This window comes from Hordeum vulgare, chromosome 5H (assembly GCF_904849725.1).
Source record: "Hordeum vulgare subsp. vulgare chromosome 5H, MorexV3_pseudomolecules_assembly, whole genome shotgun sequence".
Lineage (NCBI taxonomy): Eukaryota > Viridiplantae > Streptophyta > Magnoliopsida > Poales > Poaceae > Hordeum > Hordeum vulgare.
This window is the reverse complement of record NC_058522.1, coordinates 190,013,563-190,085,651: the sequence shown is the minus strand read 5'-3', so window position 1 is coordinate 190,085,651 and position 72,089 is coordinate 190,013,563. Positions and strand designations below refer to the sequence as shown.

At 45.4% G+C, this 72,089-nt stretch overlaps 1 protein-coding gene across 7 annotated transcripts; it reads left to right on the top strand.

The window, feature by feature from the left end:
* The first annotated feature begins 23,544 nt into the window (after positions 1-23,544).
* LOC123399467 lies at positions 23,545-54,366 on the top strand. Of its 7 annotated transcripts, none has more exons than XM_045093875.1 (9): positions 23,545-23,593; positions 24,565-25,342; positions 38,992-39,743; positions 39,955-40,234; positions 40,327-40,548; positions 52,482-52,655; positions 52,764-52,952; positions 53,074-53,187; positions 53,798-54,366. In XM_045093875.1, the coding sequence occupies exons 2-9, from the start codon at positions 24,647-24,649 to the stop codon at positions 54,098-54,100; spliced, it is 2,730 nt and encodes a 909-aa protein (XP_044949810.1). In that variant the 5' UTR covers positions 23,545-23,593; positions 24,565-24,646; the 3' UTR covers positions 54,101-54,366. The 7 variants fall into 7 exon arrangements, with proteins under 7 accessions (XP_044949810.1, XP_044949814.1, XP_044949808.1 ...); XM_045093873.1 differs by having other exon boundaries at positions 23,552-23,593; positions 24,637-25,342; XM_045093877.1 differs by having other exon boundaries at positions 23,553-23,593; positions 24,630-25,342.
* The last annotated feature ends 17,723 nt before the right edge of the window (positions 54,367-72,089 follow it).

Below are 72,089 nucleotides of genomic sequence, written 5' to 3'. Positions count from 1 at the left end.
TCATCACAGGTTCGTACAAAGCTTATTTTCCACACACTAATAGATCATACATATTAGAGAGCAATTTTTATTGCTTGCACCGATGACAACTTACTTGAAGGATCTTATTCAATCCATAGGTAGGTATGGTGGACTCTCATGGCAAAACTGGGTTGAAGGTTTATGGATGCACAAGTAGTATCTCTACTTGGTGCGGGAGTTTTGGCTAATATGAGGTGGAAGCAATCGTCACATGCTAAGGGATCTCTAATCATATAACATTGTTTGGAACCAAGCAAACACAATTCATTATGTTGTCTTCCTAGTCCAACATCTACTCCTAAGCATGTAATAGTTTGGTGAGTGCTCACAATTATAAAAAGTGTCTAAGATGATATATTTGTATGTGAACCTCTCTTTCCTTATTACTTCTTATTAATTGCAACAATGACTGAGGTCTATGTTGATTTATTCTCAACAAGTTTCAATCATCATACGTGTCATATGTGGAGTTATCACTTTCCATAAGATCATCTCATGATCTTTCATGCTATCGTTCTTTTCATACTTTTGATCATGGCACAAAGCAAAGCCCTTGACTAAGATACTCTTTATTATATAGCTCATAAGCTCGAATACACCGGGGGAGACACAAAGCGAAAGACTCAAACTGAATACTAAAGACTTATTCCACTAAGAGAAGAAATAAAAACTGAAAACGAAAGAACTAAAACAAAGGTAAAAGCAAAAGATATAAAGGTGATACAATACCTGGGTAACTCCCCCAAGCTTGGAAAAAGGCAAGGGGATTGCCCATACCAATGCTTAGTTGTCTTCCTTTGGTGGTGATGGTGGTGGTGTTGTTGGAGTACTCTGATCCTCCGTCTTCCAAGGCGTAGGTGCTCCATCATGGCAGGATGAACGAGTCGCAGAAATCCTCAAATCTATAGCTAACATTATTGATTTAAATTTGTACTCATACTCACAGTTTTGGTTCTGCAGGTCATAGATCTGGCCCTGAAGTTGATCAACCCTATCATAGAGCCTGGAGAGGTGTTTCCCAATGTCAATGGCATCCATCTTGTGCTTGCTGGTGAACTCCATGATCATCATGTGCTTGGCGTTGAGTCCACGCTCCACCATCCCTTGGCACTTGAAGACTTGTTGCTCCATTGCTTCGAGCCTCGTCTCCATGCTTCCAGTCTTCTTAGGCCCCTCAACATCACGGATGTGCAACATCCCCTCGCTCATCTTGATAGATTGAGGGTGTTTCAGCACTTCCGTGAGGTAGGGATTGATGACCTTCTCGAAGATCTTGTCCTTAAGAGCGTTTGGGGAAGTCATGATGATCTAGATCTGCCACAGAAACAGGCTCGAAACGAAAACAGAGGAAAACTACGCGATACGGAGATCAAAACCTTTGGGCGAATATATAATATTTTTTCTGGACCAGAAGGAGTGCTCCGCAAGAAAACGGAGTCCGGGAGGCACACGAGGTGCCCACAAGCCCTCTAGCCGCCACCACGGGGGTAGGTGGCGGCTACCAAGCTTGTGGCCGCCTCGTACGCTCTCCGGACTGCTTTTTATTTTTCTAATTTTCCAAAAATTCCAAAACGGAGGAAATTTCCTATTGGAAAAGCTTCGGAGTCCAATTTCTTACCAAAACAGATACCTCTTCGTTTTCACGGTCTGAAACAGGCTGATAAACATCCCTTATGTAGTCCTCTGGAGTTATGATATTGATTATATTGGTCCCAACATTTATGGGAGTACCAGAGATGTAATGCTTGATTCTTTGCCCATTTACCACTCTAGGAAAATTTCCTTTCGTGTTATTGATTTTGATGGCACCGGAACGATATACTTCCTCGATAACATAAGGACCTTCCCATTTAGAGAGAAGCTTGCCTTCGAAGAATCTTAAGCGAGAATTGTATAGCAAGACATAATCACCTACATTGAACTCTCGTTTCTGTATTCGTTTATCGTGCCATTTCTTAACCTTTTCCTTGAACAACTTGGCATTCTCATATGCCTGGGCCCTCCATTCATCTAACGAGCTGATATCAAACAACCGCTTCTCACCGGCAAGTTTGAAATCAAAGTTGAGCTCTTTGATTGCCCAATAAGCTTTGTGTTCCAGCTCAAGAGGTAAATGACAGGCCTTACCGTAAACCATTTTATATGGCGACATGCCCATGGGATTCTTATAAGCAGTCCTATAAGACCAAAGTGCATCGTCAAGTTTGCTAGACCAATTCTTTCGAGATCTATTAACAGTCTTTTGTAGGATCAATTTGATCTCCCTATTACTCAACTCCACTTGACCACTAGACTGAGGATGATAAGGAGATGCAACTCTATGGTTGACATCATACTTAGCGAGCATCCTGCGGAAAACACCATGAATGAAGTGTGAACCGCCATCAGTCATCAAATATCTAGGAACTCCAAATCTTGGGATAATGACTTCTTTAAGCATCTTAATAGAGGTGTGGTGATTAGCATTTTTAGTGGGGATATCTTCTACCCACTTAGTGACGTAATCCACAGCAACTAAGATGTGAGTGTACCCATTGGAACTTGGGAAGGGTCCCATATAATCAAAGCCCCAGACATCAAATGGTTCAATGACAAGTGAATAGTTCATAGGCATTTCCTGACGCTTACTGATGTTCCCTATTCTTTGGCATTCGTCACAAGACAAGACAAGCTTACGGGCATCCTTGAAGAGAGTGGGCCAGTAGAAACCTGATTGCAATACCTTATGGGCAGTTCTATCTCCAGCGTGGTGTACTCCGTAGGCTTCGGAATGACACTTCTGCAAGATCTGTCCCTGTTCATGTTCAGGTACACAACGTCTAATAACACCATCTACTCCTTCCTTATAAAGGTGAGGATCATCCCAAAAGTAGTGTCTCAAATCAAAGAAGAATTTCTTCTTTTGCTGATAGGTGAAACTGGGTGGTATGTATTTGGCTACGATATAATTTGCGTAATCAGCATACCAGGGTGCACTATGTGAAGTGCGGATGACATTTAATTGCTCATCAGGAAAGCTGTCATCAATAGGTCATGGGTCATCAAGGACATTTTCTAGCCTAGACAAGTTATGTGCTACAGGGTTATCAGCACCCTTTCGGTCAACGACGAGCAAATCAAATTCCTGTAGCAGGAGAACCCATCTGATCAACCTAGGCTTAGCGTGCTTCTTCTCCATAAGGTACTTAATAGCAGCATGATCAGAGTGAATAGTGACTTTGGAATCAACTATATAAGATCTGAACTTTTCACATGCAAACACGACTGCTAAAAAATCCTTTTTCGTAGTGGCATAGTTTCTTTGGGCACTGTCTAGAGTTTTACTAGCGTAGTGAATAACATTCAACTTCTTGTCAACTCTTTGTTCTAGAACAGCATGAACATCATAATCACTAGCGTCGCACATGATTTCAAAGGGCAAGTTCCAGTCAGGTGGTTGAACAATAGGTGCGCTTATCAAAGCCTTCTTAAGTATTTTGAAAGCTTCCTCACAATCCTCATCAAAAACAAAAGGAACATCCTTCTGCAAGAGGTTGGTAAGAGCCTAGAAATCATAGATAAGTCTTTAATGAACCTTCTATAGAAACCAGCATGACCTAGGAAACTTCGTATACCTCTGATATCTGTGGGGCAAGGCATTTTCTCAATTGCATCAACCTTAGTCTTATCAACTTCAATGCCTCTTTCAGAAATTTTGTGTCCTAAGACAATACCTTCATTAACCATAAAGTGGCACTTCTCCCAATTCAAGACGAGGTTGGTATCTTTGCATCTCTGTAAGACTCGATCAAGGTTGCTGAGGCAATCATCAAAGGAAGACCCGTAAACGAACAAGTCATCCATGAAAACCTCGACAATATTTTCACAAAAGTCAGAGAATATAGCCATCATGCATCTTTGAAAGGTGGCAGGTGCATTGCATAAGCCAAAAGGCATACGTCTATAAGCAAAGGTACCGAAGGGGCAGGTGAAAGTGGTTTTCTCCTGATCATATTGTGCAAGAGGTATTTGCGAGAAACCTGAATAACCGTTTAGAAAGCAAAAGTGTGTGTGTTTGGATAGCCTTTCTAGCATTTGGTCGATAAATGGCAAAGGATAATGGACTTTCCTGGTTGCCTTGTTCAGTTTCCGGAAGTCTATCACCATCCTATAGCCAGTAATAATCCTTTGTGGGATTAGTTCATTCTTATCATTAGGAACGACGGTGATACCTCCCTTCTTAGGTACGCAATGTACTGGACTTACCCAATCACTATGAGCAACGGGATAAATAATTCCTGCTTCCAGAAGCTTTAATATTTCTTTTCTAACGACCTCTTTCATCTTAGGATTTAATCTCCTTTGATGATCAGTAACTGGTTTAGAATCAGGATCGGTTTTAATCTTGTGCTCACATAGAGTGGGACTAATACCCTTAAGATCATCAAGAGTATATCAAATAGCAGCACGGTGCTTCCTCAGAGTTTTTAGTAACTTCTTCTCTTCATGCTCTGAGAGGAGAGCACTAATAATAAGAGGATATATCTCCTTCTCATCAAGATAGGCATACTTAAAAGTATCAGGCAACTGTTTAAGCTCGAACACAGGATCACCCTTTGGTGGGGGAGGATCCCCAAGCAATTCAAAAGTTCAGATTATTCTTGAGAATAGGATATTGTTCTAAGACAATTTTATCTATCTCATCTCTTTCCTCCATATGCATATCATTTTCATGCTCAAGCAGATATTGCTCTAAAGGATCCGTAGGAGGTACGACAATAGAGGCAAGAGCAATGATTTCATCCCTGCCAGACGACTCTTTTTCATGGGGTTGTCTTCCAAAATTGGAGAAGTTAAATTCATGAGACACACCCTCGAAACTAACAGTGACAGTCTGCTTAATGCAATCAATGTGAGCATTGACAGTGTTGAGAAAGGGTCTACCAAATATGATGGGACAAAAGCTATCTTGTGCAGTACCAAGGACGAGGAAATCAGTAGGATACTTCGTCTTACCACACAGGACTTCTACGTCTCTCACAATTCCCAGAGGGCAGATAGTGTCTCTATTAGCTAGCGTAATAGTGACATCAATGGGTTCTAACTCAGCAGGTGCAATCTCATCTTTGATTTCATCATATAGGGAACGGGGTATTGCACTAACACTAGCACCCATATCACATAAACCATGGTAACGGTGATCTTCTATCTTGACAGAAACAACGGGTAGGCCAACTACAGGTCTGTATTTGTCTTTTGCGTGAGGTTTAGCAATTCTAGCGGAGTCCTCACAGAATTTGATAACATGCCCATCTATGTCTTCGGCTAAGAGATCTTTGATAATAGCAACACTAGGTTCAACTCTAATCTCCTCAGGGGGTGCAAGCTGTCTAATGTAACCCCTACGTATCACAGTTGGAGCTTTAGAATAATCCTTTATCCTAGCAGGGTATGGTGGTTTCTCAGTGTAGGCACAAGGAACAACAGGATCACTAAAAGCAATGACTTTCTCCTCAACTAGATTGGTTTTGACTATGTTTCTTTCTACAGGAGGATGATACTTAAACCACTTCTCTTTGGGAAGATCAACATGAGCAGCAAAAGATTCACATAGAGAAGCTACTATCTCAGAGTCAAGTCCATACTTAGCGCTAAAATCTCTAGAAGTGTTTGTCTCAACAAAAGATTTAACGCAATCAAACTAGAAATTCATACCTGACTCCTTACCTTCCTCCAGCTCCCAATCTTCAGAGTTACGTTTGATTCTTTCCAATAAATTCCACTCGTGGTCAATATCCTTCTTCATAAAAGAACCGGTACAAAAAGTGTCAAGCATGGTACGATCTTCATGAGAAAGCCGAGCATAAAAGTTTGACTGATAATTTCTCTCGAGAGCTCATGATTGGGGCATGAATATAGCATTGATTTAAGCCTCCCCCAAGCTTGAGCTATCCTTTCCCTGTCACGAGGCCAAAAGTTATAAATATAATTCTGATCACGATGTACTAAATGCATAGGATAGAACTTTTGATGAAATTCCAATTTCAACCGATTGTAGTCCCATGATCCAGTATCATCACATAGCCTATACCATGTCAACGCCTTATCCTTCAAAGATAAAGGAAATACTTTCTTCTTTACCTCATCCTCGGGCAAACCTGCAAGCTTAAATAAACCACAAACTTCATCTACATAGATCAGATGCAAGTCACGATGTGAAGATCCATCTCCTGTAAAAGGATTAGCCAGCAGTTTCTCAAGCATGCCCGAAGGAATTTCATAAAAGATATTTTCAGTAGGTACCTCAGGTTGAGGAACAACTCCTCGTGCTTCCGTTCGTGGTGAAGATACCCCGAACAAACTCCTCAAAGGAACAGTTTCCATAGTGACAAGTGACGATAAATTTCAGCACGATATATAAATGTGTCCTTACCAATTTCCACTTACCAAAGGCGCTTCACTCCCCGGCAACGGCGCCAGAAAAGAGTCTTGATGACCCACAAGTATAGGGGATCAATCGTAGTCCTTTCGATAAGTAAGAGTGTCGAACCCGACGAGGAGCAGAAGGCTCTGATAAACGGTTTTCAGCAAGGTAATAACTGCAAGCACTGAAAGTAGCGGTAACAAGTGATGGTGTAGTGAGGTGAAACGTAGCAAGCTAAAAGTAACAAGTAATAAGTAGTAGCAACGGTGCAGCAAGTGGCCCAATCCCTTCTGTAGCAAGGGACAAGCCTGAACAAAGTCTTATAGGAGGAAAAACGCTCTCGAGGACACACGGGAATTTCTGTCATGCTAGTTTGATCATGTTCATGTGATTCGCGTTCGTTACTTTGATAGTTTGATATGTGGGTGGACCGGCGCTTGGGTACTGCCCTTACTTGGACAAGCATCCCACTTATGATTAACCCCTCTCGCAAGCATCCGCAACTACGAAAGAAGAATTAAGACAACATCTAACCATAGCATTAAACTAGTGGATCCAAATCAGCCCCTCACGAAGCAACGCATAGACTGGGGTTTAAGCTTCTGTCACTCCAGCAACCCATCATCTACTTACTACTCCCCAATGCCTTCCTCTAGGCCCAAATATGGTGAAGTGTTATGTAGTCGACGTTCACATAACACCATAGAGGAAAAGACAACATACAACATATCAAAATACAGAACGAATACCAGAATCACATGACTATTATTAACATGACTTATCCCATGTCCTCAGGAACAAAAGTAACTACTCACAAAGCATAATCATAATCATGATCAGAGGTGTAATGAATAGCATCAAGGATCTGAACATAAACTCTTCCACCAAGTAATCCAACTAGCATCAACTACAAAGAGTAATCAACACTACTAGCAACCTTACAAGTACCAATCGGAGTCGCGAGATGGAGATTGGTTACAAGAGATGAACTAGGGATTGGAGAGGAGATGGTGCTGATGAAGATGTTGATGAAGATGCCTCCCCTCCGGCGAGAGGAGTGTTGGTGATGACGATGGCGACGATTTCCCCCTCCGGGAGGGTAGTTTCCACGGCAGGATCGTCCTGCCGGAGCTCTAGATTGGATCTGCTCAAGTTCCGCCTCGTGGCGGCGGCGAAACCATGAAAAAGCTCCTGATTGATTTTTTCTGGAACAAAACCCTTCATATAGCAAAAGAGGGGGGCCAGTGGGCCGTCAGGGAGCCCACAAGCCCTGTAGCCGCCACCAGGGGTTCGGCTACCAGGCTTGTGGCACCCTGGTAGCTCCCCTCTGGTACTTCTTTCACCCAGTATTTTTTATACAATCCCAAAAAATTGCACGTAAATTTTCAGGGCATTTGGAGTTGTGCAGAATAGTGGACTAAGATTTGCTCCTTTTCCAGTCCAGAATTCCAGTTGCCTGAATTCTCCCTCTTCAAATAAACCTTGCAAAATAAGAGAGAAAAGGCATAAATATGGTACCACAAAGTAATATAACAGCCCATAAAGCGATAAATATCAACATGAAAGCATGATGCAAAATGGACGTATCAACTATGCACCCATGCATGACGAACTGGTAAGTGAATGAATCAGAACCAACCAGCATTACATTGTCTTCTTCAATTCTGAATGTTTGTTGTGTTAATGAATTGAAGGGTAGAGAGTTCCTTATGTGCGTGAACGATGCCAATGTAGCACTTAGTCATCCCCGAGGAGGTGCATCATCTGAGAAAATTCTTAGGACCACGTTGGAGGTATGACAATTTTTACAAATGTTTGTCTTAATGAATTACTTATTTGCGTCTAACATAGTGTTTTGTGTTTTCTCAGAAGTTTAAGGCAAGGTTCCACAAGTGGGCAGCTATGCTTTCTTTCCACGGTGCTCAGTCCATGGACGTGTTTACACCTAGTACTAGCCACTCCTCTAGAGCTCGACGTCGTCATCTGACCATCGATGACATAGAAGAAGAGGAACAAATAGAAGAGGAGACGGCACATGAGCATGAGGTAGATATTGATGCTCCACAACCATCACAGCCGTCACAGTCCAGGAAGAAGAAGACACCACGTGCAGCGGGAAAGAAGAGATTAAATTCTCGGATTTGTAGTCTGGAGTATAATCGTAAGCTTTTGCCTAAGGGGATGCGGTATGCGGAAGAAGATCAAGACGAGGAAGAGGAAGACGAGGAAGATGTAGAAGATGAAGAGGAAGAAGAGGAGTCTAGCGAAGAAGAGGAGGAGGAAGTGCCTACAAGAAAGGGGAAAGCCACGAAGAGAGGAAGAAGGAAGTGAAGTGAAGTGCCATTGATATGTTATCTTTAATTTGTGAACTTGTCGTAAAGTGAACTTGTCGTGTAGTGAACACCTATTTTATCTTGAATTCATGTACTTGTCATGTAGTTAACACCTTATGTTATCTTGAATTCGTGAACTTGTCGTGAAATGAAATGAAGTGCACCTTATGTTATGAATAATTTGTGTACTTGTCATGAAATGAAATGAAGTGCACCTGTTATGTTATAAAGATTACATAGTCCAAATGATAAAGATTACATAGTTCAAATGATAAAGATTACATAGTTCAAATGATAAATATTACATAACAGGCTGATGGATACATGTCATTGTAGTTTCAAATGACAAAGATTACATAGGCTCATTTGTGTTAGGTCCAGGATTGCATTAAATGACATCATTTCTTTCTTGACCCATGCCCAACAAGAAGCCTGCTTCGGTAGTGGAAAAAAAGGTTGCCTCACTAACCAATCAATGACCCGACCATGGTTGTGAATGTTAAACTACTCATGTTCTTCCCTTGTTGCACACAATGCAACCTGCATTGCAAGATCATGTCGACAATCTTTTTCCCTCTTCTTCAGCTTCTTGATCTCGCTCTCCTTTTTATCGATTATTATTTTCGCAATGTCCTACATGCCGCACTCAACGCATCAACGGCTGCCACCCAGTAGGTCATTTTTTCCACAATAATTTCACGTTCACCACTTTGTCGCCGCCTCAGCAGAAACCTCAACGTAAATGAACGGTGTGATCCTGCATTTCAGAGAATGACTACTCAATACACACTAACTACTGAATACACACTAAATTTAGCTAGGGTTTCTCTAAGATGTAAAAAATGTAAGATGTACAAAATGTATCATAATAAGGAGGTTCAACAAAAAAAATTGGATGAATCAGAGGAGAATACTAGAAGGAACAAAGTTTATGGACAGATTTATGTTAGGGAATCACCTTCTTGCTCGGATTCGATGGGGGTCTTGAGGGGAAGGAGATAGGAGGAGAGCAGAAATGAAGCAACAAGCTCGGGGTGGATGGTAGGCGAAAGTGAGTGTGGTGGGACCCACACCAACAGTACACCACATAGTCTAGTTGGATTTAGGACCCAGACGCCACGGACCCTGGCGTCTGGTGATGTGGCCAGGACCATACGCCAAGGTCGCACAATATATGCCAGAAGGTTTGCACTAAATTGGGCATATGAGACGCCAGGGACCCTGGCGTCTGGGTGTGTGCACACATGCCAGAAGGTGTGCACTAAATTGGGCCTATGAGATGCCATGGACCTTGGCGTGTGGTGGAGGACCAGACGCCAGTGTCCTTGGCGTTTGGGTGTGTGCACAGATGCCAGAAGGTTTGCACTAAATCGGGCATATGAGACGCCAGGGACCCTGGCGACTGGTGCTGTGGCCAAAGGGCCAGACGCCAGGGACCCTGGCGTTTGGTTGTGTGCACACAGAGACCTACTAAACCAGTAGTTTTGCGCAGGAAAAAATCCATTGTATGTCCACCTTTTTTGCTAACATCAATAAGTTCCAATAACTAGGTTCACATACATAGTCTCGACACACATAAGTTCACGTACATAGTCTCGACAACGGTAAGTTCACATGCATAGTCTCGACACACATAAGTTCACGGCTAGTTCATCGACGCGATGCTCATTTTCTACTGAGTAGTGCGTGGCCATTTTCCCTTCTTATCGCGTGCCTTGTCTTCTGCTTGTGCAGCACGAGCCCTTGCAAGCTTTCTTGCCCTCTCTTCTTAGCGAGCCTCCTTATCTTTGCGCTTCTTCGCTTCCTCACGCTTCTTCTTCTCCTTCTTATCCTTCTCACGACGCTCCCTCTCCTCCTCACGTGCCAAAGATTCACTGAAAAGGCGTTGCCTCCACATGGCGTCTCGATATGGGGCCTCTTGGATATGTTGGGGTACTTCATGATCTATCCAACTGAAGTACTTGCAAAGAGGCGGAGGCGACTACATAAAAGACATGTTTATATTAGTAATATGAGTTCAACCAAATTAAAAATATTTGGATGTCCCATCTAACATACCGGTGGTAAGTCATATGCGTTAGTTGGCCTCAGTTTATCATGTGCGTAGTTGGGACACACGAAAAATCTTCGCCCTTCTATCCATTCTTTTTTACGATCATTGGACACCTTCACCTTGCAAACATCACCGCACCAACATGATGGTGTGGGCACATCCTTCTCCTTGACCTTGTCCAACTCGGCCGACATCCACTTCTTTGGCATGTCCCATTCATCAGCGCACGGCGGACTCGTCATCGAACCGGATGAATACATGCCTACAAAAATAATAAGAACTTGTTAGCAAAATACAAAAACAAAATATTTAAATACAACAAAATAAAACAAGAAATCAACAAAATATTTTAATATAAAAAAATAAACAAGGCATATACCATTCTTCTTTTATCAAGCATTTGGATTAACCAAATAACCGAATGTTGATCCATTATCAACATATCCTCTACGACGAACACCACCTCTACCACTTGAGCTTCCTCTACAACGACCACCACCACCTCTGGCACTCGTGCTTCCTCTCCGGCCACCACCACCACCTCGACCACTTGTGCTTCCTGTATGACCACCACCACCACCACCTCTACCACCTCTAGCACTTGTGCTTCCTGTACGACCACCACCACCTCCCCCCTTCGACGTTCTCCTTTTCTTGCATGTACGTGTATTGTGTCGCCCTTCATCGCAAACACCACAATTGATATTATTCGGAGCCTCCATCAAATGCCCGCTACCAAATTGATTCATGCCAGTGTATCCAGCAAAGTCATCCATATCACCCCTGAACCTCTTAGTTCTCCTTCTACCCTTGGTCTCCACCTTCATGGCAGGGTCTGGCTTAATATGGGTGCCATGATACTGAGGCCATTGTTATTGGTCTAAGAAAGGGTGAAACCGAGGCGCCCATGTCAACCTAGTAGCTTCCACATGGAACTCTTGCATCCACACGGTTTTCCCATCGCAAAGTGATATGTTTGCCGCCTTAGCCGCTGTTATCAAATGTGAACATGGCCAATGATACTTACTGGGCCTCTCGCACTGGCACCACCATGTCTGGAGGTGCACCTCAAATGCGACACCACCATATGAATAACTCGCTCGTGTTGTGCCACCTGGCTCGTCGGTTTGATATTTCATTTCATACCTGTTGAATGTGATAATTTGTTGTTGCGAAGACTTGGTTGCTTGTAACTGAAGCCATTCATCAACCTTTGCCGGGTAATCCATTTTCTCACCTATCCAGGAGGTAGTCTCTTCCGAATGACTCTGAAAGTACTCACTAAGCTTGAAGAAGGTATACTCCACTATTGTTGTCACGGATAATGAACGGGCACCCTTGAGCATGTTGTTGAAACATTCAACCAAGTTGCTCGTCATGTTGCCATACCGCCTTCCTCCATCATCATGAGCACGTGCCCACTTGTGCTTCTCACTGAAATTCTTGGTTAAGAATTCTCCCCCCCCGGCGTTCACCACCGCAAAGAGTTTGTTGTACTGAGCATCAAAAGCTTGGGTGGTGAAGGCCACACATACACGGGTAGGTCTTTTACTGAACTCCTTGCTCTTACATGTCCGGTAAAATTTGGCCACAAAATGCCTCATGCACCATCTGTGGTGAAGCTTTGGACAGCCTGGAATAACAATGTTCGCTGCCTTGAGTATGCCATGGTGCCGGTCCGATATGATGCATACCTCCCTATCAACAATCACCTTGTGCCTCACATGACCCATGAACCACTCCCAATTGTCTTGGTGCTCGGAAGGCACCAAAGCAAATTCAACTGGCAACACATTGTTGTTCGACAAGTGGGCCATTGCTACCATTAGTGTGCCCTTGTATCTGCCGGTCAAGAAGGTGCCATCTACAGACAAGACCGGACGACAATGCTTAAATGCTTGCGCACATTGTCCATAACACCAGAAAGCACAGTGGAACACTTCGTGCTTATCTTTCACGACATGATACATGCCCGGGTTCCTATGTGCAATCGCTCCCAACAATCTGGGGAGCTGGTTGTATGCTTCTTCGTAACCACCATACAAATCCGAATAGCAATTGTCTTCGCCCTCCATGCCTTCCCATACTTGACTGTATAACCATACAGTTTTTTCGCCGTCCTCATGAGAAACCTCACTTTGACAGTGGGATCAACAACTATGTCTCTCATAAATTTGTATCCCACGTACTCAGACGTGAGCTGACGGTGTGTCTTACGATCATGTTTCTTTGGTCGTCTGCATAAATGAGTGGGAACACAACTTCTTAACACCCATTCTTCGGTTTCTTCTAACTTTCTGGCACGAACCTTCCAAATGCATCCTTCATCTGCTTTCACACACTTCACAGTGAACCGCAAATTTATGTCGGAGTGCTCAACACTAAATAGCCTGTGGTTACGAATGGCATAGTCAGACAACCAAACCTTCATGGCAGGCAAAGAGGGGAACTTCAATCCTTTCTTCAAATAAGCATTCTCGTCCTCATTCTCATCCCTTGGTTCACCTGGATCAGGGCAAGTTGTTGTCTCAATCGCCGTATTCCTCATGCCACCATCAACTACGGCTTTATCGGCAAGGCTGAGATCTCGAAAGAAATGAGTTCTTTTTTCCAAGCCGGTCAACTCAAAGTGAATTTGGTTTTCCTCCTTCGTGAATCCATCCTCGTCCAATTCTTCCCGAGGACCTTCGTCATTTGAGTCATACCCATATAGACGCCTAAAAGGTAACTCACAATCCATCTCCTTTTGTGCTATGTATGCATCTAAGTCACCAATATCAATACCATGAAACCCTTCCTCTACCTCATCGAAATCACAATCAACATCACCATCCTTTAGAATTACTTCCTCACTAGCAATCACATCAACTTCATTTGCTTGGCTTGTTGGTGGTGGGCGAATAGCATTAGGGGCATGAAATTCAACCTTACTTTTTGGTTGTCTATAAGCATTGGCGGCATCAATCATAATCCTTTGCTCAACAGAAGGCACACTTGTCCTCTCGGTCATTGGGGAAGAGACAAGCCGGTTCAAGTCAATTTCAGCCTGAGGTGGTTCAACCTTCATGGCAAACAATTCAATTGACTTGTAATCTGATTTTCAACTTGTTCCTTGTACACGTCCCAATTGTGACAGCCCGAGACCGACGTTCGAGAAGATTCCCCCTTTATTTCCGTTTCCGTCGTGTGATTAGTTTTATTTGTTGCATCATCATTAGTTTGCATAGTCGCATCATGCATGGCATCATGTCAAGTGTGTTTTGTCGGTGTTGCTTGTTGCTCCGTGTTTTTGGGTGTCAGTGCCTTGTGAGTGGCGTTGTTTTGTTGGAGTGTTGAGAGAGGGTGCGTGAGAGCCACCGCTAAACCCTGTTACACCGCGAACCACAACCCTCCTCTCTTCTCTTTGATTTTGTTTTGGGGTTGTGTAAAAGTTCTGTTTTAACCCCTATTTTTAAAAAATAAAGATTCGTGTTCTTTTAAAGAAAATCATTTTATTAAATGTGGGGGCAACCCCTAGGTTTTGCTTTATTTTTAACCTTTGTTATTTTTTTAAAACTAGAGACCCTTTTATTTATAAAAGGGGTTTGATTTTTAATCTTTTGTAAACGGGTTTTAATTTTAATTCTTCAAAAGGTTTTATTTTTTATTCGTTTTAAAAATGCCCAAAACTATTTCTTATAGTTGGGTATGTTTAAAAGGAGTTAAAGGGTATTTTCTTTATTTTTATTTTTTTGTTAAATCCTTTTTCTTTGTGAGTTTCTGTTTTTTAAAAAGAAGAAAAAACCAAAATCGACAGAGGGTGAGAGGGCCTGCCGAGCCGGCCTAGGCCCAGCCGGCTCCCTCCCCAGCCCTAGCGTCGCGAGCCAGCCTCGCTCGATCCCTTTCCTCCCGTCAGCGCCGTCGTCTTCCAGCTCCCCACCCCGTTCCCCTCGTCCTCGCCTCTCCTCCCCCTCGTCGCGAGCTGCCCCCGTGCGCCCCGCCGTGGTCGCCTCTGTAGCCTCGCCCTCGCCTCCTCTTGCCGGAGCCCGCGCCGCCTCACTGTTCGCCGGTGCGTCGCCCCGCCATGCTCGCCTCCCTGCCGCCGCCAGCAGCTCGTCGTTCGCCGCGACGCCTCGCTGCTCCACCCCGTGTGCCTCGCCATGCTGCCGGAGCAGCACCACGCCCAGGCCAGTGCCCCACCTCCCCGTGCTCTTCTCCCTCCTCTCTTCTTGATCTTCTCTTACCATAGCCTCTCTCCCTCTCTGTTGCTGCCAGGAATCCATGAATGGCTGCCCGAGCTTAAGTGGAGCAGCCACCGGAGCTCCGTCCGAACCCAGATCCGACAAGCTCGCGCCGCCTCAGATCCATTCCGACCTCCCCTGCTGCCGACTCGTTCGAATCAGGTCGGCTCGGCGAGGTCTCCTAGTGCCACCGCAGTTCAGGTGGAAGGAACACACGAGCCTGCGTTGACTGATCCATCCGTTTTCACATGGGTTCAGCTAGCATCGAGGTATGGCTCTTCTAGGAAAAAAACCTTGTGTATAAATGTGTCTTCGTAGCCCAGCTGGTCTGTGCGTTTGACCACAACGACGAGGTCCTTAGTTCGACTCTAGGCTGCCCTTTTTTTGCCCTGTCTTTATTTTGTGGCATTTTCCCTCACATGCATATTTCAGAAAAATTGCATTGTTTTGAAACGTCGGTAACTTCTAATCTATGCGTTGAATCGTAGCAAGTTATATATGTAAAACATGTAGAATCTCACGTAGAATTATATTTTCCAACTCTCATGCATATTTAGAACTGTTTACGTGTTGTTTGCTTTGGTTTACGTGACAACGTGTTAGAAACGGTTTAGTGCGTAGTTATTTACTCGTAGCTTCGTTGGAAATGATCCATATATGTAAATGGACTACAACGACGTGTAGTTTCACGTGAACCACTTTGTTTTGCCGTTTAACAAACATAAAATGTGGTTAGGACAAATCTGGACAGATTTCAAAGTTAACACATGGTGCTAGTTTGGAAATGCTATATGTCGTTTCCGGCCTCATTTAAAATGCCTAGATAGGTAGATTATTTGTGCTTCACCCCTTGTGATGTTTAACAACATTTAATGTTGCCGTGTAAATAATCAGGAGTGAATTAAATAATTAATCGTGGAGTTTTGTCGATATGTAACCCGTTGCATATCGAGCTTCACTTTATGTGTAGGGTTTGTGTGAGGTGAATTGCCATGCCATCCCTTGCATTTTGATCTGATCATGCATCATATTAGGGTGTGCATCATGTCTTGCATTTGCCGTGGTGAATATATGTGTTGATGTTTATTTCCGGTTTGCTCCGTCTCGATAGAGTTCTGCATGCGTGTCGGAATGTGAGGACCCGTTTGACTATGTGGGTTCGCCGACTTCTCGGAGTTGTTCTTCTTCCAAGCGGGATCTCAGGCAATATGACCATTTCCCTAGATACCATTACTATCATTGCCATCCTAGTTTTATCACTTCTATCGATTATGTCTCGTTGCCTACCACATGTTAAATATCAGCCTCTCAACAATGCCATGATCACCTTCAACCTGTACGACCTAGCAAACCACTGATTGGCTATGTTACTTCTTGCTTAACCCTGTTGTTAGCGTTGCTAGTTGCAGGTGCAGATGCTTCCATGTGATAACATGGGTCCCTTGTCATATCACCATATATTAATGCTATTTAATTTAATGCACCTATATACTTGGTAAAAGGTGGAAGGCTCGGCCTTTCTAGTCTGGTGTTTTGTTCCACCTTTGCCCCCTTAGTTTCGGCTACCGGTGTTATGTTCCATGAATGAGCGCTCCTAACACGATCGGGGTTGTTATGCGGACCCCCTTGATAATTCGTTTTAGTTTAAAGCTGGTCTGGCAAGGCCCAACTTTGGTACTACATTTGCCTAATAACTAATGAACTGCATAGGGAGTAATTAACCCGAGGATAATTGAATCAACCCCGGGCCAGTGCTCCTCATGAGTGTTGGCCCGACCTGAGCGTTGTCCGGCGCCCCTCTAATCACCCGGAGGTTTAGCGATCCCGACGTCTAGCTCATCCGTCGTGTCCTGAGAACGAGGTACGCGACTCCTATCGGGATCGTCGACACGTCGGGCGGCCTTGCTGGATTAGTTTTACCTTTGACGAAATATCTTGTGCATCGGGATTCCCGTGATGCTTTGGGTAATCTCAGAGTTGAGGTTTTCCACTAGGGAATCCGATGAGATCGCGAGCTTTGTGATTGAGGATTTCTATGCGGCTTGTGGTAATTTGTGATGGACTAGTTGGAGCACCCCTGCAGGGTTAAATCTTTTCGGAAAGTTGTGCCCGAGGTTATGTGGCAACGTGGAAACTTTGTTTAACACTGGTTCTAGATAACTTGAAGTTAATTAATTAAAGTATGCCAACTGTGTGCGTAACCGTGACTGTCTCTTTCGTGAGTTCCTTCGCCGATCGAGGACACGGTGGGGTTATGTCCGACGTAGGTAGGTGTTCAGGATCATTCATTTGATCATCAGTAGACACGTCCGTTATGCATAGATCTTCCCCCTCTTATTTCTTGTACTCGTAAGTTAGCTACCATATATATATGCTTAGCCGTTGTTGCAACCTCACCACTTAACCTTGCCTCGCCCATTAAGCTTTGCTAGTCTTGATACCTTTGGAAATGAGATTGCTGAGTCCCCTGTGACTCACAGATTACTACAACACCAGTTGCAGGTACAGGTAAAGGTTACTTGACGCGAGCGCGTTGATTGTTCATTTGGAGTTGCTTCTTCTTCTTCTTCATCGATCTAGGATGGGTTCCAGGCCGGCAGCCTGGGATATCAAGGATGGACGTCGTTCTTCTTTTGCCGTTTGTTTTCGTCCGTAGTCGGACCCTGCTCTTACTCTTGATGAATATGTAATGTACAGTTGTGACTCTGATGTAGCTTGTGGCGAGTGTAAGCCAATTCTATATATATATCTCTTCTTTTCAGTACATGTACTTGTAACGATATCCATTCTTGCGACACGACGAGATGCGCTTCTATCCCTGACGAGGCCTTCGTGCCAAATTGAGGATAGGGTCGCATCTATGGGTGTGACAAGTTGGTATCAGAGCAGTACCGACCTAGGAGCCCCCTTGATTGATCGACCTTGGCCGAGTCGAGTCTAGTGAAAAAAATACTTTGAGTCTAGTTATATATCGGAGAGTAGGATTCTTTTTTCTCCTCTTCTATGCTCTGGTGAGGAATCTTGACGTAATAATTTATTCTACTCCTCTTCTCACTCAATTTTTTTTAGGATCACGCGGATATTCTTGGGATCTATATGATGTCGATGTGACGGAGTTCTGTCTTGGTGCCTCCTATCTGCTTTGAGTTTTAGGGGAGTTGAGCTCCAGGGGATTCTTGAGCACATCGTTATCATTCAGATTTCTTAGTATCTCAGAACGAAGGATGTTCGTAATTGCTTCAATACTAGTAGTGGCGAGATAACCCCGATGTCCCCAGTACTGATGCAGATTGTTCGGGAGTACTGCCATACTTTGTATCGTTGTGATCACGAGGGTCTGTTGTAGATGAAGGTCCGGGATTCTGGTTGTGTGTTGACGGATGTGATACAGGTGACGGGTTAGTATAGGAGTTGTGTGATATTACTCCTTGTATCCGTGTACCAGATTGCATGACCAGATATTTCAGGAATTCTTAGGTGGGAATTCAAGTAGTTACTTATAGGACGATCTTCCAACAAATTCGTGTTGCTTCGATGTCAAGTGGTGATTTCAGATCTTTTCTAAGAGGTGTTCTCATATTCTTATGAGAGTATTAATTCTTTTTCTATATCAATTATCATGTCAATTCCTTTTCAACCGGAGTCATCGTATCAATTCATTTCAACCGGTGTGCTTCTCTTCAACTGAATTCAATCCTCTCTAAATTGTTGCAGATCATTCTCTGGATTCTTTCCGGAGTTTGTCTCATCTGTCCCAAGTTGTCTTTGTTTTTCCCCGCCCTCCCACCCTTTTCTTCAGTGATTCAATTTTCATCCAAGAGTTTTCTCTTCTTTGTGCTTCCGCTATCTGTTCTTTTCTTTCTTACCCGGTGATTCGTTGTGAAGATTCTCAGGAGATTCATGTCATATTTGTTCATTCTTGTCACCCTTACCGGTGAATTTAATTCAGCTATCCGTGTTCACTATATCCTATTCATCCCTGTAATTCTTTCCTATGTTGGAAATTCTTGTCAGTCTTCTTGTTATTCATTCCTCTCTTTTCTATCCGGAGCGTTGAAGCTATCTTAGAAGTTCTTGTTTCCGATCTTTTAATTATTTTGTGGTTCTCAACTTCATCTAGTTCTCTTCATACCGGTGCAATATCAATCTTTCTAGCAATCTTTTCTAACAGTGGTTTCTTTGAGTGGGACCATAACCCACAGGTTCTTTACCAGGATCTTTCATGGCGCTTTTAATCTTTTTCGGAGATCTCTAAATCTTTTCAACTATGACATAAGTATGATTTTCATTAGTCATACTCCTTCTTCAAGATCAATTTGAATTAATTCTCTTATTTGGATCAACCTTGCATCCTTCTTTATTTCGGAGTGTCTCATTAATTCTTCGTGGTGTTATCCTCCTCATTCTCAGCTTGCTATCCAAAGGAGTGTTTCTCTCAATCTTGGTCCGTTCTTTTGAAGATTCATCATTTCAGCTTTGTGCCATCATCTTAATTGTTGTCAGTCATGGGTAATTCCTTTCTGGCTATCCGGTGCATTTCTGAGTTGTTTTTATTCTCGATCCTCCGAAGGCCATCATTTCAAAAGATTCTTCGTTCTCAGCTTTCAGCTTTCATCCTCAATTCTTCTCCATTGTTGTCTCTTCGTCGTCTCTCGTTTATCTGGTGCCTTGTTCAAGTTTTCTCTCAGGTGGCTTATGATCTCTTCATTCTCTTGTATCTCCATTAATTCTTGGTATTCCCATTCAATTGTGAATTCTTACCGGTGCTTCCTTCAATTTGCCTCAAGTGGTGCTTATCTCTATGCCTCTTCAAGATTAATTTCTAGAAGATTAAGTCGTGTGCTAATTCCGTGCTTGTCATCAATTAAACTTGATGAAGGATAAGCATAACATAATTCTTATTCTTGTTCATAGTAATCTGAATTCTTCTTCCGGAGTGCCTCATGATATCAATTCCTTTTTCTCAAGTGTTCTTATCTTTTCTTTTCCGGAGTTCCATGTTTTCTCAAGTATCTCCTTGTGAGGTTTCATCTAAATCCTAGCAAGGTCATAATCTTATTCTTTTCTACCTTCATATCGTTGCATCATTCATTTGTATACGGAGGTCCTTCTTGGTGGTTCTTCAAGGTTTCAATTCTTTCTCAAGTGTTCTTCAAGATTCTCGTTGGAGAACCTCAAGTATCCTTTCTCTTGCATTTCTATGTGCAATTGTTCTTCCTTTATCCTTTGAGGTGGTATTATAGCTTTCTTGTTAGTGTAGGAGCCTCGAAGAATTTTTCCTTCAAGAATGAGATAATTAAACCCACCAATTATATGATCATGAGATATTTTCAACCCATGATTTCTTCATTGAGCTATCTTGGTTTAGACTTCACCTAAAGCTTTTCCTATGGATTATGCTATCATGGTGCTTGTCATTAATCCTAGTTCTCAAGGTACCCTCTTGGTGTAAGAAGTTTTGATATCTTTGCTTTCATCTATCATTGTTTCCGTTAGTGGTTGGTTGTCACCTCATATATGTTGAGATGATCTTCATAAGCCCACTACTATCTTGTTCTTTTGTTATTGGTTTTCCAACTACTCCATCAATTCTCTGTCCGGAGGCTCTTCAATTCTATTGTGATGATAGTTGGCATTCTTTTATTCATTCTCTTCTTCCGTATGAGCTAGTTCCTATTCTATTGTTCCGGAGGCATTGTGATGTTGCTCTTTTGGGTCTATTATGTTGTTTTACCAAGATCATGGTGTTCCCTCGTTCTATTTAGTTGTTGGTTGTGAATATTGTCTATTTCTTCCTTCTTATCGAATTTTTTTGTCCCATTTTCTTACCGAAGTGCTGCCGAAATTTTCCGTGAATTCTAGCTTCTTTCTCATATCATTCCTCATCTCTTTGCAACCTTCAAGGATCTTTGCTTCCACTCGTTTGTCAAAGAAGCGACTAAGTTTTACCTCTTGTTCTTTCTCATTCAAGGATCGTTACTGCTTGCTTAACCATGTTGTTAGCGTTGCTAGTTGCAGGTGCAGATGCTTCCATGTGATAACATGGGTCCCTTGTCATATCACCATATATTAATGCTATTTAATTTAATGCATCTATATACTTGGTAAAAGGTGGAAGGCTCGACCTTTCTAGCCTGGTGTTTTGTTCCACCTTTGCCCCCTTAGTTTCGGCTACCGGTGTTATGTTCCATAAATGAGCGCTCCTAACACGATCGGGGTTGTTATGGGGACCCCCTTGATAATTCGTTTTAGTTTAAAGCTGGTCTGGCAAGGCCCAACTTTGGTACTACATTTGCCTAATAACTAATGAACTGCATAGGGAGTAATTAACCCGATGATAATTTAATCAACCCCCGGGCCAGTGCTCCTCATGAGTGTTGGCCCCACCTGAGCGATGTCCCGCGCCCCTCTGGTCACCCGGAGGTTTAGCGATCCTGACGTCTAGCTCATTTGTTGTGTCCTGAGAACGAGGTACGCGACTCCTATCGGGATCATCGACACGTCGGGCGGCCTTGCTGGATTAGTTTTACCTTTGACGAAATATCTTGTGCATCGGGATTCCGGTGATGCTTTGGGTAATCTCAGAGTTGAGGTTTTCCACTAGGGAATCCGACGAGATCGCGAGCTTCGTGATTGAGGATTTCTATGCGGCTTGTGGTAATTTGTGATGGACTAGTTGGAGCACCCCTGCAGGGTTAAATCTTTTCGGAAAGTCGTGCCCGCGGTTATGTGACAATGTGGAAACTTTGTTTAACACTGGTTCTATATAACTTGAAGTTAATTAATTAATGTATGCCAACTGTGTGCGTAACCGTGACTGTCTCTTTCGTGAGTTCCTTCGCCGATCATCAGGATCATTCATTTGATCATCAGTAGACACGTCCGTTATGCGTAGATCTTCCCCCTCTTATTTCTTGTACTCGTAAGTTAGCCACCATATATATATGCTTAGCCGCTGCTGCAACCTCACCACTTAACCTTGCCTCACCCATTAAGCTTTGCTAGTCTTGATACCTTTCGAAATGAGATTGCTGAGTCCCCTGTGGCTCACAGATTACTACAACACCAGTTGCAGGTATAGGTAAAGGTTACTTGACGCGAGTGCGTTGATTGTTCATTTGGAGTTGCTTCTTCTTCTTGTTCTTCTTCATCGATCTAGGATGGGTTCCAGGCCGGCAGCCTGGGATAGCAAGGATGGACGTCGTTCTTCTTTTGTCGTTTGTTTTCGTCCGTAGTCGGACCCTGCTCTTACTCTTGATGAATATGTAATGTACTGTTGTGACTCTGATGTAGCTTGTGGCGAGTGTAAGCCAATTCTATATATATATCTCTTCTTTTCAGTACATGTACTTGTAACGATATCCATTCTTGCGACACGACGAGATGCGCTTCTATCCCTGACGAGGCCTTCGTGCCAAATTGAGGATAGGGTCGCATCTATGGGCGTGACACCAATGCAAGTCAGAGGTGATAGGCATACTTTTCAAGCGAGATTTGACTCCAACTCCAACATCATACCTTCCTATTAACTTAACACCATCATTGGGGGTCCATCCACTCTAGGACATGTCTTACTTTTGCAACAAGGTCATCATAGCTAGGACTTGTATCGAAAACAATTGATTCCTCATCGGCGTCGGCATTGTTAGTCAAGAATGCCTCCTTGTCCATATAATGAACATTAACAAGTCTCCCCATCTAAAGACACCATGAATGAATTAAACACATCAATGACAATTATGGTTTCTCTAGATTATTTAAGATACACTAATGACATTACTTAAGATACACTAATAACATTACCCTAAACACTAATTAACCCTAAATTAAAAACTTTCTACTCATTAAGCTAATACTTATAACTACAACAAGCTCATCCATATTACCACAAGCTATAAAACAAGCTAACCCTAAAAGACACCAAAATAACGACGAAAGGCATGAACTAGGGGTTTTCCAACATTTCAAAAATTTGTGCAAATAACAAGATTTAAGAAAAAAAAATTGGATGCAAAGGAGATTACCAGAAGCAACAAGGTGATGGAAGGATCCACCGAAGGAAACTACCTTTTGGAGAGGATTTGAGAGGGGGATTGAGGTTTGGAGAGAGGGGAAAATGAGAGTAGACGGGAAAAGCTCGGGCTGGATTGGGGAGAGTGGGTGGGACCCACCCCACTCTGTGTAAGTTACCCAAGCCAGACGCCATGGTGCCCGACGTTTGGGTCTGGGGGACCAGACGCCGTGACCCTTGGCGTCTGGCCCCTTCGCCACGTCATCTGGTCAACGGTGGGGCGGATCAAGTGGGCCTAACCACACGCCATGGTCCCTGGCGTCTCTAGTGCAACCCAGACGTCAGGGATGTTGGTGTCGTGTAAAGAGATCAGATTTGTAACTTTTTTGAGACGTAAATCAAAACTGTATTTTCTTTCTACAAAAGGTTAAAACACAAAATTTTGCCGCAACTGTATGTCCGGAGTGCTTTTTCTCCCCCCCCCCCCCCCCACCCCACCGACAGCTAGTACTGCGTGCCCACGGACTCAATCATGGAACCAATTATTCCAACGTGAGCAGCTCCTCCCATTTCTTCTCTATCCCTCTATCTCTTTCCATCAATCGTTTTCGGATCCTTGCATTGCGTTTGGATTCACCCTGATAGATTCAGGTACTTGCGCGCGCGCTCTATCTCTGTATACCTGTTAGGTTGACTTTGATTTCTTAATATTACCTTGTTTTCTTACCGAACTTGGTGTTGAGACATTTTAGCATTTAGTTTGCATTCTTGTTTGCGGGAAATTTAATATGCATTCAATGCTGTCGTACCGGGGAGTAATTGGTAGCGGGGTTGTCGCTTGTTTTTGTTTTGCTTCTAGAGCGCTTATACTTCGATCTTGGTGTTACTGTAGATAAATTTCTCGTCTTTTCTTGAACAGGCGCCCATTTCTCCATGCGGTTCCTTGATGCTTCTTTGTTCAGCTTGTTTTTCGCAAACTCGTCTCTCTATGTTACCTGCTAATGTTACAAATTTGAACATGGGGTGCTTGCCACAGTTTGGTCAAAGTCATATTCTTTCTCAGATCTCACCATGCTGGTAGCACCTCCACCCCCCATTTAGCAAATTGCTGTGATTTGGACCGCGAAATGCATTTGGTTTCTGTGTCTAATATTGCGCCGTTTTTGTTTCCTCCATCAATCGTTGTCTGGATTAGTATTCTGTTTTAGGGGTCTTGACAAAAGTGCAGTTTTCGAGATCTTGTTTAAAATGCCGTTTTAGGGTGCCTTCTACGGTTTTTACCTAAATCTTGATCGCCTGGTGTTATTCCCGTGATACAGTGTTGCAAACTACTCCCTCCATCCCCAACTACAATTATTATGGTACGGAGGGAGTAGTAGTTTCTTGTAGTCCCCAGCATCATTTCTCGTAAAATTCGACTAATTGCATATAATTTCACATGCATCTTTTGTTGATTTTTCGCACAGAGAATATATTCATTATTACATAACAGACTCTTTGTCTTTTATTTATGGTGCCATCAGTTGTGTTTATGTGAGAGGTTTTCATCATCATTCAGTATTCAGATACCATCCATAAGCTCCATCAGTTTCTAGTGTTTCAGCAATGGTGCTAGGCCTCCGTACTAAGACAAAGAAGGATGCTGCCATCCATGTAGATTTCAACATCTTCATCCAGGAGATAAGTCCATGGCCCCCTTCTGAATCTCTCAAGTCTTTGCGTTCTGTGGTTCTTTTTTGGGAAAATGGTGAACGCAATTCAGGGAAGACAAACACCGTTGCACCTTCAGTCCGCTCAGGTTCCACATCAGGGAAGATCGAATTTAACGAGTTCATAAGCATACAGGTTGTTTTTCAGAAGGAGGACTCATCTGGAAAGTGGCAAAAGAACTTGCTTGAGTTGAATTTATACGAACCAAGGAGGGATAAGCTGAAGGGACAGCATTTGGGGACTGCAACACTAGACTTGGCAGAGCATGCAATGTTTCTCGAGGACACTGCTGTTCCGGTGCCTCTCAACTCTAAGAGGAACTTTAAAAGCAATGCACATCCTATGGTTTATCTTCGAATCCAGCCTTTGGATGGGGACAGGTCAAGCCTTTCCTCTAGAGATGCATTACCAAAAGAGGCATCAGTTGATAAGGATTCAAAGGCCTTTATGTCGGCAACAATGAGTGAGGACTACACTGAGGATGCTGGGTTTGCTTCCTTCACTGATGACGATGAGGAAGAAACTCCATATCCGTACCACTCAGATGGGAATGTGCATACAGGTAGTAATAGATTTCAGGACAATGTCAAGGTAAATACCAAATACAGAGATCCATACTTTGACAAGTCCCTTTTTTCTAACCCAAGTGAAGAAAGCTGCCCTCTCAACAGGAGTGTAATAAACTAGAAACACTTGGGTAGGGGCGTAGGGCATAGGGAGCTTACTACTATCTTCTTGTTTCCACTTTCCTTCACATTTATGAAGTTTTAACTGATATTTAAAGAGGCTTTTTACAGTACCTTTTACTACTGATGAGGGGTGAGTAGTAAAATCCGACTCTTGATTTCCAAGGGTATTTTGTAGACCTTTTGAGTAGGAAATCGTTTTTTGTGGCATTCGTTGTCCCACTCAATATGGAATTTAATTAACCTTGAACGCTGATAACTGAACCTGATTTCCCTTCTTCTATGGCCATTCCTTTCTTTCCAATACCATATTAAATTTTGGCAGAACAGATCGATTATGATTACAATCACAGTACCATCTCCCTAGACTTGTCAAGCTCTGAACTAACTGAACTAGAAGTTGTACTAAAAGACTGAATTTAACAGCAAGTAGTGAACTTTAGGGGTGTGTTTGGTTGCCTCCACCAATTTTTGCCTCCTTGCATCGGTAGAGCCTGACTGAGTAAAAACAGGCTTCAGGCCATGCTCTGCACCATGTTTGGTTACCTGCATTAGGGCAGCAACTGTCCCACCGGCGTTTAGTTGCCTGCGTTCGTCATTCTCGGCTGGGCTGATTGCGCGCATTCAGCCCGATGTCGTGACCTTGCATCCCAATGTGGTGAGCTTACCAGCTACCACCTAACCAGTGTTACATACAATCATAGGATAACAACTGTTAGAGTACTATATATATAGCCATGTAACCTTTCGTATTTACCCTATTGTATAAGGGGTTTTCTGCATATTACACACCTGTACATGTATATATACTGGCCTATGGCCTCCTGGAAATACAAGTTGCATATTTCCTAACATGGTATTAAAGCTAGATCAATTTTTTGCACGTCGCAACTTGTGCTCTTGATCCGCTCCATGCTGCCACTGTCCTCCGTGGCCGTCGCTCGTCGCCGCCCTTCTGCCGTGTGTATCGCAGGACTGGGCCGACTCCTCTCCCCGATCCATTCATCGCTGGATCCCGTCGTCGCCAGTCTCCCTGTGCTGGATCCTGTCAACACCACCAGCCTTCCCGTGATGGATCCCGTCGCTCCCGGGCTGGATCCCGTCGCCAGTCTCCCCGGTCCAGTCAATGCCGTGCCGTTCTGGTCGGATATCCCCGCCGGTCCTCCCTGCTGCTGTTGTTCTGGTTTCCGCCGGATCCCGCCGTCCCGCCGCCGTTCCTGCTGGATCCCGCCGTCCCGCCGCCGCCGTTCCCGCCGGATCCCGCCGTCGGCCGCTGTTCCCGCCGGATCCCGCCGCCGGACCTCCCTGCTGCTGCTGCTCCACATTCCGCCGCTGGATCTCACTGGCCCTCTCTGTTGTTGCTGCTGTTATCGCGTGGTAGTTGCTTAACCCGGGGACCGTAAAAGAGAGAGAGAGAGATGTTTCCCTCGGGTCTGCATGTCCCTTGCTGCCTGGTGACTCCTGCTGCTCCCGTCTCGCATCTGGGTCGTTCCTCGACGCTTGATGTTCGTTCGTTTATATCGCCGTCCCTTTTAGCGTCTTCCGCAGGCTGTGGTGGTAGCTTTGCTGCTCCTCCTCCTGCGAGCTCCACATATGATGATTGTCGCTCTTCCGCGACACCTCTCGCGACTTTCATCGGTTGTACTGGTGCACATGACTCCATCGACTGTGCTTCGCACACGCGTCTACCCTTGGTGCTTGGTGCTTGTCTGCAAACGTCCTTGTCTTCACCACCGGCCTTTGCAGACGATACTGGTCATGCTACATCGTCACACTTAGCGGCTTTCACAGGTGGTAGTGGCCGCTTCTCTCCCGGTGCCATTACGTCGTCTACTTCAACTGTGTACTTCACCGAGGAGGAGATTGCGCGCCTTCGGGCCTTGCTGATTGCCTCTGACTCTCTGTTGTCGGGTGCATCTACATCGACATCTTCCGTTGCGCCCCTGACTGGGTAGAAGATTGTGCGATTTCGATGCTTGATAGCTCCATCTTCTGGTTCTTTATCGACAGGGTCTGTTGGTTTTGCTACGAACTCTTCTGGCATTGTGAGACCACCTTCTACACACGCAGGTACATCCCATGGATTCTTGATACTAGAGCATCTTTTCATATGACTGATGATTCATCAACTCTGTCATCTACTCGACCTTTCGATTCTCCTGTTCATGTTCTTACTGCTGATGGTACTTCTCTCCCGGTTACTGGCCGAGGCACTCTTAGCACTGCATCTTTTCATGTTCCCGATGTTGCTCATGTTCCTCGGCTTACCATGCAACTCATTTCTGGTGGTTAGATTGTTGACTCTGGTTGCAGGGTCATTCTTGACTTCGACTCGTGTTCAGTTCTGGACTGTCACACTGGTGCTCTTCTTGGTGCTGGCCCCCGGCGCCGTGACTCTCAGGGTCTCTGGGAGCTTGACTGGCTTCACCTTCCATCCGCTGCCACCGCAGCCAGTCTCTCCACCTCTGTTGCCTTGTCTACCAACTCTTTTCAGCAGTGGCATCATCGCCATGGTCACTTATGTGGCTCTCGTCTCTCATCCTTAGTTCGGCGTGGTCTTCTTGGATCCGTCTCTCGCGGTGTGTCTTTAGACTGTCAGGGTTGTCGGCTTGGTAAACAGGTTCAGTTACCTTATCCTCATAGCGAGACTGTGTCTCAGCGTCCTTTTGACCTTGTTCACTTTGATGTCTGGGGTCCAAGTCCCTTTGCTTCGAAGGGATGCCATCGCTACTATATTATCTTTATAGATGATTTCTCTCGACATACGTGGATATATTTCATGTCTTCTCGTAGTGAGGTCTTATCTATCTATAAGTGTTTTTCTGCCATGGTTCACACTCAGTTCTCTTCGCATATTCGAGTGTTTCGTGCTGACTCTGCTGGAGAGTATATCTCCAAGATGTTGCGTGGATTTCTTGCTGAGCAGGGTGCCCTTGCTCAGTTTTCTTGTCCTGGTGCTCATGCTTAAAATGGCGTGGCTGAGCGCAAGCATCGTCACCTTCTTGAGACGGCTCGTGCGATGATGATCGCTGCCTCTCTTCCGCCTCACTTTTGGGCTGAGGTTGTCTCCACTTCCACCTATCTCATCAATCTTCAGCCGTCCACTGCTTTGCAAGGTGGCGTTCCTTTAAAGCGTCTGTTTGATCGTTCTCCCGTTCGTTTGTTTGGTTGTGTTTGCTATGTTCTTCTTGCCCCTCGCGAACGCACCAAACTGACCGTTCAGTCTGTTGAGTGTGTCTTCTTAGGCTATAGTGATGAGCATAAGGGCTATCGTTGTTGGGATCCTATCGGTCGTCGGACGCGTATTTCTCGGGATGTGACTTTTGATGAGTCTCGTCCCTTCTACCTGCGCCCATCTTCCTCGACCTTTTCAGTGGAGGATATCTCTTTCCTCACTTTTCCTGACACACCTATCACCCCCATCGAGCCTTTGTCTATTCGTTCTGCTACCTCTGCCTCTCCATCTCTTGCCGATTTGCCGCCACCATCTCCCACGGTTTCCTCACCTAGCATGTCACCGGATTCTGCACCTTCATCTCCGGTGACTTCTTCGTCTCCACCCCCAATTCTACCTTGGCGATTACTCCTTGTATTCTTCCATCTTTTCCTCCGTATTTCACTCGTCGTTCACGTAATGTGGATGCCTCTGCAGATGTGTCGTCCTCCTCGTCTCAGCCTACGTATGGCTTGCGTCCTCGTCCTCGTCCGCCTGTTGACCACCTTGGATTTTCCACCGCCGGTGCTGCTGTTCTTGAGCCGACTTCTTATCGTGAGGCTGTTGTTCATCCTGAATGGCAGTTTGCGATGGCAGAAGAGATTGCTGCTCTTGAACGCACTGGTACATGGGATCTTGTTTCTCTTCCTCCCCGTGTCCGTCCCATCACTTGTAAGTGGGTCTACAAGGTTAAGACTCGTTCCGATGGTTCTCTTGAGCGTTACAAAGCTCGTCTTGTGGCTCATGGCTTTCAGCAGGAGCATGGTCGTGATTACGACGAGACTTTTGCTCCTGTGGCCCATATGACCACTATTTGTACACTTCTTGCCGTGGCCTCTGCACGCCACTGGTCTGTATCTCAACTTGATGTTAAGAATGCCTTTCTTAATGGTGAGCTGCGTGAGGAGGTGTACATGCAGCCACCACCTGGGTATTCTGTTCCTGATGGCATGGTGTGTCGTCTTCGTCACTCTCTCTATGGCCTTAAGCAAGCTCCCCATGCCTGGTTTGAGCGTTTTGCCTCTGTGGTGACTGTCGCTGGTTTTTCAGCAAGTGCTCATGATCCGGCATTGTTTGTCCACCTTTCTCCTTGTTGTCGGACTCTTCTTCTTCTCTATGTTGATGACATGATCATCACTGGTGACGACCCCGAGTATATTGCCTTTGTAAAGGCCCGTCTTCGTGAGCAGTTTCTTATGTCCGATCTTGGACCTCTTCGCTACTTTCTTGGGATTGAAGTCTCTTCTACCTTTGATGGCTTTTTGTATCCCAGGAAAAGTATATCCAGGATCTTCTTGCTCGTGCTGCTCTTACCGACGAGCGCATTGTTGAGACTCCCATGGAGCTCAATGTTCACCTCCGTGATACTGATGGTGACCCCCTGCCTGATCCGACGCGTTATCGTCATCTTGCTAGCAGTCTTGTCTATCTAACTGTCACTCGTCCGGATATCTCTTATCCGGTTCATATTCTGAGTCAGTTTGTCTCCGCTCCCACATCGGTTCACTATAGTCACCTCCTTCGTGTTCTGTGATATCTTCGGAGCACGATCTCTCACCGTCTATTCTTTCCTCGCTCCAGTTCTTTACAGCTTCATGCCTTATTCGGATGCTACGTGGGCTAGTGATCCTTCAGATCGCCGTTCACTTTCTGCTTACTGTGTTTTTCTTGGTGGTTCTCTGATTGCCTGGAAGACGAAGAAACAAACCGCAGTTTCCCGTTCAAGTGCAGAGGCTGAGTTGCGAGCTATGGCTCTTTTGACGGCAGAGATGACTTGGTTACGGTGGTTACTTCAGGATTTTGATGTTTTTGTCACTACACCCACTCTGCTCTTATCTGACAATATAGGTGCTATTAGCATTGCGCGCGATCCTGTGAAGCATGAGCTCACGAAGCATATTGGTGTTGATCCTTTCTATGTGCGCGCTGGTGTGCAAGATCAGGTTATTGCTCTTCAGTATGTGCCTTCCGAGTTACAGTTGACAGGTTTTCTGATGAAGGCCCAGACTAGAGCACAACATGACTTCTATCTCTCGAACCTCAATGTTAATAATCCACCATGAGTTTGAGGGGGGGGGGGGGGTGTTAGAGTACTGTATATGTAGCCATGTAACCTTTCATATTTACCCTATTGTATAAGGGGTTTTCTGCATATTACACACCTGTACATGTATATATACTGGCCTATGGCCTCCTGAAAATACAAGTTGCATATTTCCTAACAACAACAACACCGCAATGACCACGAATTGGGCGAAGATTATCAAGTTCTTCAGCCTGCTCAATCCGATTTGATGTGCACCCTTGCCTACTTTATGGTTGCTCCTCTCTCTGAGCACAAACTTGAAGTAATCATCCTTTGCCTCCTCCCTAGTCTTAACCCTTTGTAGAACCGTAGACTCCTGGAACCCTCTATGAGTAGACCACATACCACTTCCTCTATCAACACAAAAGAACAAGATTTCAACAAGCAGGACAAGCAACACAAGGTGAGAAGCACACATGGAACACAAAGAACATAAAAAATGCATGATTCATATACCCAAAAGCATCGCAAATTCATCCTACCTACTATGGTATCATTCTACCACCACATAAAAAGAGGATGTAATCCTACCACCGCAGGTTTACCATCACCATGAGGGGTTTATATACCACCTCATCAAAATATGCAGGCCATCAACAGTTTTCAAGCCCTATCTACCACAAAATATACATCATCATCATGCATGCCACCACCACCAGAGACCTTTGGACTAGTAGTAGTGCTTGCCCAGCTTGATCCTAAGCCAAAGGGTCCTATGTTCCGCTTCCATCCCAATAACCCAAGACCCTATGCCCTATTGTCGAGGAGGTGGCTAAGAACCACCATCAGAGCCTCCGCACTGAAGCCAATGATGTCCATGATGTTAGGAAAGCAACTTGTATTCCCATGAGGCCATAGGCCAGTATATATACATGTACATGTGGTGGACTATATGCAGGAAACCCCTTATATATTGGGATAAATACAAAAGGGTACATGACTTATATTATAACTCTAACACCCCCCCTCAAACTCATGGTGGATGAACAACACTGAGTTTGGAGAGATAAAAGCCATGTTGTGCTCTAGTTTGGGCCTTCGTCAGGAAATCCGCCAACTGTAACTCGAAAGGCACATACTGAAGAGCAATGACCTGATCCTGCACAGCAGCGCGCACATAAAAAGCATCAACACCAATATGCTTGGTGAGCTTATGCTTCACAGGATCGCGCGCAATGCTAATAGCACCTGTACTGTCAGATAAGAGCAGAGTCGGTGTAGTGACAGAAACACCAAAATCCTGAAGTAACCACCGTAACCAAGTCACCTCTGCCATCAAAAGAGCCATCGCTCGCAACTCAGCCTCTGCACTCGAACAGGAAACTGCAATCTGTTTCTTCGTCTTCCAGGCAATGAGAGAACCACCAAGAAAAACACAGTAAGCAGAAAGTGAACGGTGATCCGAAGGATCACTAGCCCACGTAGCATCCGAATAGGCCTGAAGCTGTAAAGAACTAAAGCGAGGAAAGAATAGACGGTGAGAGATCGTGCCCCGAAGATATCGGAGAACACGGAGGAGATGACTATAGTGAACCGATGTGGGAGCAGAGACGAACTGACTCGGAATATGAACCGGATAAGAGATATCCGGACGAGTGACAGCTAGATAAACAAGACTGCCAACAAGATGACGATAATGCGTCGGGTCAGACAGGGGATCACCATCAGTAGCAGAGAGGTGAACATTGAGCTCCATAGGAGTCTCAACAATGCGCTCATTAGTAAAAGTAGCACGAGCAAGAAGATCCTGGATATACTTTTCCTGGGATATAAAAAAGCCATCAGAGGTAGAAGAGACTTCAATCCCAAGAAAGTAGCGAAGAGGTCCAAGATCAGACATAAGGAACTGCTCACTAAGACGGGCCTTAACAAAGGCAATATACTCGAGGTCATCCCCAGTGATGACCATGTCATCAACATAGAGAAGAAGAAGAGTCCGACCACGAGGAGAAAGGTGAATGAATAATGCTGGATCATGAACACTGGGTGAAAAACTAGCGGCAGTCACCACAGAGGCAAAACGCTCAAACCATGCGCGAGGGGCTTGCTTAAGGCCATAGAGAGAGCGACGAAGACGACATACCATGCCATCAGGAACTGAATAGCCAGGTGGTGGCTGCATATACACCTCCTCACACAGCTCACCATTAAGAAAAGCATTCTTAACATCAAGCTGAGAGATAGACCAGTGGCGTGTAGAGGCCACGACAAGAAGTGTACGAAAAGTGGTCATATGAGCCACATGAGCAAAAGTCTCGTCATAATCACGACCATGCTCCTGCTGAAAACCACGAGCCACAAGACGAGCTTTGTGACGCTCAAGAGAACCATTGGAGCGAATCTTAACCTTGTAGACCCACTTACAAGTGATAGGACGGACCCCGGGAGGAAGGGAAACAAGATCCCACGTACCAGTGCGCTCAAGAGCAGCAATCTCCTCTGCCATCGCAAACTGCCATTCAGGATGAACAACAGCCTGATGATAAGTAGTCCGCTCAAGAACAGCAGCACCAGCGGTGGAAAATCCAAAACGATCAACAGGCGGACGAGGACGAGAACGCAAGCCATAAGTAGGCTGAGATGAGGATGACGACACATCCACAGAGGCATCCACAGAACGTGAACGACGAGTGTAACATTGAGGAAAAGATGGAACAATGGAAGGAGAAATCGCCAAGGTAGAATCGGGGAGTGGCGACGAAGTCACCGGAGATGAAGGTGTAGAATCCGGTGTCATGCTAGGCGAGGAGACCCTGGAAGATGGTGGCGAAAAATCGAGTGGAGGTGGAGAAGCAGAGGGAGCGGAACGAATAGGCAAAGGCTCGACGGGTGTGATAGGTGTGTCAGGAAAAGTGAGGAAAGAGATCCTCCACGGAGAAGGTCGAGGAAGATGGGCGTGGGTAGAAGGGACGAGACTCATCGAAAGTCACATCCTGAGAGATACGCATCCGACGACCGATAGGATCCCAACAACGATAGCCCTTATGCTCATCACTATAGCCTAAGAAGACACACTCAACAGACCGAGCAGTTAGTTTGGTGCGTTCGCGGGGGGCAAGAAGAACATAGAAACACAACCAAACAAGCGAAGCATCGAATAATCGGGGGAACGATCAAAAAGACGCTCGAAAGGAACACCACCCTGTAGAGTAGCGGAAGGCTGGAGATTGATGAGATAGGTGGAGGTGGAGACGGCCTGAGCCCAAAAATGAGGCGGGAGAGAGGCAACAATCATCAATGCACGAGCCATCTCAAGAAGATGACGATGCTTGTGCTCAGCCACGCCATTCTGAGCGTGAGCACCAGGACAAGAGAATTGAGAGAGAGTCCCTTGCTCAGCAAGAACACCACGCAACATCTTAGAGATATACTCGCTAGCGAAATCAGCACGAAACACACGAATGGGATAAGAGAACTGAGTATGAACCATGACAGCAAAACGCTTATAAATGGACAACACCTCACTACGAGAAGTCATGAAATAAAGCCATGTGTAACGAGAGAGGTCATCTATGAAAATAATATAGTATTTATGATCCCCTTTCGAAGCGAAGGGAGCCGGACCCCATACATCGGAATGAACTAAATCAAAAGGACGCTTAGACACCGACTCACTATGTGGATATGGTAACTGAATCTGCTTGCCAAGACGACAACCCTGACACTCTAAAGAGGCATCTCCTGAGACAGACCCAGAAGACCTCGACGAACTAACGACGACAAACGAGAACCACACAGATGACCAAGTCGATGATGCCACTGCTGGAAGGAACCAGTAGCCGAGGCGACCAAAGCGGAAGAACTGGCGATAGAGTGGGCAACGGAAGGAACATGAAGCCAGTCCAACTCCCAAAGACCCTCAGAATCACGGCGGCGAGGACCAGCCCCAACCAGAGTGTGCGTGCGACGGTCCTGGACAGAACAAGAGTCATGGTCAAGGATGACACGACAACCAGAATCAGCAAGTTGACCAGCGGAAAACAGATTCATGGTAAGTCGAGGAACATGAGCAACATCTGGAACATAATAAGGAGTGGTAAGATTGCCTCTACTAACGACAGAAAGGGGAGTACCATCAGTGGTGAGGACGGACACGAACAGGAGAATCAAGCGATCAAAGAGAGGACAGAGTGGAAGAATTAGAAGTTATATGAAAGGAAGCTCCAGAGTCCAGAACCCATGGGGATGTACCTGACTGTGTAGAAGGTGGTTGCTCAGTGCGGGAAGCCTTAGTCATAGAACCAGCAGTACCCGTCGAGGAAGAACCTGAAGCAGCGAGCAGACGCTTAAGTCTCAGAATATCCTGCTCAGTCAAAGCGATGGCTGAAGCTATCCAGGTAGATGACGAAGTCGCTGTAGATGATGAGCGCGCCTTGCGCAAGTGTTTCTTCTTCGTGTAGCAGTGGGACTCAATATGACCATCATTGTTGCAGCAGCCACAATGTGAACGGGGGCGTCCTGAGCCGCCCGAAGGAGTGGGCAAGAGCGGCTGAGCACTCGAGCGAAAGGGGGTCGGTGCAGCAGGTGGCATAGAAAAGTCCGAGCAGCGAGCACCGAGGGAACCTCCAGCAAACCAGCACCACGTAAGCGAGTCTCCTCAGCACGAATCTCAGAAAGTGCCTCCATGAAAGAAATACGGCCACGAGCAAACAACTGAGCACGCCGAGGCTCAAACTCCTTACGGAGCCTAGACATGAACTCGTAGACGCGATGAAACTCCATCGGCCTAGACAGCCTGGCAACAGGGGCAACTACGACAACCAGCACTGCGGAGAGAATCAAGCTGGCGCCAGATAGTAGAACTCTGTGCATAGAAGTCATCAACAGTAGAGTCACCCTGCTGAAGAACATGCTCCTGACGAACCACAGAGAGGTATAAGGCATCACCAGAGGGCTCATAGCGCTGACGAAGGCGAGTCCACATCTCAAAGACAGTAGGAAGGCCCAGAAACTCAGAGGCAAATTGAGGCAGAACACTGGTAGTGAGAACAGCTGCAGCACGGGCATCATCATCAAGCCACTGGTTGTAAACAGACAGAGCACCATGATACATGTGAAGAGCCTCCTCATAAGTCAAAACCTTCTCATCATAAGCACGAATAGCAGCCTCATCAGCAACCTTAGCCGCATCCTTCTTCGTAGCTTGAGGAGCATCCGCGGGAAGAACCGGTGGAGTCGGAGGAGTGGAAGCCATAGGAGGAACCGGACGTGGCGGACAACAGACCTCGCCAGAGAGAACTCCCCAGAGACGGATGCCACGCATGTGAATGCGCATGAAGCCAGTGAACTCGGTGTAGTTAGTTCCATCGAAGATCACCGAACAGCGAGGGACCGCAACATAGCCAGATGCAGTAGACATTTTTTTTAGGGAAGGAAATCAGTCAACGGATCGGAAACCGCGTCGACTGGAACCGCGAGAGCCGATCTGGAAACCGCGTCGGCTGGAACTGCTAGAGCCGATTTGGAATCGCAGCAGTCGGGGCGGCGTTCCCGTGGGTGGTGGAGATTCGCGGCAGCAGCCCGATCCGCGCCTGATCCGGCGATAGCATCGTCTAGCGGCGGGATCGGGCCTGAAACAAGGAGCCGCAGCAACGGAATTCCTCCTGGGACGATGGCAGCTCTGCAGATCGGGTCAAGGGAACCGAGATGTGTTCCAGCGGGACCAGACAAGAGCACGAGACGCCTCGCCAAGGGAGAAGCGACGGCTGTGGGTTGGGATCGAGAGGAGCACAATTGTGCGTGCTAAAAAAACCTAAGCTCTAATACCATGTTAGGAAAGCAACTTGTATTCCCATGAGGCCATAGGCCAGTATATATACATGTACAGGTGGTGAACTATATGCAGGAAACCCCTTATATATTGGGATAAATACAAAAGGGTACATGACTTATATTATAACTCTAACACATGATAGTGTTGTAGAGGAAAGGGTGGACGTCGACATGCTTGCTCTCCCTGATGGCGGATGCCACCTCCTTGACGACATTGGTCATGATGCTAAGGACGCTCAGCTCCTCCTCCATTAAGGCGCTCCTCTTCCTCCTCTTCCACTCATGATCAGGACCGTGACCACCAACAACAGCCTTCTCAGGGCCATCAAGGATGACCGTCTACGACTCATGGGTCTCTAAATACTCGGGCATAAGCGAACCAAGAGGCTCGCTGGAGTGCATCGCATGCTTGCCGGTACCTAGACCCCAGGATAAGATGGTCTGCATCCGAGTAGTTCTGCGTGGGCTTGTTGAGGTACTCATCATCCTTGGGGTGATCCTAAAAAGGAAGACAACATTGTTAGTTGTGATTTGCATGTTTAATCAGGTGAAACAAGTGGTAGATTAGCTATCCGCGATGTGGCCTTGGTAGTGCCCTGCCTCCAACGGAATGGTGAAGGTGTCTTGATCCCACTATGCTCACTAAGGTCTCTAAGATCTGACACTTGGATCCATCTTGCTCTCCACTTCCTAAGATGGTTGTACACCTGTGTTGAGGTCACCTATGTGCCACAAAACTCAAAAAAGGCTTGGTAACGACGTTCAGACGCACCTTCTTGAAGCTCTTATCTGTCCTCACGCCACTTGCGATGATCTCACACATCTTGTTAAATACGAAGGTGGACAGGAAAGGCTGGATTTCATTGTGTTCCCCTTCATTGATCCCCTCATCTGTGCTTTTCCAGCCTTAGTGGTCGCCTTAGTAGCTGTCGTAGGCATCACCACTAATGATGGGCGCACAGGCCCCTCAAAAATATCTGAATCAGGAGGCATCAACTGAGATATCGGTTGGGAGTACTCAATATAAGAGGTAAAGATATGATTCTCGAACACAATGGCCTTCGGTGGTCATGTCCTACAATGGTTAGCATCAGGACTACTGAACAAAGATAATGCATACTACACATGGACTGATCATCAAGCTCAACACACTAGCATATCTCTAGCAAACTACATCATGAAGGTCAACACACTACCACGTCTACCATACTAGCATTGAAACTGACATGGAAAACATCTACCACAACATCATGGGCATCATGAGTGCCGAGAAGCAAAACCTACCACGGTACCAAAATGGCAACCACTAGCATCTAATCTACCACATCCTCACACAACATCATAAAGCAACACTTGCAAAATCTACCATACTACCTGCAGATCTACTCCTACACATCCTCACAGATATAAGGTCTAACGAGTAAGGAGCATTTGAAATGCAATGATCGGAGGATCAGGGAGGGGGCAGGGAACAACTCGGAGAAGAGGAGGACGAAGGATCGCCGCTGCCGACCGGAGAAGCAGGGAGGAGGCAGGGAACAACTCGGAGAAGAGGAGGACGAAGGATCGCCGCTGCTGACCGGAGAACATGATGCCTCTTACCCGCTCGTCGGTGAAGAAGCAGCCTGGGACGGATAGCTCGAAGAGGGGGGGGGGGGGGGATGCCCGCGGGCGGTGATCTGAAGGGGGCCAAACAGGGTGAGGGAGTTGGCGGGAGGCGACTGAATTCCTCCCGTTGCTTTTTTGGGGATGCACGCAAGCTCACACCATCTCCCCACTTGCGCGAGCTCGACTTCGTGTTCTGATGGAGGACTCGGGAACCGAGATCATGGGTGACCCAACCCGGGAACGGAGGAGTGTCAAGGACTCTATGCACCACTCCGGCACAAGACAGAAGCAAGGATGGGCTAGCCCGGGCCAAGTCCACCCTGATCGGCCCGACCCGACTCTTGTACCCCTGGCTCGACCACCTATAGAAGACGAGACAGGAATCCTAGAGGAGGAGAGGAAGAAAGTTGTAACAGTAGTTGGACCTCACCGGAGAGCATTCCGCCTTTGGTGACACCCCCCCCCCCCCCCCAAGACAATCTCAATAACAGAAGCAGGAGTAGGGTAATACAACCTACATTTTGGGCACTAGTAAAACTAACCTGAACCTTTACGAAAATAAATGCCCCACAACGATTCGAGGGGACTGTATCAGTCGTCTATTTGACAATCCTTTGATTTTGTACACACTGTTACTCTCAAGTCAAGCCATAGCTGTTGGAATGGTTTTGTTGTACATTCCATACTTTGTCTCTCGCTTTACTCAACTCCATTGAGTAAACACCGTGCGAACACAGCACGAGACTCACATATCTGCCTACTACTTTCAATAAGAACAGCAATGGTGTAATTCAGTTCTGTTGTTTATTTCCATCTCCAGTTAATTATATAATCTTCTTATTTGCACCATCTCAATGTAGTCTGAATTTTCCAGGGGAAGGATGCCAGGGTATTTGGCAATGAAAGCACCAGCTCATCATTAGATTCCCAGCGTGAAATGCCATCTTCCAGTACAAAAGCGCGTAGTGAAGAAGTTGAAAAGCATCCAATTCAAATGCAAAAGAAAACCATCTATCGAGGGACAGATTTACCGGGAGAACAATTTCCATCTATTCCGCCACACAATGCTCTCAGAACTGGTCGTAAAATGTCTTTTTCTTATGGTATGGCTGACTCCAACCAGAGGCAATTTAGCGAGAAAACTTACAACACTTTAACTAGTGATAGAGCTAAGAATATGAGGTTCAGTATGAGACTTCCAGATATTAATGGAAGCACCATAAGTAAGAAAGTTGATTCTCAGAAGGAACAAGTGAAGGAAGTTGATTCCGAAGATATCTTGATCGCTCATGATACTAAAAGCAGTGCTGGTAATGGAATGCAAGCTCAGGCACCAGTGCGTATTTCAAATAATCGAAGTGACAACAAAGTTCGAGAACTTGAACGTAAGGTTGAGTTGCTTGAAACTGAGCTGCAAGAAGCCGCTGCTTCTGAGATAGGCCTTTATTCTGTGGCTGCCGAACATGGCAGCTCGGCAAACAAGGTCCATACACCTGCACGAAGGCTCTCTAGGCATTTTGTTCATGCATTTAAAAACTGTCCGAGAGAAAAGATGGGAAGTGCAGCAAGGAGTTCTTCCTCTGGGCTGGTTTTTGTTGCAAAAGCTTGTGGATACGATGTCGCAAGGTGCATTGAATTTTTCCTCTTATGTTCAGGTCTTCATATTCCAAGGAATGGCTACTTTTTGGCATGGAATATTCGATGAATTGATAACCTTTGCGTGCATAACTTTGTTCTCTGGCCATTATGTACAGTGCAGTATATGTTATTTCTTCAGTAATTTTGAAATTTATAATGTATTTTGATGTCTGTGTTCTTCCATAATTTTTCCGATCAGGCTGAGTTTCTGGTTGTCAAACTGTGTGGTGCTGCGAGCAATTGTTACTGAAACTTCTAAGCAATCAGACATTGGAAATGACATTAATGCTACTGATTATAGTTCAAAAACAGCACCGAGGAGAAATTCCGCATCAATGTGGGAATCGCTTAATCGGAAGAAAGGGAACTTCCTTTCACCTGAGTTTGATAACTGGGAAGATATTGATACGTTTATAGCTGCACTAAAGAAGATTGAATCATGGATATTCTCACGGATTGTAGAGTGCATTTGGTGGCAGGTTTGTTTCCTTATTAGTTTGAATCTTTGTTGCATGTACTTTCTCCTGTAGGATTTTGTAAATTTTGTACACTACAAAATCTTACTTTGCAGGCATTTACACCACACATGCAATCTGCTTATATCAGTACTGAATCAAAGACTGGTTTGAATGCAAAGAAATGTTACGGAAAGATTACTGTTGTGGGCAATCAGCAACAAGCAACCTTGTCAATAGACATATGGAAGAAGGCTTTCAAACAGGCATCAGAGAAGATTTGCCCTGTAAGGGCAGCTGGACACGAGTGTGGGTGCCTGCCTATGTTGGCCAAGTTGGTGAGCTTCCTATAATTGATAGGACTCGCTCATATTTTCTGCTTTACATATATAAATGCATATTCCTTGCCTTGGAAGGTACTTGCGATCATCACATTGAATAATAAATTAGAATCGGAATTCCTGACATTTCTGATGAGATAGATAATTTTTAGTGCAAAAAAAGTAAAATACTATTGCTTTTTTAGTTTCACCACAACTCATAATAAACAGACTCCAGCCACTGTGTGAGCATCATGTTTATTATCTTCAAACTTTGGATCTTGTCGAATCTGTATATGTACATAATTTGACCATTAAGTTCTTATGATGATACTTACTACTTTTCCCAAAATTGCTAGTTATATTGTTTATTGGGACTGTTAAGCATTTATCGTATCTTTTGAACCTTTTTCCACAGAACCATAACTTGTGCTCTATTAATTCACACAACACCCAAATACTCTTTCTTGGAACAAACTGACATATTGGGCCCAGATTTCAGAGCCTGCAAGCACATATCTGCTGGTGAGGTGGATATGGGCCTCACTTGTCAGCCTATTCCTCTTTTTTTTGTTTTTTGGTAAAGGTCAATTTTATTAACTCAAAATGTAGGTTCAAGAAGATACAAAGCATATTGAGCATACACCCGGCCTCTTAATGACTAGGATGCATCACAGCCAACAAGAACATATGGAAATAAAAATAAGGATATAGTAAAATCCTAAAAGACCAAAAGTAGCCTAAGATGAATAGGATGGAGGGCCCAGATGTCAAAAAGCCTATTCCCCTTATTCTTACCTTCCTCTCCCTCCTCCGAAAGCCTATTCCCCTTATTCTTACTGTTATGACCGGCTTGGCCTATGGCCGGCGTAGGCCCATTGGGCGTTAATATTAGCGGCTTGGCGCGCAAGTTATCTTAGGTAAATTACTTTAGGAAAGTTATCTTAGGCTCGAGTTATAAATACTAGTTGTAAGACATCAATTGAGATCAAGCAATAAAGATATTATCTTCTGTTGCCCGGCTCTCCAAGGAGCCGGAACCCTAGCCTCCGCCGCACCTAACCCTAGCCGCGACGGCGCCATCTCGCCGGCGCGCCCGCTCCAGCCCTCGCTCCCCTCCTCCCTGCCCGTACAACCTACGCCGGAGGCCCGGTAGGAACCCTAGTCCTACCAATTTGGTATCCAGAGATTTCAGGCTGATCATGTCGCTCCCTCCACCACCGCCGCCGCTCAACACCACCACCGCCCCACTGCCGCAAACCACCACCACCGCCCCGCCGCCGCTGCCGCTCATGTCCGGGACCGCTCCCTCGCCAGTGCCGATCATCACCGCGGAGGAGCCGCTCCCCATACTCTCGCCCGAGGCGATGTCGGGCACCCTGCGGGAGCTTGTCCAAGCGGTCCGAGGCATCAGCCTCTACCTCGCTGGGACCCAACCCCCGCCGCCGAGCGTCGCCCCCACTACCTACGGGCCGCCGTCGCTGCCGTGGGCCACCCCGGCCTTCCAGCCGCTCCACGGAGGGGCGCCGCCGCCGCCGCCGCAGCTGCTGCTGCAGCACTACCACGCCGCGGGCACTCCCTGGCCGGTGTGGCCGGCCACCACCGCGCCGCTGGGGGGGGGGGGCTGCCCCACCAGTCGCTACCGGCCACCACGACGCAGGCTCCGGCGCCGCACCAGCAGCCGCCGCCGCCATCAACAGCAGCACCTCCAGCGCCCCGAACCACCGGTCGGCCCCTGCACCAGGTGCAGTTCCCGTCATCGCCATCACCAATTCCCGCGTGGGCAGCCGGATCATCTTCGGGTCCGATCTATACCCCGGCACCGGAACACCCGGCGCCCTCTCTTCCGTTCGAGCGGCCCTCCAGCTCGGCGCCCTACGGCCCGGAGTTTCCCGACCCGGCATACGCGATGCCACCGACATCCGCGGCTCCCGGACACGGCGGGCCGACATCTCCTCGGTTCGCGAAGCTGAACTTCACCACTTACGACGGCGCGGAAGACCCCCTCAACTGGCTCAACCAGTGCGAGCAGTTCTTTCGGGGGCAGCGGACGCTCGCGTCGGATCGCACCTGGCTCGCGTCCTATCATCTCCGTGGTACTGCCCAGACTTGGTACTACGCCCTCGAGCAGGACGAGGGCGGCATGCCACCGTGGGACCGATTTCGCGAGCTCTGCCTTCTCCGGTTTGGCCCCCCCATCCGTGGCAGCCGACTGGCAGTCCTCGGCCGCTTACCGTTTACCTCAACGGTCCAGGACTACGCCGACCGATTCCAAGCCCTGGCATGCCACGCGCCAGGCATATCCGCGTCTCGGCGCGCTGAGCTCTTTGTGGGTGGCCTACTGGACCATATTCACGTGGATGTCGAGCTCCGGGAACCCCCCGACCTTCAGTCCGCCATGTACTACGCCCGGGCCTTCGAGCAGCGGGCCCAGGCACTGCAGCAACCGCCCGGACGGGGCGGCCGCCAGCTCAGTCGACCCGCGCCGACCCTTCCAGCACCGGGCCGGCCTCCGCCAGCCGCAACGGCCGCACCTCCGGCCACCACACGGACCTTCCGCAGGTTGTCCCCGGCCGAGCAGCATGAGCGTCGACGTCAGGGTCTCTGCTTTAACTGCGATGAGCCCTACACGCCGACACATGTCTGCCCCCGCCTCTTCTACTTGGAGACGGCCGACTACACCGAGGCGGACGAGACGAACGACGCACCAGACACGGCCGCAGATTCTACGGCGACGGCCTGCGTCGTCTCTCTCCACGCCCTCGCCGGCATCCGTCATGAGCGGACCATGTTGCTGCCCGTGACGATCCATGGCGAGCAGCTGGTGGCCCTGCTGGATACGGGCTCCACTCATAACTTCCTGCCCGAGGCAACCATGCGTCGTCTAGCTATTCCGACCACGGGCGGGGAGCGCCTTCGGATCACGGTGGCCAACGGTGACCGCCTCCAGTGTCATGGACTCGCCCGCGACGTTCCCATCACCATCGGGGGCGAACACTTTTCCATTACCTGTGCCGGCATCGACCTCGGCTGTTTCGACTTCATCCTCGGTGTGGACTTTCTCCGGACCCTCGGGCCCATCGTGTGGGACTTCGACGCCCTCACGATGACATTCTGGCGGCTGGGACGCCAAATTCGGTGGGACGGCATTGGGGGCGCTTCGCCCGCCGTGCCACATCTTCAGCTAGCCGCCGCCTCCTCCGAGACCGAGCACCCTCTGCTGGATCCACTTCTGCAGCAACATAGCGTCCTCTTCGACGAGCCGCGGGGACTCCCACATGCTCGGGTATACGACCATCGCATTCACCTTGCTCCGGGCTCCACTCCCGTGGCGGTGCGACCTTACCGCTACCCTCAGCTGCAGAAGGATGAGTTGGAGAGACAGTGTGCCCTTATGCTCGCAGCGGGCATCATCCGGATCTCGACGTCACCCTTCTCCGCGCCGGTCCTTCTCGTCCGCAAGACAGATGGCACGTGGCGTTTCTGCATCGACTACCGCGGCCTGAACGCGCTCACACTCAAGGACAAGTTTCCGATACCGGTGGTCGACGAGCTCTTGGATGAGCTTCATGGGGCGCGCTTCTTCACCAAACTCGATCTCCGGTCGGGCTATCACCAGGTGCGCATGCATCCACACGACATCGCCAAGACGGCGTTTTGCACCCACCATGGCCACTTCGAGTTCTTGGTGATGCCTTTCGGCCTCGCCAATGCCCCGGCGACTTTCCAGGCCCTGATGAACGACATTCTGCGACCCTACTTACGGCGGTTTGTGCTTGTTTTCTTTGATGATATTCTTATCTTCAGCGCCACCTGGGCCGAGCACCTCCAGCACGTCGCCATCGTCTTCAACGAGCTTCGGGCGCACGACCTCCACCTCAAGCGCTCGAAGTGCTCGTTCGGGACACCTACTGTTGCCTACCTCGGCCATGTCATCTCGGCCGACGGGGTGGCTATGGACGCCGACAAGGTGGCAGCTGTCTCCGCCTGGCCGACGCCTCACTCGCCGCGGGCTCTCCGCGGGTTCCTCGGCCTCGCAGGATACTACCGGAAATTTATTCGGGAGTTCGGGCTCATCGCGGCACCTCTCACGCGGCTGCTCCGCCGCGATGCTTTCGCCTGGGACGACGAGGCGACAGCGGCATTCGAGGCCCTCAAAGGGGCCCTCACGACGGGTCCCGTCCTCCAGATGCCCGACTTCGACCGGCCGTTCGTGGTGGACTGTGACGCGTCGGGCGTGGGCTTCGGCGCCGTGCTTCATCAGGGCGAGGGGCCCATTGCTTTCTTCAGCCGGCCTTTTGCTCCGCGCCATCTTAAGTTGGCGGCGTACGAGCGGGAGCTCATTGGCCTGGTGCAGGCCGTGCGCCATTGGCGGCCGTACTTGTGGGGACGGGTCTTCCACATCCGTACGGACCATTACAGCTTGAAGTTTTTACTGGACCAACGACTGTCGACTGTGCCGCAGCACCAGTGGATCAGCAAGCTCTTCGGCTTCGACTTCTCCGTCGAGTATCGTCCGGGCCGCCTTAACACCGTGGCCGACGCGCTGTCCCGTCGCGACTCCGATCTCGCTCCTTCCACCGACGAGGTCACTGGGGTGTCCCTGTGCATCCGATCCGGGCCGACGTTCGGCCTCTTCGCCGACATCCGCCGCGCAACTGCAACAGCCGACGACGCCGTTCTTCTCCAGCAGCAGCTCACGGCCGGTGACCTTGAGGAGCCCTGGCGCTTCACTGATGGACTGCTTCTCCATGGGCGCCGGATCTTTGTTCCGGCGCATGATGATCTCCGTCACCAGGTGCTCCAGCTCGCCCACTCGGCAGGTCATGAGGGTGTGCAGAAAACCCTCCATCGTCTTCGCGCTGACTTCTACATCCCCGGCGATCGCGCACTCGTCCGCGACTGGGTTCGGTCTTGCCAGACATGCCAGCGCAACAAGACGGAGACCCTGAGACCGGCTGGGTTACTTCAGCCCTTGGAGGTGCCGTCTCAGGTTTGGGCGGATATTTCCATGGACTTCATCGAGGGCCTTCCCAAGGTGGGCGGCAGGTCGGTCATCCTTACGGTGGTCGACCGCTTTTCTAAGTATGCCCACTTCATCGCGCTCGGTCATCCGTACACGGCGGCGTCCGTGGCCCGGGCCTTCTTCGACGGCATCGTTCGCTTACACGGATTCCCAGCTTCGATCGTCAGTGATCGGGACCCGGTGTTCACGGGACATGTCTGGCGCGACCTCTTCAGGATGGCGGGCGTCCAGCTTCGCCTGAGTACGGCATTTCATCCTCAGACGGACGGTCAGTCCGAGGTGGTTAACAAGGTCATTGCCATGTATTTGCGTTGTGTGACAGGTGATCGGCCTCGAGCTTGGGTGGACTGGCTCTCTTGGGCGGAGTACTGCTACAACACCTCCTATCACTCCGCCCTTCGTGCCACGCCATTTGAGGTGGTATATGGGCGTCCGCCCCCGCCTATACTTCCGGTGGACCCGGCGACGGCTCGGACAGAGATTGCGGGTGACCTTATCCGCACCCGTGACGAGATGCTTGCTGAGGTCCGTCAGCGTCTCCTTCAGGCCCAGCAGCTGGCCAAGCACTACTACGACAATCACCATCGCGAGGCGGAATTCGCCGTGGGTGATTGGGTGTGGCTGCGTCTTCTCCACCGCTCTACGCAGTCACTCGACCCGCGCGCGAAGCGCAAGCTCGGCCCTCGCTACGCTGGACCCTTCCCTATCGTGGAGCGCATTGGGAAGGTGGCCTATCGTCTTTAGCTGCCAGACCACGCTCGTATCCACGACGTCTTCCATGTGGGGCTACTCAAGCCCTTCTGTGGCGAGACACCGGCGGCCCTTCCGGCGCTTCCTCCAATCGCCGATGGTCGCATTCTTCCGGAACCAGCCAAGGTGTTGCAGGCACAACTTCGACGTGGCGTGTGGTTCCTCCTCGTTCAGTGGACGGGTCTTCCGGAGGAGGAGGCTACGTGGGAGCAGTGTGAGGAATTCCGCCAACACTATCCAAACTTTCAGCTCGAGGACGAGCTGTTTGTGCAGGCGGGGAGAGATGTTATGACCGGCTTGGCCTATGGCCGGCGTAGGCCCATTGGGCGTTAATATTAGCGGCTTGGCCCGCAAGTTATCTTAGGTAAATTACTTTAGGAAAGTTATCTTAGGCTCGAGTTATAAATACTAGTTGTAAGACATCAATTGAGATCAAGCAATAAAGATATTATCTTCTGTTGCCAGGCTCTCCAAGGAGCCGGAATCCTAGCCTCCGCCGCACCTAACCCTAGCCGCGACGGCGCCATCTCGCCGGCGCGCCCGCTCCAGCCCTCGCTCCCCTCCTCCCTGCCCGTACAACCTACGCCGGAGGCCCGGTAGGGACCCTAGTCCTACCACTTACCTTCCTCTCCCTCCTCCCATCTGCAGGGCTATATCTTGCTTATAGCGTGCTGTATGCCCGGCTCCCTGAAGGTTTTCCGCTGCTCGCTATAGTACAGGGCCGGCCTGTTAGTTTGCTCGTAGCTGCGCTCGATCCGTTCCTTTGCTGGTTCGCTTCAGCTTTCTTCCTTTTCTTCCGGTTTTCTCTATTGCTTCAATGGTTTTCTTTTTTTCTTTGTTTTTCTTCATTTGTCTCCGGTTTTATTATTTTCACCGGTTTCTTTGTTTATTTATCGGCTTCACCTTTTCTTTGTTTCTTTCTTTGTTTTTTTTTTCTTTCTTTTCCTTTTAGCTTCACTGGGTTTCTTTGTTCTTTTCTTCGTTGTAAATTTGTTTTTTTTGTTTTCTTTCGTTCTTCGTTATAATTTGGTTTTCTTTGTTTCTTTCGTCATTTTCTTTGCTCTTTCTTTGTTTTTTTGTTGATTTCATCGGTTTATATTTTGTTCAACATATCTTAACTTTTTGCATTGCACATTCAATATTTTTCATATACATCGATTTTTTTATATACACGGTAAACATTTTTTGAATACATGATTTAAAATTTTATATACAGGATAAACATTTCTTAAATACATGCTTAACATTTTTTGAGAACTTAATATTTTTTATGTATAAATTTTTCTAATACACGATTCAACATTTTTTAATAGAAGATTAACATTTTATAATACATGGTCAACATTTTTTCCATACACATTTTAAACATTTTTTATATGCTTAATTAACAATTTTCAAATACAAGATTAACATTTTTTCTATACATGGTCAACATTTTTTCTATACACATTATACATTTTGAAATGCTTGATTAAGATTTTGCAAATACAAGATTAACATTTTTGAATACATGGTCAACATTTTTTTATACACATCTAACATTTTCAAATACTTGATTAGCATTTATCAAATACAAGATTCCCATTTTTTAATACATGGTCAATCCTTTTTCTATACAATTTAAAATTTTCAAATGCTTGATTAACATTTTTCAAATACAAGATTTACATTTTCTGAACAAATTGTCAACATGTTTTGAATACATGGTCAACATTTTTGGAATATATGATCGACATGTTTTGAGTACATGGTCAACATTTTTTCTATACACATTTTAACATTCTTAAAATGATTGATTAACATTTTTCAAAAACATGACTAACTTTTTTTCAAATGCTTGATTAACATTCAAATTTTTTCTAACACATAAATTGTTTTTGTAATATAGTTATTTAGAATATTTGGAAGTATGAACAAAAGTAAAAAAGAAAGCAAAAAACAAAAAAGATGTGAAAAACATCACAAAAACGAGGTTGTGGCCTCCCGCGCATGTGGGCCGGCCCATCTCGTGCCTCCCTCAGGCGAGGCTTTCTTCAGTCTCACTAGAAGAAGGTATAGCGGCGCCCCCTCCCATCTCTCGTTTCTCGTCTCCATAGAGTGCCGCAACTACGACATGTACTTTGACGGTCGCGGCAACTATGACTTCCTGTGCTATTGCATGAAAATCCCTAGCTCTATAGGATTGGGGATTTTGACGGCTGACGTGGTTCCCACACCGAGAGTGTCTTCTTCCGCTCCGGTGGCATCAGCTCTGCCCCTGGCGGATGATGTAAGTACATCCGACCTCAATCTTGCTTACATTGCTTCTCGATGTGGATTGAGGAACGCGGTTAGGTTTTCATAGGCGGTTCGCGACGGTTGCTACTCCGGTGGCAATATTATTTTCTTGGCAAGGGTACGCCTCCAGCGGCTATACGCGGTTAGGTATTTTCGGGCCATAGAATAGATTGATTTGATTTACATACCAAATTTGTGAATGTCAATAGCAATGGAAATGTGCATGTCATAGATTAGATTGTGCATGTCAATGGCATTGTGCAAATTCGATTAGAGTGTGTGCTGACTTGATTTAGGTCATGCCTAGACTGTATGCTAGCTTGTGCAGTCGCTTGACTTAGATCATGCCAATGTGCATGTCAATGCTATGCTAGCTTGTGCATCGGCTTGATTTAGATCATGCCTACATTGTATGCTAGCTTGTGCACTGACTTGATTTAGATCATGCCTATATTATATCCTAGCTTGTGCACCGACTTGACTTGGATCATGCCAATGTGCATGTGAATGTTATGCTAGCTTCTGCAGTGACTTGATTTAGATCATGTAAATGTGCATGTGAATGCTATGCTAGCTTGTGCACTTAGTTGGTAGCAGTGTCCATGATTGTGCAATGCTTCGTAGCAGTGTCAATGATTGTGCAATGTTAATGCTTATGCTTCAATAGCTCACCGCCTATGTCCATGATTGTGCACCTCATTTCTCCTCTTAGCCTGCCTTCTTCTTGAAGGTGACGCCACCATGCACCGGCTCTTCCTTTCTGCTTGTATGCGATCGGAGGAACTCTACAATCTTCTGGAATCTCCATGACCTCAAAGAAAGCCTCCACTTCATATAACCAATCAAGACACCCTTCAATATCAATCTTTCCATGAAAAGTTAGGATCTCAGCTTTCACCTTGTATGTATCCTTTGCATATGTAGGGTTGGGTACCCTCCGATATGCACAGGGATTAGGTTCTTCAAGGTCATCATCATATTATTCACCTTCAGAAGCTTTAACATATGTTGGCCTTCTTGATGTATGCTGAACTGCATGTTGTTGTGGTAGTCCTTCTGCAAGATTACCTCCCCTTTTTCGTCGTTGAAGATCTTCTTCCTCATTTGATGAATCTTCTTCACTGACAGCAGGGGAGCAGGGGAACACCCTTTCTTATCATCTCAACCGGCTGATCGAATCTCCGGTTAAGATCTTCACACAACGCTTTGATCTGTTGCTCTTCAGCATCCATTTTTTTCTCCAATTGCTCCATTGTTTGCTGCAGCTTACTCCTAAAGAGGAGACCAAGAACTACTTTGGATCAACAGGGCTCTGGTACCACCTGAAGCAACACAAGGTTGTGGAGGAGCAACTCCACCTTGCTGCTACGAAGTGTACAGCACAATTGTTGAAGGAACTACTTCAACATGCTGCGCTAGTTACCGCTCCAGAGGCGAATATAGGCTGATATACCAGCAGGAGTAAATCCAAAACTCCTAGAGCACTCTACTCCAAGGTCTTAGATAAGAACACCCGGAACAAAAACCTAACCCCCGCATCGTCCTCAAGGGCGACACGGGTGGCGGCGCCGCCTCTCCTCTCTAGGCCCCCTCCACCTTGCCTCTCCCTCGCCGGCACTGTCCAGGGCTGCCGGGGCAAAGTCCCTCGGGGTGGTTGGCGGCGGTGGGTTCTCTTGCTCGTAGCTGTCTCGTCCCAATCACCCCTCGCGAAGATCTTTCGCCTGGTGCCGCTGCCGATCTGGCTCGGCCTCGTCCTGACGTCCTCCTCTTGTGATCCTTGTCTGCCGGAGGTGCCCGGCCACGAGGTTTCCGGCCTTGGCTGGTGCTGTTGCTGACATACACGCCCCAAAAATTCAGGGCGCTGATGTCGTTCTTGGTGACTCGCGCGGTGCACGGACGACACAAACGCTCTCTCCTCCATGTGTCCTTCCCTTGTCGTTGCATGTGTAGCCCTGGCGGTGGGTGGCTGACACATTGCCGGAGGCGGGAGACGCTGAGGAGGCTTTGTCGAAAACAACTTTGGCCTGCGGCGGCGGCCTCGCCGTAGATTGCGGTGCTCACCAAAAGGTCTTGGTGAGGGTTGTCCTTTCCGATTCGGTGGTTGACTTTGGTGGTGAGATGTGAACTATGTCGACCTAGCGCAGAGGGATGGTTGTGCATCGGCGGCGGTTATACACCGCATATTGCTGTTGGGATCGTGGAAAAGTGGTGGCGACAACACATGGGTGATGATGATGGTGCTACTCAAGCACCCGGTCTTGAGCTCATGGGTGAAAACCTAGGTCTGACCCAAGTTGGTTACCTGGCAATGGCGATGTTTTTTATATCGTTACCTTGTTGGATCCGGTGATGGAGGCGCTTGAGCATCGCTCACTTCCTGAAGGCGTTGCTGTTGAAAAACCTGGTCTGTGTGATGTCATGAAATAGTTGGTGCGGATATGGTTATTGTTGTAGTTTGCCGACTGCGGATCTGGTCGCTTTGTTTTTTTTCCACCTACGCATAGCTTTGGTCTTATATGACTTTTGCTATTTGCTGGTGCTTTTTGTGTGTGTGCGTTGGTATTGACTGTGTGCATTTAGCTATGCAAATGCTGGGTGTGTGCTTATTGTGTTTGTATTCTCTTGATGCTCAATTTTAAGCCAATAAAATCCATGCTTTGTCAAAAAAATGATAATAACACCTAGTTCTATTCTAGGTAGTGGGGTACATAGTCTTGTTGGAAACTAGAGGCGAGGACCTTTTTTATAGGTTCTGGGAAGCCTTTGCACCTCAGCTTCTATTTATACCTAGAACACTTCATTGATAACATTACTTAAGATCGAGAATTCTACTCACAGCTAGAAGGTTCTAGAAAACAGTAGCTAAAGCTAAGAAACCAAGCAAATACTACTAGACTGGAGTAGAAGTATCTGGAAATAGTCAAATGGATTTTGCTTCCAATTTCCTTTTTCTTTTCCTTCTCTCTATTGTTCCTCATCATTCCTCCAATGTTTATTCCCTATTGGACAGTCCAGATCACCGTGTAACAGTTTTTTTCTAGTTGGCTATGCTTTCCTCCATCAATTGAAGATCTAACGGCTCCCAGACTCCGAGGTGTCGTTGTTCCAGCCTGGAACAGCCTGACAACGGCCTGAAATGCTAGCTACTATGTTTACTCTACTTTTTACCTGCTCTTGTCTTGTGGCTATGAAGCCACAGTTTTCCTTCGTTCTCAGACATCTTTGATATAATTGTGTTAAACCCTAGCTGCCGGTGGTGTGTTTGAGTAAAGTTTTCCTTCTGGCGAAGCTAAACCCTATTAGATTTGGTAGAATGCCTGTTAGGGGCCGACGGCTGCGTGTTAAATAGATGGGGCGCACCTCCCATAAGCTCATACATCAGGTAGGTTGTTACAAGGCTTTAGACGCAAGAAAGAGATGTAGAGTCGTAGAGATATACATAAACATGCTAACTAGATATCCTAGACTAACAAGATACAAGCTGCGGCCTAGAGATAAACCTAGTGTAACAAACCCTAGATCCAGCTCTCTCATTCATTTATTCACTCCGAATTCATTGTTAAATTCAATCTCAGTAGTTCAGGTCCTGTTAGTCTGGACTGCCATGCACGGTGCTGCTCTGTAGGTCGTGCAGCTTTCCACCCCCGGTGCTGCGCCAGTCAAGCACATGTGGTCCTCAAGGGAATCGGGCAGGATTGCCCTTAATGGTCTGATTTGGGTTCCTATGAATAATTAGCGCATTACCTGTGGTTTTGAGTAAAAATCCAACAGATGACGCAAATGGTTATAACGCCTTGTATTCTTGATCGAAGCTCTAGGCACTGATAATGAGTACATACTGATTTCATATAGATCTTTTATACCTGTACTAATTCCGAACAGTATTGCTATTTGATAGTTGATGGAAGAGTGTATAGCTAGATTGGATATAGCAATGTTCAATGCTATTTTGCGGGAGTCAGAAGATGAAATACCGACAGATCCCATTTCTGACCCAATAACTGATCCTAAGGTTCTTCCCATCCCATCTGGGAAGTTTGGCTTCGGTGCTGGGGTCCAACTGAAAAATGCTGTAAGTACAATCATGGGCATATTCAGGTCATACCTAGATCAGTAGCTCTTGTTTGACTTGCTATCAAGATTCAAGAGCATCAACTTGTTTCTGTTCTGGTGGTGGTAGATCGGCAGCTGGTCCAGATGCCTTACCGACTTGTTTGGTATGGATATGGATGACTATCCAGAAGTTGAGAATTGGGATGGTGAAAATGGCATCGCTGAAACCCACAAACCCTTCTATCTTCTAAATGCATTAAGTGATCTCCTGATGATCCCTAAGGATGTGCTCATGGAAACCAGTACCAGGAAAGAGGTATGAGTTCATTTCTTGTTAAAAAACATTAATTTAATAACAATTTATCTACATGAACAATTTAGTTGTCTGGTCAGTTTGAAGTTATTTTATTATATTGTTATCTTCTATATTTTCACAGATTTGTCCCACCTTTAGTTCATCGATCGTCAGAAGCATACTTGTTGGCTTTGTACCAGATGAATTTTGCCCAGACCCAATTCAAGATTCCTTGCTTCAGGCTCTAGAATTGGAGGTTAGTTTGTTGGATCTTTTGATGCAATTAGAATTTAGGACTTTTTTTTGCTAATAAGCCTACTCAAAAGGTTAAAAACATAACTTGCTTTGATTGCCTGCAATCTCACAAAGCTGAAGAAATCATATAAATTACATGACTATAAATCCATCAAGCTCCTGTTTTGTGTGGATAAGCAAACGAAGCAACTGCCAGAACCCTTCATACAACATGTGTACTTTTAAATCTTCAAATACATTGCTCACTTGTATCATTAGAAATAGTGACACCGAGATGAGTTTTGTTACGATGTACCACAGAAAGTCAGAGCCCCCAAAGTCCCAAACGATCGAATCATTTAACTGAAGCTAAATATGAAAATGAGCTCCTTGGAAATAAATATTCTTTTAAGGGGATTGGGACATAATGTGTGGAGACTGTGTTTAAGGATGTAGCTTCACATTATAGGGTTGCTAGTTTCAGGAGGAACTACAACTAGGCTGGTAATTGGCTAATTGCCAGCATTGGAAGCATATTTATAGCAAACTAAAAATCGAACGAACTGTAGTCATCATCTCAATTTAGAGTATTGGGCCATTTAAAATAAGCAAACAATCTTTTGTGTTGGCAGGATCATCTGGAGAGCAGTGACAAGGGCATACGGGCGATACCATGCAGTGCTTCACCTATCGTGTACTCTTACCCTGCACCTGGCACAATCCTAAGCATCATTGGTGATCCTAGGAAGAGCGGATCGGCAGTCCTCCGCAAGTCTAACACGAGTGATGACGAGCTCGATGAGCTGAGCTCACCACTGAGTTTCATCTCCAAGGCGCCATCGAATCCGCTTGGCAAGCTGAAGCAGATCAGCGGCTCATACACGGCGAGGTACAGGCTCCTCCATGAGGTGTGGAAGCTAGACGACCAGTACTGACTTCCTCTTATGTCTCAGACGTACATATGTACAAGTTCCGTTTGAAAAATATTTTTATATTACGGGACGGAGGGAGTACCTTTTTGCCATATTGTATGTGTGATGGTACTTCAAAGCTTGTTGTCAAAATAATTTTGGTGCATTCAGAACAGTTTTTTTTTCAGTTAGTAAGCTACCTGTGAACATCATCATGAATAGATGAATCAGGTTTCAACATGCCTGTTCCGTATCGTGATTTATTAAAAAGTACCCCTTTCACTCCTAAATATAAGTCTTTTTTGACATACGGAGTGAAGTGAATGAATCTACATTCTAAAGTATATTTATATACATTTAAATATAGTTCATAGTGAAATCTTTAAAAGACTTAAACGGAGGGAGTATAGAATAGACTAGGATTTTATTTCTATCTTATCTTGTATTTTAAGTTGACCATGTACTTTTATATATGCACACGAGGAATACATCATCAATTCCATCAATCTTAAAAAGTAGATAGATTAGGATTTATTTTTATCTTGTCTTATATTTTAAATTGATAATGTACTTTTACATATATGCATACGAGGCTCGATAATATATCATCAATTCCATCAATATCCTCTCTATTTCTCTTGCAACGCCTGTAGGTACCAACACCTGTTTTCTGCCGTCATGTCGAGTCTATTAAAGTCTATTTTTGTAAATTAGCTCATGCTTTGTGGCCATAATTTAAGTAGCTTCAAACCTTTACTCCCTCATAGTGCGGATAATATGTCAGGCAATTGGTTGTGCAGCACCGAGAAACAACTTTACACATATTCTTATACTGACAAACAATTCTGCACATAATATGTTGGTCTATGTGGTTTACTAGGAATGACGTGGTTTCAAAGAAAATGTTCCATTTCATGTATAAATTAGTTACACACTATCCTATGTAGGTTGCCCTTTGTTTATTTATTTTGTAAAATGATATTTCGTTTTTGATTGTAGTGGACTTGTTGGCTATGTGGGTCGTTTTATGATGAGGTCAAACAAAATGTTCTTTATCAAATAATAATATTCTCTAGCTAATCAAACATCACATGTGCACAGTTCTCTATCCCCCCCCCTCTCTCATGTAACATGAATTGTTGTCTATACCTTGTATTTCTTTCCATATGTATCTCCTTATCAAACCAAAACTATCAGGAGATGACATGATGACTTTCTCTTTCATTTCTTTTGCTCAGCCCGCTCAATCTTTCACCCTCCCGCTCTATCACATATGTCCGTTCCTTCAAACACTTGTCCATGTTTTCTCCTACCTAAATCGTAACATGGCCCAACCATTGGCTCCGAATGATGGATGGAAGCACTTCAAGCATCTCAAGAACACTAAAAATGACATACATTGATACCCACATGGTCGACTACTTCACCCTGGCTCTATGTAGGGAAAACGTACAATCCAATCCACAAATGGCATTAACGGCCGACAAGGTCTCTATTTTCCTCCATCCCACTCAACCCCACTCGAGCTTCATTGTTGCAGTGAAGTACATTGTAAAACTTCAAGTAGGGCGCCGACCCTGTTGTGTATGTTGGATCAGTGACTCTGGAGATGTTTGTTGGGTGTCAGTTCCGGTTCCTTGGGTGAGGTAGTAGGGAACTATCGTCTGGTGCTTGGCCTCAGGATCGACATGTGTGTTGTTCGTGTTGGTAAGTCAGAGTGGCGACTCCAGAGATGATTGTTAGGGCGTTGACTCGAGTTACTCGCGGGACATAACAGCTGGTTCGCTTGGTGCGCGGCCTTGGGATCGGCATGGATGTTGAAGCGACATCTTTGAATATGGTTGTAGTGTTGGTTTCAGTTGCCTGAGCGACGGAGTAGGCGACTCATGAGGCGTAACCTTGGGGTGGTGTGTGCATTGCTTATGTATCGGTTTTCGGCAAGATTTTCTTATTAACTGGCCTATTTTCCCATGGCATTATGCGCACCATCGACTTGTTTCGGGTGCGCCTTCCACCGGAGGCACATGATGATCCCTACTACTTCGTTCATGGTCTTTTTTGGCCAAATATCCTCCTCATCGACCACTATGCCCAGATTCACTTCGATGAGGGGTTGTACGTGTTGGAAATATGCCCTAGAGTAATATTATATAATTGTATTTCCATGTTCATAACTAGAGTTTATATTATATTCTATAACTGCTATGATACTAGAATATTTGATTTAGTGAAAAACTCATATGCACATGTAGAATAGTAAACGACAAAACAAGATTCCTAGTCTTGCCTCTAAGGTTGTCTCAAGTGTTGTTGGTGATCATGTTTCCGGATCTTAGGACATCGTTAAGTCTAACAATACTCCTAAAACAACATTGAGAGTATGAGGTTAGAAAAATGATTGTATCAAATCATCCCAAACTTGTTTGTTTTACTTTGAGATGATACCATTACAAGTCACTTGTTATAACACCGAGTGTTGAAGTGTGATTGAGTTCCTTAGACCATGAGAGTATCATAATCACTTCTTACTGTACTATGAGCTTTGAGGTTGCTCAACGTTATCTATAACACGGTGATCATAACGACAACTTACAAGTTCATCGGAAAGTTTGACAAGGGACTAGATAGCTCGAGATTGGAATATGCTCCTCTGATGATGGAGAGATATTATTAGGGTGCTCTTGGTGTGACGGCATCCATCATCATATCGCCAGACACAAGTGACTACATCACAGGGATGCTGGAACATATCAACGAGAAAGAAAAACAAAACCAGCAACGAGGAGATCGATATAGTGATCATGTGTATGACTCAAGAGGATAGTGACACATCTCACCTCGGGTTGTGTGAAGTAACAGAAAGCAAAATGAACATCACATGATAACCAAAGGTTCATTCGAATATCATTCGTGTACTCATAGGGATCGATATGGGCGTCCAAGGTTCCGCTATCAGTCATTGAACGAAAGGGTTTCGTTTATGTCTATGTGTTATCGAATGAAAGCGTGTCACATGGTCATTGAATGAAAGCGCCTTGCATGAAATAGTTTGTGTGGACGCATGAATGCCTGCGTGTCACATGATGGCCGGGAAATTCTGCGGGCCGACCGCTTCTAAACGTTTCAATATTTACTTTTCGTTCGCAACGTGCTCAGTCGGGTCAGGTTTGGTTGGGTTAACCTCTACCAAACCACCCATGCCCAACTCCATTATTGGTGCTTCCATTATTGTGTGCTTCCCGGACTCGCAACCATACCCATGGAAGTGGAAAGAGAACTATGACAGAACCTGTCGGGCAACTCGAGCCTATCGGGCACCAATCAGGCGAACAATATTTGATTCTTCTTCTTATTTCATCATTTAGGACATGTACAAGTTGAATTTTGCAGGTCGATCGACTGACACCCTCTAATTTAAAAAGATAAACTATAATATAGTACAAATAACTTAATTAACTATCAATATAATCGCATGAACTTATACCTAAATCGTATCCACCACTAACCTAGTTAGCCATGGGTAAGACCCATGGGCGAAGTCGACAACTCATGGGTTGCATTGCCGACTTACTTGTGATGGGCACTTTTGGGATTTGTTTTCAGTTTGGACTTGCCTCTGTTCTTACAGTTTTTATAGGTTTTGAGCAACCATGGCCGCACAAGAAAAACTTCTCCACTTGGGTTATGGGCACTATGGATCACAAGGAATGATAAAGTTTTTGAGAACATCAAGCCTACCATGTAGAATTGGAAGAATATATATTTCCAAGAATTATGTCTGCTGAAACACAACATGAAGAGCAAGCATAGAGATCGATTTTATTGCCTCGCTTGAGGCACCGTGTAATAGTTAGTCATAACACATTCTTTTATTTTGTTTCTTCTTCTTGTTTGTTTCTCTTGTTCCTTCTTAGGTTTTTAGGTAGTTTTTTTTGTTCTTTAAAGGGTTTATCTCAAGCCCTGTTGCAACACTGAGACCTTTGGACTCTTTATTTATTTTATAAAAGTTGTAGTGGGGTTTTACCCTCCTGTTTATAGTAAAAAAGAACAACTTTGCCAACTGGTTGCTATTAATGTTACAGGGCCTTGTCGAGTTGAAATTTTTGTATCTATTGGTCCAAGAACAACTGGCGTAACATATGAAATTAACCATCAACTACTTAGCTTGTTCAAAGATACTACATTATGAGGTGATGGTACGAACAACCCGTACGAGCATGTGCAAGAATTTGATGAGATATGCGACACATCTAAGTTGCATGATTATTATCATGAATAGGCGAAACTTAAATTGTTTTCTTATACTTTGGCTAATGATGCAAAATTATGGTTACATGATCAGCCTGCAAGTATCTTTAACACTTAGGAGGAGTTATTTATTGCATTTTGAGCCTGCTATTTTTTAGCAAGCAAGACTTATAAGGCGAGGAAACAAATTGGCAGCTTGGACAAAAGCCAGGTGAAAGTCTAATCACTACTATAAAATGTAAGAAAATGATAGATGTTGCCTCTGGTGGAGCTTTTATGGAGTACAACATCACCCAAGCTTGATGGTTACTTGATAAAATCTGGTTTAACAAAGAGAACTAGAACACAGGCTCTGTAGGTGAATGGAGAATTAACCATGATTTTGATTGTATTAAATATTTCTTTGAATCTACTGAGATGAACAAATATTAGCGATGAACTCCATATGGACAATGACTTGGTTTTAAAGGTTAAAGAATTTTTCTGAGTTCTTACAAGTACGAAAATGTCGTCGTCCCTATACTAAAAAAACCAAGGCAACTAGGTTTGTTGTAGCCATAAATAAAAATAGAAAAATGGCTAATAACTGTCGTGAAACCTACACTCACAAGAAATAACAAGTGAATGAATCGCTTCAAAGAAAAACAAGTGAATGAATCAAGACTTCCACCAAGGTAGATGTTAAGGTAGAACATTGCGGGATCTCACCTCATATATATATTGTTAAAGAAAAAATGATATGCCACTGGTAGTGGTAAATAATGAACCCAAGTTGACAAATATATTACCTCCTATGTGAATTGATGTACCCCACATAGGGACACATGTAAACACGTCTTGTAATGTCCTTTAGTAGCAAGTCGTATGTGTTGGGATCTACTGTAGGTGCATCACATGCACATTAAAATTTTCCTACGCGCAGAACAACCAAGAACATGCTATGGAGATGGATCAGAGATCGTTACCACTAGACGCGTAGTGCCGTGCGACGAAAGTAGAGTTGTGGTAGCACGTCTGCGAGGTCCGTCTCCTCCTTGTCTGATCTCCCTCGAACAACCGGTCGTCGGATCCCACGTGCACGTTCATCGGAGCGACGCAAGTGCACGCCTCTAATGATATCCATGTGTGTAGGAGGAACACCGTGGGGTGGACTGCTAGATCCGGTCACACAAACGGCGGCGAGTGGAGGTAGCTAGTTGCAGCACATGCAAAGCCCTCATGACGACGTCGAAGTGATCAACTTAATAAGTGTGATGCACCTCCATATATATAGGCATCCATCATGGGCTCAACTCTTGGGCCTCGCACGGATCCTAAAGCCCAGGTGTTCCTTCCCTTAAGCGCGCGACCCCTTAGGTTCTCGTTCACTTGGCCGCGGGTCAGATCATATCCGGCTCGACTAGTCGGTAGCGGCCTCTAGCAAAGCATGCCGACTCCAAGTGTCCGATGAAGCTGGTTAGGCGAACCTATACTTCATACTTCTGTTCCCTTTGCCACACGATATATGTTTTCATGCTCAAGGCAACATGGTCATCCTTGTTGTAGCACAACCTCTTTCTCGTTTTGGTGAATCCGACCAACACTTGGGATTATCTCATGATCCCCGTCGCATGGCCATGCGTATCCACGTCACATCACCCGAGGGACCCACATTATATCTCTCTTGATCGGAGGGGCAAATGCAATATTGCTCGACCATGTCTCGCAGCATGGGTCTGGACAAGCCCGAAACCTACCTTTGTAAGTACCCAGTCACGGAGTAGCATTTGGTTGGCCCAAAGTAGGTATGTCACCATCCTGAGTACATGCGCCAACTCAGGTCTTACGAAATAGAATGTATGTTGTACTAGAGACTCACACATGACCTATCGCTGCATCACATAGTTGGGTCTATTCAACTAAGACCTTATCTCAACTTGGATCCGACTACATCGAATATGACGAGATCATTATGAGTCCATATTATCCGGCTAGCATGCAATGCTACATGGTTAGTGAGATCGGACCATGCACTGTATCATATGCTAGTCTAATTGGTTGCGCATCCGCACAACTCTTTCGACTAGGGACCATTTATGATAGTCCTCATACAACGCATAGACTCACAAACAAGTTACGTACTTGTTAATACACATCATTGATAATGTCCAAGGACTATCTTTATTCATAAACACATAGGAAATATCAGCATACATGATTGCCTCTAGGGCATATCTCCAACAATATCCCACTTGCACTAGAGTCAATCAAATAGACATGAAATGCCCATAGCTCTAACATGCCACTCATGCTTGGGTTGTGGAAGAGGCTTAGTCGACGAATCTGCAACATTTGCATCTGTATGGATCTTGCATAAATTAGTATCACCATTCTGCACGAGCTTTCATATCAAGTGATATTTTTGGTCTATGTGGCTGGTTTTGTGGTGTTGTCTCGGCTCTTTGGCCTATGCGATAGCACCTGAATTATCACAGTAAAGGTCCAACGGTTTTGACCAGCCTAGGAGCACACCAATATCTTCCGGGAACTTCCGAATCCAAACACCTTTGTTTGCATCTTCACAAGCCGCTATGTATCCGCCCTCTGTTGTAGAGTCGTCCGCTGTGTCTTGCTTGGACCTTGTCCAGCTCACTGCTCCTTCATTCATGACATACACGAATCCAATTTGCGATTGACAATCATCCCTATTGGTTTGGAAAGTAGCATCAGCGTAACCATTTACGCAGAGCTCCTCCTCGGCTCCATAAACTAGGAAGATCTCTTTAGTCCTTTTGAGGTACTTCAGAATAGCTTTTACCGCTGGCCAGTGACTCTCACTTGGGTCATCCTTGTATATGCTTATTAAGCTTATTAAATAGGCAACATCAAACTTTGTACATAACATGGCATACATGATGGATCCTATTGTCGAGCCATAAGAAATCCTACTCATCTCGTTTCGCTCATCATAAGTCGTAGGACTCTGAGTCTTGCTTAGCCTTATACCATGTGAGACTGGCAAGAACCCTTTCTTGGCCTCACTCATGTTGAAAACACTTTGTCTATGTACGTGCTGTGGCTTAAGCCGAGTAGCCTCCTCGATCTATCTCTATACATCTTGATGCCTAAAATGTACACTGCTTCTCCAAGGTCTTTCATCGGAAACTTTCCATTCAATGATTCCTTGATTGATTTTAGCATCGAATCATTTTTGATAAGCAGTATGTCATCCACATACAAGATCAAAAATACTAGCAAGCTCCCACTCGAATTCTTGTATAAACAATAGTCCTCTTTATTCTTGATGAAACCAAGGTCAACGATGACTTCATCAAAATGAATATTCAAACTCCGAGCTGCTTGCCGCAATCCATAAATGGATCTCTTGAGCTTGCATTTTTACCAACATTAGTTGGATCGACAAAACCTTCGGGTTGTATCATGTATACATCCTCTTTTAAATTTCCATGAAGGGAAGCCGTTTTGACATCCATGTGCCATATCCCATAATTGAAATATGCACCTATAACTTCTATGATCCTCACCGGCTTCAACATTGCTACCGGCAAGTAGGTCTCGTCGTAGTCAATTCCTTGAACTTGTCCATACCTTTAGCGACAAGCCGAGCTTTGTGGATATGAACATTTCCAACCACATCAATTTTCTTCTTAAAGACACGTTTGCAACCAATGGCTACTACGCCAAGCGGCGGATCAACCAAGTCACAAACTCGATTGTCGTCCATGGATTTTAACTCGGATCTCATGGACGCCAGCCATGCCTCAGAATCTGGGCTCATCATCGCTTCCGCATACGTGGTCGGCTCGTCACTTTCTAGCAATAACACACCGCACAATTTGGGCAATCTTCTCGACCTCCGTGGTTCCGATGCCGACTCCACTACAGTTTCTCTGACTGACTCCGAGATGATCTCATCACCAGCCGAGTCATCCCCGAGTGGCTCTCGAATTTATTTGAGTCACATCGTTCTCCCACTGGCTTCCCGACTGAGAAACTCTTTCTCTAGGAAAACCCCGCTCTGAGAAACAAACACCTTGTTCTCTTCTCGATTGTAGAAGATGTATCCCAAGGTTTCCCTCAGATATCCCACGAATATGCATTTATCCGACTTGGGTGTAAGCTTACCCTATATGAGTTGCTTGAAAAATGCTTCACAACCCCAAATATTTATAAAAGACAAACTAGGACTCTCCCCAATCCACATCTCATGTGGTGTCTTGTCTACGGATTTTGTTGGTACCATGTTATGTGCGAAAGATCTAGTTTCTAGAGCGTATCCCAGAATGACAAGGGTAAATTCGATTTGCTCATCATCGATTGGACCATGTCCAACAAGGTTCGATTTCTCCATTCGGACATGCCGTTTCTCTATGGCGTACGCGGAGGTGTGAGCTGAGGTACTATACCTCGGCTTTTCAGATGATCATCAAACTCCTAGCTCATGTACTCACCTCCATGATCTGATCACACAAGCTTTATCGTCTTGCCGAGCTGATTCTCAAGCTCGTTCCGAAACTCTTTGAACTTTTCAAAAGTTTTTGACTTGTGCCTCGTCAAATAGATATATCCATATCTACTCAAGTCATCGGTAAAGGTCACAAGTACTGACAGCCACCTCTAGCCGTTGTGCTCATTGGAGCCCACACATCACTGCGTATATGCTCCAACAACTCGAATTCCCTCCCGCAACTCTTTGTGAAAGGAGATTTAGTCATATTGCCTAGCAAGCATGATTCGCATGTCTCGAACGACTCGAAGTCGGACGAAGTTAGGAGTCCATCAACATGGAGCTTCTTCATGCGCTTCAGACTAATATGTCCAAGCTAGCAATGCCAGAAGTATGTCAGATTTATCTCAGTAGGCTTATTCCTCTTGACATTCATGTTATAGAGCAATTCTATTTTTGGTTTCAAAATAAATAGCCCAAATGCAATGGGTGCATAGCCATGGAACATTCCATTCAAATAAAATGAACAACCATTGTCCCTTAAATTGAATTCATAACCCTGACTCATAAATCACGGGGAAGAAACAATGTTTTGACTAAGTGCAAGAATGTAATAACAATTATTGAATTCCAAAATAAATCCAGAAGGAAGTTGGAGCTGCATCGTGCCGACATCCAACACAACATCTATTGGTTTGTTCCCGACCCTGATGTCAATCTCCCCTTGTGCCACACGCCTAGTTCTTACCAGGCCCTACATCGAGTTGCAAATATGAACAACCGATACAATATCAAATACCCAAGAGCTACTAGGTATGTCATCAAGGTAAATGTCTATAACATATGTAACAAGTGTACCTTTGCCTAAAGAAGCATTTCCTCCCTTCTTGCCATGCTTAGCAAGCCACTTGCTACATTTCCTCTTTCGATGACCAGTTTCCTTGCAATGAAAGAAAATGGTCTTTGAGTCCGGTCCTGACTTTGGCTCAGCAGCGGAGACAACCTTTTCCGAGCCCTTTGCCTTAGCCTTTTTCTTGGACTAACTCTTCTTGAAATTAGCCGAGTTCTGCACCATCAACACTTGATGTGTGCCTTTCTTAATATCCCGCTCTGCCACCTTGAGCATCACATGCAATTCAATGAGCTTCTTATCCATGCCACACATATGATAGTTCAAGATGAACGCCCCAAAGCTAGGTGGAAGAAAACCGAGAACTGCATCAGTAGCCATCTCATCCAAGAGCGGAAGGCCAACCGATCCAAATATTGCACATATCCGATCATCTTGATCACATGCGGGCCGAGTAGATCGCCTTCGTTCAACTTATAATCCACCAAGGATTTCCATAGGTTGAACCTTTTGGTCCTAGCCTGCACCTGAAACATGCTCTTGAGACTCTTGATCATATCGAAAGCCGCAATTTAGAAATCCTGCTGCAAATCGGGCTCCATACAAGGAAACATGAGGCAACTGATCTCGTTCGATTCATCAATGAGTTTCTAGGGGGCATTCTTGGTCATGGCATTAGCATTACCGGCAGGTGCCTCTGGAAGTGGATCTTCTAGAACATGTTCCTTTTTATCGTGCTTTAGAACAATTCTCAAATTCCTATACGAGGTGGTAAAGTTTGTTCCATTCAGTTTACCCTTTTCCAGAATTGATTTCAATGCAAAGTTTTGAGAAGTGGTGCCATTGATCTACAACAGAAAATATGCAATCACTAAGCGATGTGTTTATGTAGAGTAATTCAAGCCTTAAAAGGAACTACTCCCACTGAAGTCGGCATCCCTCCGCAAACACTCAGTGATTCATGATCCATCTAGAGCGAGCGGCTAGTGAGATTTAGCATCACTACTAGCTAACTTGCCTATTCGGTAAGCAACTCCTTGCTAATCGTATCTTTAACGACTCCAGTTGGTCGGGTAGGTATTTTATACCCCATGTCCTAATCTTCTTTGCCACAAGGCCGAAAACCTTTTTGATAGCATTGTCAAGTTAACCCGACGAAGTGCATGTCGTGCCCGACACAAACCCTCCAGTTCAAGGACACCTGGTAGCACCTCAATTTTATGAGCCCACCACTAGATGTGCTTGACATGCAAAAGTGTAACATCCAGAATGGCAATGTGCTTGATATTAACGAGGGATCTTTCTACCATTTTAACATGCATAGAAACAAGAAGCAATATCAATCACATATAAACATAAATATGTGAAATAGTATGGCTCCTTCATGGACGTCTTTCCAGGACGGCTCCAACCCCGATGATGAGGGCATGACTCCATCATGTTCGTCACGCCGAGACGTCAAAGCCTCAAACTTGATCTCTGCCCTCCAAGTACTACAACTAGTAATGAATTTTACAAAGATTCACAAGTCGACATGCATGTCGTCATACAATATAATGATAACACTTTGGCTCGTGCCGGCTTACAATCATGACACACAAGTCATGTTAAATTGCACACATGCATCACATACATATGAGCCAGACTATTCACATCAAACCTGCAAAACAAAATTATGCATAGAATCACATTCTACCGGTTTGTGTGATTGTGTACGAAATATATGGCGCTATGCACACGGTGGTCCCATTGATCTGTATTCCGACCACAGCGAATTTTCCGATTTGACACATCTCATCAATCGTCGTGAACCCACTTTGGATTTACATTTCATTGTTAACCCCGATGGCGGAAACCGACCAGTAGGGGTAGGTTGTGTCAGGACCTCGTCCATTCCGATTGACATAAAACATAGCCTCAACGATCCCAATGTGTAGTTGATCTCATCAACCGTGCACATAGCCGATCTCATAAACGACGATATGTCGCATGTGCGCCCCACATAAATATGCATCCGATCTGAAACCAAAACCTATAGCAGATGCTCTAATACTACTATTGGGATCTACCATAGGTGCATCACATGCAAATTAAAATTTACGTACGCACAAAACAACCAAGAACATGCTATGAAGATGGATCACATATCCTTACCACTAGACAAGCACTGTCATGCAATGGAAGTAGAGTTGTGGCATGGCCTCTGCGAGGTCCATATCCTCCTCGCGTGATCTCCTTTGAATAGTCGGTAGCCGGATCCCACGTGCAGGTTCGCCGGAGCGGCGCAAGTGCATCGTCTCTAATGGTATACACGCATGCAGGAGGAACATCGTGCGACGGACTACTAGGTCCGATCGCACACACGTCAGTGAGTGTAGGTGTCTAGTTGAAACACATGCAAAACCCTAATGATGGCTTTGATGTGACCAGCTTAATAAGTGTGCCGCGCCTCCACTATATATAGGCATCCATCGCGGGCACAACTCTTGGGCCTTGCATGGATCCTAAATCCCACATGTTCCTTCCCTTAAGCGCGTGGCCCCTTGGGTTCTTGTTCACTTGGTCGCGGGTCAGATCAGATCTGTCTTGATTTGTCGGTAGTAGCCTATAGCAAAGTGTGTCGACTCCAAGTGTCTGTTGAAGCTGGTTAGGCGAACCTGTACTTCATACTTCTCTTCCCTTTGCCACACGATATATGTTGTCGTGCTCAAGGCGACATGGTCATCCTTATTGTAGCATGATTATTTCATAATACTCATTGCATGACCATGCTTATCCAGGTCAGATCATTGAGGTGTCCATAGTATATCTCTCCTGATCGGAGGGGCAAATCCCATATTGCTTGACCATGTCTCGCAGCATGGGTCTGGACAAGCCCGAAACCTACCTTTGTAACTACCGAGTCACGGAGTATCATTTTGTCGGCCCAAAGAAGGTCTTTCACCATCACGAGTACGTGCGCCAGATCAGGTCTTAGGACACATAACGTATGTTGTACTAGAGACTCACAAATGACTTATCGCCGCGTCTCATAGTTGGGTCTGTCCAACTTGGATCTTATCTTGACTCAGATCCGACTACATCGAATCCGAGCAGATCTTTGTGAGTCCATATTATTCGGCTAGCATCTAGTGCTACAAGATCAGTGGGACCTGACCATCCATCGTATCATATGCTAGTCTAATTGGTTGTGCGTCCACACAACCCTTTTGACTAGGGACCATTTAGGACAGTCATCATACAAGGAATAGTCTCACAAACAAGACACATACTTGTTAATAAACAACATTGATAATGTACAAGGACTATCTTTATTCATAAACGCATAAGAAATATCATCATACATGATTGCCTCTATGGCATATCTCCAATAGTATCTTCGTTTATGTGATCCTAGTTCACCAATTAATATTAGTCCTTTGAGTGTTCATGCCAAAATCCATAAAGATATATCTCCTTGCACACTTGAGCTAATTGATATAGTGATTAAGTTAGATGATAAAACTAATAGGGATCCTTATGGAATCTTTAGAAATGTTGACATCATTTTTGGCTCACTTATCTACCATGTTGATATCTTTGTCCTTGGGATATGTGAAGACGAATATTGCCCCATAATTTTTGGGACTTGCTTTTTGAATTTTCTAGGAGTAGATATAGATAGAAAAAGGAAACAATATCTATTATCAGCGAAGAGAAGTTGGAATTCCCCTTTTCGACCGTATTGGACAAATCTTATAAGAAGGAGCCTCAGGATGAAGAGGAGAAAAAGATAACTCAACTCACCAAAATACATCTTCAGAACTCATGAAGAAGAAATAAAGAGAACCTTGATAAAATCTGAATTGGGCGCCGAAGACAAATAAAAGGTGATGCAGAACATCCTACGGTCATCCCCATGGATGTACCTTAGTCTCTAAGACACCAAGTGGACCAATGACTAGAGCTCATGCAATCTCTATCGAAAGCAAGGTGAACTTGCTCCTCTCAGAGCATACACTTTCCTCATGCAAGACATGGCTACTACCTCAAACGGGAACACTATGCATGATTACATACTCATAGGGAGACCATAAGACAAGTATAGACAATGGACAAGACGACGAGGACGCTAGGCGCGAGAAGCGCTAGGAGAAGCTGCCAACATGCTACAACAACTGATACACCCATTTTGCATCATGATTTCTTATTGATATTTATATTGTTCTTGGTCATTATTGTACTTATAATAAAATTATAATGCCTTTTATCTCTTAGTTTGCAAGAACTACACAAAGAGGGAAATTACCGGAAACTGAATTCTAGACATGAAAGCCATGGCAAAAGCTAAAAAGTTTCTCGACTCCAAATGACCTGAAACTTCACGAGGATTTTTATGGAATATATCAGAATTTTTGGTGCAAAGAAGTACATGAGGGGGTGATATGGAGCATCCCATTATTATCCCCATGGATACATCACCAACGCATCAAGCTCCACGTGGCCCCATGACAAGAGCCGTGCACGTGCCATTGAATCCGAGGTGACATCTCTCCTTGAATCTCCATTCGATACCCTCGGAACTTGGATACTACCTCAAGTAGAAACGCTTTGCGTACTTAGGTATCATGAAGATGGTCTAGAAGATTCTTAGAGTGAATGCCATGACCACTTGAACACTAACTCGAAGACGTATGAGCGAGTGCACTAAAGGAAGGCCAAGACAGTTCCCATGCCCCAGACATCCGGCCATCGCCGGGACATACGACCCCTCGAGATCCCCCAGTGCCAAGGCAGGACAAAGGAATCTACAGGCACCGGACATACAACCCCGGACCGGACATCTAGCAAGTCCTCGGAAATCCAACCCTTCGCCCCAGAAATCAGGCGTAGAGATGCGAGCAACCGGACCTCTCTAACCTGACCCAGCCCGGACATCCGACACACCCGTGAAGCCCCGAACATCCGGCCCCTGTGCGGACAGCCGCGGGCCAAAGTGCCTTGTATCCCCTCTGTCTTGCCCATTCCTACTAAGACTATAAATAGGACCCCACCTCCTCCTTTCTAGGGTTAGCGAATGTATTGACATCTTGAGATTGTTGAGCTTAGCTCCATCTACTATTTTCCTCCCCCATGGAGATATCCTCCGTGTGAGAAGATCCTAGTGATGCCAAGGACCCTCTAGTAGGGAAGATCCCCTCGTGGATACAAGGTCCATCTCGTAGGGAAGACTATCAGTTACGTGTATACTTTTGTCGACTTTGGATCTATGTATCTCTAGTGTTCATGTGGATCTAGTGGATTTGTGATTGGAGATCGCTCTTGATTTCTTCTGTTTACTCTTGATTTCTCCCTTTACCCTCTCCAAGTGTGAAAATATTGACACCCACGGGTTTTCCCCGTATCATACTGGTATCATGAGCCAGGTTGATTCACACCTTGGAGTCTCATCTTTCACTTTCTAGCCAATTTGTTTTGTTTTGATTTGACCTAATTTCGAAAATTCTCACAAAAATAGGCATACCAAAATTTCTTGGATTCTTTGGATTTGAGGAGATTTTGTTGATTTGGATCCATGGATTTCATTGTGGACAAGTGGATCTATCTTTTCGCCATCATCCCCAGCATTTTCCTCCGGCAAATCGCCCCCAATTTTGCCGAATAGTTTTCGTGTTCATCCTCAAATTCAAGGGGTTAGTGGAGGTAAGATTTGGATCAGGAGTCCCGGACATCCGGTGCTAAGCCTCGGACATCCGACCCGCCAGACATCTGGCAACTTGGCCCGGACATCCGGCCTAAGTCTTGCAGCAGGAAATATTCGCGAGATCACCACTTCCTAAGATGTTTCGGCTACTTAGGAGTGGTTCTACATCAACATGATCGCTCATCATAGCCCCGGATTGTCGCCGACCACCTCTTCATTGATACCTCACCGTAAGCAAGGACTGTAATAGCGATGACACTCTTGTCATATACCCTTGCCATGGCATTGTTACCCTGAGCCTATTTACGTAACTTGCCTATTCAGACTAGCCTTGAGTATTGAGGGCTATGCTACCTGACACTTTAGTGATACAAATTCCGCATAGCTTCAGTTGTGTGCATGTATCATAGTATCATCTTTTATGTTACAATTAGTACCCACATACATAATTTCCATCTTGGTGTGCACGTCCCACATAGTGACATACAAAATATCATCGCCAAAAGAAAGAGAAGCAAATCTTTTAAGCAAAGAGCAAAAGAGAAATATCATCGCCAATTTTGCATATCACACTTTATCATCTTGGATCACTTGAGAGAGTGACATCGTGCCTCATACATACATAGATTTTTTTGAAATAGGAAGACAACATGTTTTGTTTCTTATAGGTTGTGCACAAGTGAAAGAACAACTTCTTCCTAAGGCGGTTTTGGTAATTAATAACAACATATGTGTCATTGAACTAATGATCTTATCTAAGTACATTTCTGAAAAGTTCAAAGATGCATTGACTAAGGATTGTAAGGAGAACCCATGGATGGAAGGGAAGGAATATGATTGGCCAAGCTTCCAGCTACAAGACTGTACATTTTATATTTGTGAGAAATCACATTTGAGTCCATAGGAAAGCCAATACTATTAAAAGGGGATGCATTATCTATGATAAATTGGTTGGTCAAGTGCTTAAAGATAGCCACCAAAAATACTCATCCATTCTCCCACAAAATTCTGTGTCCAAAACCTAAACATAAGAATCAGTGCCACCAAGAATTTCCATTCAGCCGTACCAATTTTCCACGAGACAAAACCTTACCCAAACCCCAGAGTCTCGGTACCACCAACAGTCCTTTCGGTGCCACCGAAATCAGTGACCAAGTTTTGGTATGTCGTTTTCAAGGATCAAAAATCCCGAGTGTTGGAACCGGTCTCACCGCGATTTGGAAACAACCCTAGGTCACCCATATCGGTACCACTGAGATTCGCATATTGGTCTCACTCAGAATACAAAAGTTGACACATTTTTTACAAGTCGGTGCCATCGAGTTTCACTTCGGTTTCACCGAGTTGGGCAATAATGTTTTAACGGTTGGATTTGTGGAGATGCCTATATATACCCATCGACCACCTCTCATTTGTAAAGGAAGCAATCAGAACACACATACACTTTCCATATCCATTTTTCTGAGAGAGAGCCACCTACTCATGTGTTGAGATCAAGATATTCCAATCCATCCATTTTAAACTTGATATCTAGCCCCCCCAAGTTGCTTTCCACCAAATCAATCTCTTCTACCCATGCCAAATCTGTGAGAGAGTGATTGAGTGTTGATGAGACTATCTTTTGAAGCATAAGAGCAAGGAGTTCATCGTACTATCACATATATTACCTTTAGGAGGGTGGTTCCTCCTAGATTGGATAGGTGTCACTTGGGAGCCTCCTACTTCATGTTGTGGAGTTGAACCAAGATGTTTGTAAGGGCAAGGAGATTGACACGTCTCCGTCATATCTATGATGTTTGACTAGATCCGTTTTGTCCTATGGGTTGATTGATGATCATGATTGGTTTGAGTTGCATGTTTTATTATTGGTGATGTCCTATGGTGGTCTCTGTGTCGTGCAAGCGTGAGGGATCCCCGCTGTAGGGTGTTGCAATGTGTTCATGATTTGCCTATGGTGGGTTGCTTGAGTGATAGAAGCATGAACCCTAGTAGGTGGGTTGTTGCATATGGAAGTAAAGAGGACTTGATACCTTATAATGCTATGGTTGGGTTTTACCTTAATGATCTTTAGTAGTTGCGGATGCTTGCTAGTTCCAATCATAAGTTCATATGATCCAAGTAGAGAAAGTATGTTAGCTTATGCCTGTCCCTCACATAAAATTGCAATAATGATTACCGGTCTAGTTATCGATTAACTAGGCACAAATAACCTTCTTGTGACAAAAAGATATCTACTAAGACCAACTTAGTTGTTTCTTTATCTTAGCTGACCCAAGTTTTTATTTACGTGTTCTTTATTTTCTTGCAAACCTATTCTATCATGCCTACAAAGTACTTCCAGTTTCATACTTGTTCTAGGTAAAGCGAACGTTAAGCGTGCATAGAGTTGTATCGGTGGTCGATAGAACTTGAGGGAATATTTGTTCTACCTTTAGCTCCTCATTGGGTTCGACACTCTTACTTATTGAGAAAGGCTAAAATTGATCCCCTATACATGTGGGTTATCAAGACTTTTTTCTGTTGCCGTTGTCGGGGAGCAATAGCGTGGGGGTAAATATTCTCGTGTGTGCTTGTTTGCTTTATCGCTAAGTAGATTTTATTTGTTGTTTAGCTTGTTTTCTATCTTTAAATATGGGTAGGAAACGCAAAATACCAAAAAAAAATAGATGTACTTGCTGCTCCAAATGTTGAGGAACCACTAGTGTTCCGGAGCACCGGAGAATATTACTTGGGTCATCTTCGATCCATTTGTGCTCGTGCTGAAACCCCAACTAGCTTAGTTGAG

What these genes read in the sequence shown, in the direction of transcription:
- LOC123399467 (XM_045093873.1), top strand. Translation starts at nt 23,574, where the DNA reads ATGGAACCAATTATTCCAAC. An exon ending in ATGGAACCAATTATTCCAAC is followed by an intron (nt 23,594 to 24,636) that starts GTGAGCAGCTCC and finishes ATCAGTTTCTAG; the next exon opens with TGTTTCAGCAATGGTGCTAG. An exon ending in TGTGGATACGATGTCGCAAG is followed by an intron (nt 39,744 to 39,954) that starts GTGCATTGAATT and finishes TTTTCCGATCAG; the next exon opens with GCTGAGTTTCTGGTTGTCAA.